Here is a 72,089-nt window from a genome sequence, read left to right as displayed (position 1 = left end):
GTAAGATTTACACAAAATTCGCTTACCTCAACAAACCTAACCCAACCTAGCCTAACTATCACCAAAATCAAAGAAATCGACATTGCAAAAATATTCACAAAAGTCGCTTACCTCACCAAACCTAACCTAACCTAGCCTAACTATCACCGAAATCAAAGAATTCGACATTGCAAAATCATACACAAAACTCGTATACCTCACCAAACCTAACCCAACCTAACCTAACCATCACCGAAATCAAAGAATTTGAGATTGTAAGATTTACACAAAATTCGCTAACCTCATCAAACCTAACCCAACCTAGCCGAACTCTCACCAAAATCAAAGAATTTGACATTGCAAAAATATTATAAAAACTTGCTTACCACACAAAACCTAACCCAACCTAACCTAACCATCACCGAAATCAAAGAATTTGAGATTGTAAGATTTACAAAAAATTCGCTTACTTCACCAAACCTAACCCAACCTAGCCTCACTATCACCGAATTGAAAGAAATCGACATTGCAAAAATATTCATAAAACTCGCTTACTTCACCAAACCTAACCCAACCTAGCCTAACTATCACCGAAATCAAAAAATTTAAGACTGTAAGATTTACACAAAATTCGCTTACCTCACCAAACCTAACCCAACCTAGCCTAACTATCACCGAAATCAAAGAATTCGACATTGCATAAATATACACAAAACTTGTATACCTCACCAAACCTAACCCAACCTAACCTAACCATCACCGAAATCAAAGAATTTGAGATTGTAAGATTTACACAAAATTTGCTAACCTCACCAATCCTTACCTAACCTAGCCTAAGTTTCACCGAAATCAAAGAATTCGACATTGCAAAAATATTAAAAAAACTCGTTTACCACACCAAACCTAACCCAACCTAACCTAACCATCACTGAAATCAAAGAATTTGAGATTGTAAGATTTACACAAAATTCGCTAACCTCAACAAACCTAACCCAACCTAGCCTAACTATCACCAAAATCAAAAAAAACGACATTGCAAAAATATTCACAAATGTCGCTTACCTCATCAAACCTAACCTAACCTAGCCTAACGATCACCGAAATCAAAGAATTCGACATTCCAAATCATACACAAAACTCGTATACCTCAACAAACCTAACCCAACCTAACCTAACCATCACCGAAATCAAAGAATTTGAGATTGTTAGATTTACACAAAATTTGCTAACCTCATCAAACCTAACCCAACCTAGCCGAACTCTCACCAAAATCAAAGAATTCGACATTGCAAAAATATTATAATAACTCGCTTACCACACCAAACCTAACCCAACCTAACCTAACCATCACCGAAATCAAAGAATTTGAGATTGTAAGATTTACAAAAAATTCGCTTACTTCACCAAACCTAACCCAACCTAGCCTAACTATCACCGAAATCAAAGAAATCGACATTGCAAAAATATTCACAAAAGTCGCTTTCCTCACCAAACCTAACCTAACCTAGCCTAACTATCACCGAAATCAAAGAATTCGACATTGCAAAATCATACACAAAACTCGTATACCTCACCAAACCTAACCCAACCTAACCTAACCATCACCGAAATCAAAGAATTTGAGATTGTAAGATTTACACAAAATTCGCTAACCTCATCAAACCTAACCCAACCTAGCCGAACTCTCACCAAAATCAAAGAATTCGACATTGCAAAAATATTATAAAAACTTGCTTACCACACCAAACCTAACCCAACCTAACCTAACCATCACCGAAATCAAAGAATTTGAGATTGTAAGATTTACAAAAAATTCGCTTACTTCACCAAACCTAACCCAACCTAGCCTAACTATCACCGAAATCAAAGAAATCGACATTGCAAAAATATTCATAAAACTCGCTTACTTCACCAAACCTAACCCAACCTAGCCTAACTATCACCGAAATCAAAGAATTTGAGACTGTTAGATTTACACAAAATTCGCTTACCTCACCAAACCTAACCCAACCTAGCCTAACTATCACCGAAATCAAAGAATTCGACATTGCATAAATATACACAAAACTCGTATACCTCACCAAACCTAACCCAACCTAACCTAACCATCACCGAAATCAAAGAATTTGAGATTGTAAGATTTACACAAAATTCGCTAACCTCACCAAACCTTACCTAACCTAGCCTAAGTTTCACCGAAATCAAAGAATTCGACATTGCAAAAGCATTCAAAAAAGTCGCTTACCTCACCAAACCTAACCCAACCTAGCCTAACTATCACCGAAATCAAAGAATTCGACATTGCAAAAATATACACAAGACTCGTATACCTCACCAAACCTAACCCAACCTAACCTAACCATCACCGAAATCAAAGAATTTGAGATTGTTAGATTAACACAAAATTCGCTAACCTCACTAAACCTAACCCAACCTAGCTTTCTATCACCGAAATCAAAGAATTTGACTTTGCAAAAATATAAAAAAAACTCGCTTACCTCACCAAACCTAACCCAACCTAGCCTAACCATCACCGAAATCAAAGAATTTGAGATTGTTAGATTTACACAAAGTTCGCTAACCTCACCGAACCTAACCCAACCTAGCCTAACTATCACCGAAATCAAAGAATTCGACATTGCAAAAGTATACACAAAACTCGTATACCTCACCAAACCTAACCCAACCTAACCTCACCATCACCGAAATCAAAGAATTTGAGATTGTAAGATTTACACAAAATTCGCTAACCTCACCAAACCTAACCCAACCTAGCCTAACTATCACCGAAATCAAAGAATTTGAGATTGTAAGATTTACACAAAGTTCGCTAACCTCACCGAACCTAACCCAACCTAGCCTAACTATCACCGAAATCAAAGAGATCGACATTGCAAAAATATAAACAAAACTCGCTTACCTCACCAAACCTAACCCAACCTAGCCTAACCATCACCGAAATCAAAGAATTTGAGATTGTAAGATTTACACAAAGTTCGCTTACCTCACCGAACCTAACCCAACCTAGCCTAACTATCACCGAAATCAAAGAGATCGACATTGCAAAAATATAAACAAAACTCGCTTACCTCACCAAACCTAACCAAACCTAGCCTAACTATCACCAAAATCAAAGAATTTGAGATTGTTAGATTTACACAAAATTTGCTAACCTCACCAAACCTAACCCAACCTAGCCTAACTATCACCGAAATCAAAGAATTCGACATTGCAAAAATATTCACAAAACTCGCTTACCTCACCAAACCTAACCCAACTAAGCCTTACTATCACCGAAATCAAAGAATTTGAGATTGTAAGATTTACACAAAATTCGCTAACCTCAACAAACCTAACCCAACCTAGCCTAACTATCACCAAAATCAAAGAAATCGACATTGCAAAAATATTCACAAAAGTCGCTTACCTCACCAAACCTAACCTAACCTAGCCTAACTATCACCGAAATCAAAGAATTCGACATTGCAAAATCATACACAAAACTCGTATACCTCACCAAACCTAACCCAACCTAACCTAACCCTCACCGAAATTAAAGAATTTGAGATTGTAAGATTTACACAAAATTCGCTAACCTCATCAAACCTAACCCAACCTAGCCGAACTCTCACCAAAATCAAAGAATTCGACATTGCAAAAATATTATAAAAACTCGCTTACCACACCAAACCTAACCCAACCTAACCTAACCATCACCGAAATCAAAAAATTTGAGATTGTAAGATTTACAAAAAATTCGCTTACTTCACCAAACCTAACCCAACCTAGCCTAACTATCACCGAATTGAAAGAAATCGACATTGCAAAAATATTCATAAAACTCGCTTACTTCACCAAACCTAACCCAACCTAGCCTAACTATCACCGAAATCAAAAAATTTAAGACTGTAAGATTTACACAAAATTCGCTTACCTCACCAAACCTAACCCAAACTAGCCTAACTATCTCCGAAATCAAAGAATTCGACATTGCATAAATATACACAAAACTTGTATACCTCACCAAACCTAACCCAACCTAACCTAACCATCACCGAAATCAAAAAATTTGAGATTGTAAGATTTACACAAAATTCGCTTACCTCACCAAACCTTACCTAACCTAGCCTAAGTTTCACCGATATCAAAGAATTCGACATTGCAAAAATTAAAAAAAACCTCGCTCACCTCACTAAACCTAACTTAACCAAACCTTACCATCACGGAAATCAAAGAATTTGAGTTTGTATGATTTACATAAAATTCGCTTACTTCACCAAACCTAACCCAACCTAACCTAACTATCACCGAAATCAAAGAATTTGACATTGCAAAAATATACACAAGACTCGTATACCTCACCAAACCTAACCCAACCAAACCTAACCATCACCGAAATCAAAGAATTTGAGATTGTAAGATTTACACAAAATTCGCTAACCTCACCAAACCTAACCCAACCTAGCCTAACTATCACCGAAATCAAAGAAATCGACATTGCAAAAATATTCACAAAAGTCGCTTTCCTCACCAAACCTAACCCAACCTAGCCTAACTATCACCGAAATCAAAGAATTCGACATTGCAAAAATATACACAAAACTCGTATACCTCACCAAACCTAACCCAACCTAACCTAACCATCACCGAAATCAAAGACTTTGAGATTGTTAGATTAACACAAAATTCGCTAACCTCACTAAACCTAACCCAACCTAGCTTTCTATCACCGAAATCAAAGAATTCGACTTTGCAAAAATATTAAAAAAACTCGCTTACCACACCAAACCTAACCCAACCTAACCTAACCATCACTGAAATCAAAGAATTTGAGATTGTAAGATTTACACAAAATTCGCTAACCTCACCAAACCTAACCCAACCTAGCCTAACTTTAACCGAAATCAAAGAATTCGACATTGCAAAAATATAGACAAAACTCGCTTACCTCACCAAACCTAACCAAACCTAGCCTAACTATCACCGAAATCAAAGAATTTGAGATTGTTAGATTTACACAAAATTTGCTAACCTCACCAATCCTAACCCAACCTAGCCTAACTATCACCGAAATCAAAGAATTCGACATTGCAAAATCATACACAAAACTCGTATACCTCACCAAACCTAACCCAACCTAACCTTACCCTCACCGAAATCAAAGAATTTGAGATTGTAAGATTTACACAAAATTCGCTAACCTCATCAAACCTAACCCAACCTAGCCGAACTCTCACCAAAATCAAAGAATTCGACATTGCAAAAATATTATAAAAACTCGCTTACCACACCAAACCTAACCCAACCTAACCTAACCATCACCGAAATCAAAAAATTTGAGATTGTAAGATTTACAAAAAATTCGCTTACTTCACCAAACCTAAACCAACCTAGCCTAACTATCACCGAATTGAAAGAAATCGACATTGCAAAAATATTCATAAAACTCGCTTACTTCACCAAACCTAACCCAACCTAGCCTAACTATCACCGAAATCAAAAAATTTAAGACTGTAAGATTTACACAAAATTCGCTTACCTCACCAAACCTAACCCAACCTAGCCTAACTATCACCGAAATCAAAGAATTCGACATTGCATAAATATACACAAAACTTGTATACCTCACCAAACCTAACCCAACCTAACCTAACCATCACCGAAATCAAAGAATTTGAGATTGTAAGATTTACACAAAATTCGCTAACCTCACCAAACCTTACCTAACCTAGCCTAAGTTTCACCGAAATCAAAGAATTCGACATTGCAAAAGCATTCAAAAAAGTCGCTTACCTCACCAAACCTAACCCAACCTAGCCTAACTATCACCGAAATCAAAGAATTCGACATTGCAAAAATATACACAAAACTCGTATACCTCACCAAACCTAACCCAACCTAACCTAACCATCACCGAAATCAAAGAATTTGAGATTGTTAGATTAACACAAAATTCGCTAACCTCACTAAACCTAACCCAACCTAGCTTTCTATCACCGAAATCAAAGAATTCGACTTTGCAAAAATATAAAAAAAACTCGCTTACCTCACAAAACCTAACCCAACCTAGCCTAACCATCACCGAAATCAAAGAATTTGAGATTGTAAGATTTACACAAAGTTCGCTAACCTCACCGAACCTAACCCAACCTAGCCTAACTATCACCGAAATCAAAGAATTCGACATTGCAAAAGTATACACAAAACTCGTATACCTCACCAAACCTAACCCAACCTAACCTCACCATCACCGAAATCAAAGAATTTGAGATTGTAAGATTTACACAAAATTCGCTAACCTCACCAAACCTAACCCAACCTAGCCTAACTATCACCGAAATCAAAGAATTTGAGATTGTAAGATTTACACAAAGTTCGCTAACCTCACCGAACCTAACCCAACCTAGCCTAACTATCACCGAAATCAAAGAGATCGACATTGCAAAAATATAAACAAAACTCGCTTACCTCACCAAACCTAACCCAACCTAGCCTAACCATCACCGAAATCAAAGAATTTGAGATTGTAAGATTTACACAAAGTTCGCTTACCTCACCGAACCTAACCCAACCTAGCCTAACTATCACCGAAATCAAAGAGATCGACATTGCAAAAATATAAACAAAACTCGCTTACCTCACCAAACCTAACCAAACCTAGCCTAACTATCACCAAAATCAAAGAATTTGAGATTGTTAGATTTACACAAAATTTGCTAACCTCACCAAACCTAACCCAACCTAGCCTAACTATCACCGAAATCAAAGAATTCGACATTGCAAAAATATTCACAAAACTCGCTTACCTCACCAAACCTAACCCAACTAAGCCTTACTATCACCGAAATCAAAGAATTTGAGATTGTAAGATTTACACAAAATTCGCTAACCTCAACAAACCTAACCCAACCTAGCCTAACTATCATTAAAATCAAAGAAATCGACATTGCAAAAATATTCACAAAAGTCGCTTACCTCACCAAACCTAACCTAACCTAGCCTAACTATCACCGAAATCAAAGAATTCGACATTGCAAAATCATACACAAAACTCGTATACCTCACCAAACCTAACCCAACCTAACCTAACCCTCACCGAAATCAAAGAATTTGAGATTGTAAGATTTACACAAAATTCGCTAACCTCATCAAACCTAACCCAACCTAGCCGAACTCTCACCAAAATCAAAGAATTCGACATTGCAAAAATATTATAAAAACTCGCTTACCACACCAAACCTAACCCAACCTAACCTAACCATCACCGAAATCAAAAAATTTGAGATTGTAAGATTTACAAAAAATTCGCTTACTTCACCAAACCTAACCCAACCTAGCCTCACTATCACCGAATTGAAAGAAATCGACATTGCAAAAATATTCATAAAACTCGCTTACTTCACCAAACCTAACCCAACCTAGCCTAACTATCACCGAAATCAAAAAATTTAAGACTGTAAGATTTACACAAAATTCGCTTACCTCACCAAACCTAACCCAACCTAGCCTAACTATCACCGAAATCAAAGAATTCGACATTGCATAAATATACACAAAACTTGTATACCTCACCAAACCTAACCCAACCTAACCTAACCATCACCGAAATCAAAAAATTTGAGATTGTAAGATTTACACAAAATTCGCTAACCTCACCAAACCTTACCTAACCTAGCCTAAGTTTCACCGAAATCAAAGAATTCGACATTGCAAAAATTAAAAAAAAAACTCGCTCACCTCACCAAACCTAACTTAACCAAACCTTACCATCACGGAAATCAAAGAATTTGAGTTTGTATGATTTACATAAAATTCGCTTACTTCACCAAACCTAACCCAACCTAACCTAACTATCACCGAAATCAAAGAATTTGACATTGCAAAAATATACACAAGACTCGTATACCTCACCAAACCTAACCCAACCAAACCTAACCATCACCGAAATCAAAGAATTTGAGATTGTAAGATTTACACAAAATTCGCTAACCTCACCAAACCTAACCCAACCTAGCCTAACTATCACCGAAATCAAAGAAATCGACATTGCAAAAATATTCACAAAAGTCGCTTTCCTCACCAAACCTAACCCAACCTAGCCTAACTATCACCGAAATCAAAGAATTCGACATTGCAAAAATATACACAAAACTCGTATACCTCACCAAACCTAACCCAACCTAACCTAACCATCACCGAAATCAAAGACTTTGAGATTGTTAGATTAACACAAAATTTGCTAACCTCACTAAACCTAACCCAACCTAGCTTTCTATCACCGAAATCAAAGAATTCGACTTTGCAAAAATATTAAAAAAACTCGCTTACCACACCAAACCTAACCCAACCTAACCTAACCATCACTGAAATCAAAGAATTTGAGATTGTAAGATTTACACAAAATTCGCTAACCTCACCAAACCTAACCCAACCTAGCCTAACTTTAACCGAAATCAAAGAATTCGACATTGCAAAAATATAGACAAAACTCGCTTACCTCACCAAACCTAACCCAACCTAGCCTAACTATCACCGAAATCAATGAATTTGAGATTGTAAGATTTATACAAAATTCGCTAACCTCACCAATTCTTACCCAACCTAGCCTAACTATCACCGAAATCAAAGAATTCGACATTGCAAAAATATTCACAAAACTCGCTTACCACACCAAACCTAACCCAACTAAGCCTAACTATCACCGAAATCAAAGAATTTGAGATTGTAAGATTTACACAAAATTCGCTATCCTCAACAAACCTAACCCAACCTAGCCTAACTATCACCAAAATCAAAGAAATCGACATTGCAAAAATATTCACAAAAGTCGCTTACCTCACCAAACCTAACCCAACCTAGCCTAACTATCACCGAAATCAAAGAATTCGACATTGCAAAAGTATACACAAAACTCGTATACCTCACCAAACCTAACCCAACCTAACCTAACCATCACCGAAATCAAAGAATTTGAGATTGTAAGATTTACACAAAATTCGCTAACCTCACCAAACCTTACCTAACCTAGCCTAAGTTTCACCGAAATCAAAGAATTCGACATTGCAAAAATTAAAAAAAAAACTCGCTCACCTCACCAAACCTAACTTAACCAAACCTTACCATCACGGAAATCAAAGAATTTGAGTTTGTATGATTTACATAAAATTCGCTTACTTCACCAAACCTAACCCAACCTAACCTAACTATCACCGAAATCAAAGAATTTGACATTGCAAAAATATACACAAGACTCGTATACCTCACCAAACCTAACCCAACCAAACCTAACCATCACCGAAATCAAAGAATTTGAGATTGTAAGATTTACACAAAATTCGCTAACCTCACCAAACCTAACCCAACCTAGCCTAACTATCACCGAAATCAAAGAAATCGACATTGCAAAAATATTCACAAAAGTCGCTTTCCTCACCAAACCTAACCCAACCTAGCCTAACTATCACCGAAATCAAAGAATTCGACATTGCAAAAATATACACAAAACTCGTATACCTCACCAAACCTAACCCAACCTAACCTAACCATCACCGAAATCAAAGACTTTGAGATTGTTAGATTAACACAAAATTCGCTTACCTCACTAAACCTAACCCAACCTAGCTTTCTATCACCGAAATCAAAGAATTCGACTTTGCAAAAATATTAAAAAAACTCGCTTACCACACCAAACCTAACCCAACCTAACCTAACCATCACTGAAATCAAAGAATTTGAGATTGTAAGATTTACACAAAATTCGCTAACCTCACCAAACCTAACCCAACCTAGCCTAACTTTAACCGAAATCAAAGAATTCGACATTGCAAAAATATAGACAAAACTCGCTTACCTCACCAAACCTAACCAAACCTAGCCTAACTATCACCGAAATCAAAGAATTTGAGATTGTTAGATTTACACAAAATTTGCTAACCTCACCAATCCTAACCCAACCTAGCCTAACTATCACCGAAATCAAAGAAATCGATATTGCAAAAATATTCACAAAAGTCGCTTACCTCACCAAACCTAACCCAACCTAGCCTAACTATCACCGAAATCAATGAATTTGAGATTGTAAGATTTATACAAAATTCGCTAACCTCACCAATTCTTACCCAACCTAGCCTAACTATCACCGAAATCAAAGAATTCGACATTGCAAAAATATTCACAAAACTCGCTTACCACACCAAACCTAACCCAACTAAGCCTAACTATCACCGAAATCAAAGAATTTGAGATTGTAAGATTTACACAAAATTCGCTATCCTCAACAAACCTAACCCAACCTAGCCTAACTATCACCAAAATCAAAGAAATCGACATTGCAAAAATATTCACAAAAGTCGCTTACCTCACCAAACCTAACCCAACCTAGCCTAACTATCACCGAAATCAAAGAATTCGACATTGCAAAAGTATACACAAAACTCGTATACCTCACCAAACCTAACCCAACCTAACCTAACCATCACCGAAATCAAAGAATTTGAGATTGTAAGATTTACACAAAATTCGCTAACCTCACCAAACCTTACCTAACCTAGCCTAAGTTTCACCGAAATCAAAGAATTCGACATTGCAAAAATTAAAAAAAAAACTCGCTCACCTCACCAAACCTAACTTAACCAAACCTTACCATCACGGAAATCAAAGAATTTGAGTTTGTATGATTTACATAAAATTCGCTTACTTCACCAAACCTAACCCAACCTAACCTAACTATCACCGAAATCAAAGAATTTGACATTGCAAAAATATACACAAGACTCGTATACCTCACCAAACCTAACCCAACCAAACCTAACCATCACCGAAATCAAAGAATTTGAGATTGTAAGATTTACACAAAATTCGCTAACCTCACCAAACCTAACCCAACCTAGCCTAACTATCACCGAAATCAAAGAAATCGACATTGCAAAAATATTCACAAAAGTCGCTTTCCTCACCAAACCTAACCCAACCTAGCCTAACTATCACCGAAATCAAAGAATTCGACATTGCAAAAATATACACAAAACTCGTATACCTCACCAAACCTAACCCAACCTAACCTAACCATCACCGAAATCAAAGACTTTGAGATTGTTAGATTAACACAAAATTCGCTTACCTCACTAAACCTAACCCAACCTAGCTTTCTATCACCGAAATCAAAGAATTCGACTTTGCAAAAATATTAAAAAAACTCGCTTACCACACCAAACCTAACCCAACCTAACCTAACCATCACTGAAATCAAAGAATTTGAGATTGTAAGATTTATACAAAATTCGCTAACCTCACCAATTCTTACCCAACCTAGCCTAACTATCACCGAAATCAAAGAATTCGACATTGCAAAAATATTCACAAAACTCGCTTACCACACCAAACCTAACCCAACTAAGCCTAACTATCACCGAAATCAAAGAATTTGAGATTGTAAGATTTACACAAAATTCGCTATCCTCAACAAACCTAACCCAACCTAGCCTAACTATCACCAAAATCAAAGAAATCGACATTGCAAAAATATTCACAAAAGTCGCTTACCTCACCAAACCTAACCCAACCTAGCCTAACTATCACCGAAATCAAAGAATTCGACATTGCAAAAGTATACACAAAACTCGTATACCTCACCAAACCTAACCCAACCTAACCTAACCATCACCGAAATCAAAGAATTTGAGATTGTAAGATTTACACAAAATTCGCTAACCTCACCAAACCTAACCCAACCTAGCCTAGCTATCACCGAAATCAAAGAAATAGACATTGCAAAAATATTCACAAAAGTCGCTTACCTCACCAAACCTAACCCAACCTAGCCTAACTATCACCGAAATCAAAGAATTCGACATTGCAAAAATATACACAAAACTCGTATACCTCACCAAACCTAACCCAACCTAACCTAACCATCACCGAAATCAAAGAATTTGAGATTGTTAGATTAAAACAAAATTCGCTAACCTCACTAAACCTAACCCAACCTAGCTTTCTATCACCGAAATCAAAGAATTCGACTTTGCAAAAATATAAAAAAAACTCGCTTACCTCACCAAACCTAACCCAACCTAGCCTAACCATCACCGAAATCAAAGAATTTGAGATTGTAAGATTTACACAAAATTTGCTAACCTCACCAATCCTAACCCAACCTAGCCTAACTATCACCGAAATCAAAGAAATCGATATTGCAAAAATATTCACAAAAGTCGCTTACCTCAACAAACCTTACCCAACCTAGCCTAACTATCACCGAAATCAAAGAATTTGAGATTGTAAGATTTACACAAAATTCGCTAACCTCAACAAACCTAACCCAACCTAGCCTAACTATCACCAAAATCAAAGAAATCGACATTGCAAAAATATTCACAAAAGTCGCTTACCTCACCAAACCTAACCCAACCTAGCCTAACTATCACCGAAATCAAAAAATTTGAGACTGTAAGATTTACACAAAATTCGCTTACCTCACCAAACCTAACCCAACCTAGCCTAACTATCACCGAAATCAAAGAGATCGACATTGCAAAAATATAAACAAAACTCGCTTACCTCACCAAACCTAACCAAACCTAGCCTAACTATCACCGAAATCAAAGAATTTGAGATTGTTAGATTTACACAAAATTTGCTAACCTCACCAATCCTAACCCAACCTAGCCTAACTATCACCGAAATCAAAGAAATCGATATTGCAAAAATATTCACAAAAGTCGCTTACCTCACCAAACCTAACCCAACCTAGCCTAACTATCACCGAAATCAAAGAATTTGAGATTATAAGATTTACACAAAATTCGCTAACCTCACCAAACCTAACCCAACCTAGCCTAATTATCACCGAAATCAAAGATATCGACATTGCAAAAATATTCACAAAAGTCGCTTACCTCACAAAACCTAACCCAACCTAGCCGAACTCTCACCAAAATCAAAGAATTCGACATTGCAAAAATATTAAAAAAAACTCGCTTACCACACCAAACCTAACCCAACCTAACCTAACCATCACTGAAATCAAAGAATTTGAGATTGTAAGATTTACACAAAATTCGCTAACCTCACCAAACCTAACCCAACCTAGCCTAACTTTAACCGAAATCAAAGAATTCGACATTGCAAAAATATTAAAAAAACTCGCTTACCACACCAAACCTAACCCAACCTAACCTAACCATCACTGAAATCAAAGAATTTGAGATTGTAAGATTTACACAAAATTTGCTAACCTCACCAAACCTAACCCAACCTAGCCTAACTTTAACCGAAATCAAAGAATTCGACATTGCAAAAATATAGACAAAACTCGCTTACCTCACCAAACCTAACCAAACCTAGCCTAACTATCACCGAAATCAAAGAATTTGAGATTTAAAGATTTACACAAAATTCGCTAACCTCACCAAACCTAACCCAACCTAGCCTAACTTTAACCGAAATCAAAGAATTCGACATTGCAAAAATATTCACAAAAGTCGCTTACCTCACCAAACCTAACCAAACCTAGCCTAACTATCACCGAAATCAAAGAATTCGACATTGCAAATATATACACAAAACTCGTATACCTCACCAAACCTAACCCAACCAAACCTAACCATCACCGAAATCAAAGAATTTGAGATTGTAAGATTTACACAAAATTCGCTAACCTCACCAAACCTAACCCAACCTAGCCTAACTTTAACCGAAATCAAAGAATTCGACATTGCAAAAATATAGACAAAACTCGCTTACCTCACCAAACCTAACCAAACCTAGCCTAACTATCACCGAAATCAAAGAATTTGAGATTTAAAGATTTACACAAAATTCGCTAACCTCACCAAACCTAACCCAACCTAGCCTAACTTTAACCGAAATCAAAGAATTCGACATTGCAAAAATATTCACAAAAGTCGCTTACCTCACCAAACCTAACCAAACCTAGCCTAACTATCACCGAAATCAAAGAATTCGACATTGCAAATATATACACAAAACTCGTATACCTCACCAAACCTAACCCAACCAAACCTAACCATCACCGAAATCAAAGAATTTGAGATTGTAAGATTTACACAAAGTTCGCTAACCTCACCGAACCTAACCCAACCTAGCCTAACTATCACCGAAATCAAAGAGATCGACATTGCAAAAATATAAACAAAACTCGCTAACCTCACCAAACCTAACCCAACCTAGCCTAACCATCACCGAAATCAAAGAATTTGAGATTGTAAGATTTACACAAAGTTCGCTAACCTCACCGAACCTAACCCAACCTAGCATAACTATCACCGAAATCAAAGAGATCGACATTGCAAAAATATAAACAAAACTCGCTTACCTCACCAAACCTAACCAAACCTAGCCTAACTATCACCGAAATCAAAGAATTAGAGATTGTTAGATTTACACAAAATTCGCTAACCTCACCAAACCTAACCCAACCTAGCCTAACTATCACCGAAATTAAAGAATTCGACATTGCAAAAATATTCACAAAACTCGCTTACCTCACCAAACCTAACCCAACTAAGCCTTACTATTACCGAAATCAAAGAATTTGAGATTGTGAGATTTACACAAAATTCGCTAACCTCAACAAACCTAACCCAACCTAGCCTAACTATCACCAAAATCAAAGAAATCGACATTGCAAAAATATTCACAAAAGTCGCTTACCTCACCAAACCTAACCTAACCTAGCCTAACTATCACCGAAATCAAAGAATTCGACATTGCAAAAATATTCACAAAACTCGCTTACCTCACCAAACCTAACCCAACTAAGCCTTACTATTACCGAAATCAAAGAATTTGAGATTGTAAGATTTACACAAAATTCGCTAACCTCATCAAACCTAACCCAACCTAGCCGAACTCTCACCAAAATCAAAGAATTCGACATTGCAAAAATATTATAAAAACTCGCTTACCACACCAAACCTAACCCAACCTAACCTAACCATCACCGAAATCAAAGAATTTGAGATTGTAAGATTTACAAAAAATTCGCTTACTTCACCAAACCTAACCCAACCTAGCCTAACTATCACCGAATTGAAAGAAATCGACATTGCAAAAATATTCATAAAACTCGCTTACTTCACCAAACCTAACCCAACCTAGCCTAACTATCACCGAAATCAAAGAATTCGACATTGCATAAATATACACAAAACTTGTATACCTCACCAAACCTAACCCAACCTAACCTAACCTTAACCGAAATCAAAGAATTTGAGATTGTAAGATTTACACAAAATTCGCTAACCTCACCAAACCTTACCTAACCTAGCCTAAGTTTCACCGAAATCAAAGAATTCGACATTGCAAAAATTAAAAAAAAAACTCGCTAACCTCACTAAACCTAACTTAACCAAACCTTACCATCACGGAAATCAAAGAATTTGAGTTTGTATGATTTACATAAAATTCGCTTACTTCACCAAACCTAACCCAACCTAACCTAACTATCACCGAAATCAAAGAATTTGACATTGCAAAAATATACACAAAACTCGTATACCTCACCAAACCTAACCCAACCAAACCTAACCATCACCGAAATCACAGAATTTGAGATTGTTAGATTTACACAAAATTTGCTAACCTCACCAAACCTAACCCAACCTAGCCTAACTATCACCGAAATCAAAGAAATCGACATTGCAAAAATATTTACAAAAGTCGCTTACCTCACCAAACCTAACCCAACCTAGCCTAACTATCACCGAAATCAAAGAATTCGACATTGCAAAAATATACACAAAACTCGTATACCTCACCAAACCTAACCCAACCTAACCTAACCATCACCGAAATCAAAGACTTTGAGATTGTTAGATTAACACAAAATTCGCTAACCTCACTAAACCTAACCCAACCTAGCTTTCTATCACCGAAATCAAAGAATTCGACTTTGCAAAAATATTAAAAAAACTCGCTTACCACACCAAACCTAACCCAACCTAACCTAACCATCACTGAAATCAAAGAATTTGAGATTGTAAGATTTACACAAAATTCGCTAACCTCACCAAACCTAACCCAACCTAGCCTAACTTTAACCGAAATCAAAGAATTCGACATTGCAAAAATATAGACAAAACTCGCTTACCTCACCAAACCTAACCAAACCTAGCCTAACTATCACCGAAATCAAAGAATTTGAGATTGTTAGATTTACACAAAATTTGCTTACCTCACCAATCCTAACCCAACCTAGCCTAACTATCACCGAAATCAAAGAAATCGATATTGCAAAAATATTCACAAAAGTCGCTTACCTCACCAAACCTAACCCAACCTAGCCTAACTATCACCGAAATTAATGAATTTGAGATTGTAAGATTTATACAAAATTCGCTGACCTCACCAAACCTTACCCAACCTAGCCTAACTATCACCGAAATCAAAGAATTCGACATTGCAAAAATATTCACAAAACTCGCTTACCACACCAAACCTAACCCAACTAAGCCTAACTATCACCGAAATCAAAGAATTTGAGATTGTAAGATTTACACAAAATTCGCTAACCTCAACAAACCTAACCCAACCTAGCCTAACTATCACCAAAATCAAAGAAATCGACATTGCAAAAATATTCACAAAAGTCGCTTACCTCACCAAACCTAACCCAACCTAGCCTAACTATCACCGAAATCAAAGAATTCGACATTGCAAAAGTATACACAAAACTCGTATACCTCACCAAACCTAACCCAACCTAACCTAACCATCACCGAAATCAAAGAACTTGAGATTGTAAGATTTACACAAAATTCGCTAACCTCACCAAACCTAACCCAACCTAGCCTAACTATCACCGAAATCAAAGAAATAGACATTGCAAAAATATTCACAAAAGTCGCTTACCTCACCAAACCTAACCCAACCTAGCCTAACTATCACCGAAATCAAAGAATTCGACATTGCAAAAATAAACACAAAACTCGTATACCTCACCAAACCTAACCCAACCTAACCTAACCATCACTTAAATCAAAGAATTTGAGATTGTTAGATTAACACAAAATTCGCTAACCTCACTAAACCTAACCCAACCTAGCTTTCTATCACCGAAATCAAAGAATTCGACTTTGCAAAAATATAAAAAAAACTCGCTTACCTCACCAAACCTAACCCAACCTAGCCTTACCATCACCGAAATCAAAGAATTTGAGATTGTAAGATTTACACAAAATTTGCTAACCTCACCAATCCTAACCCAACCTAGCCTAACTATCACCGAAATCAAAGAAATCGATATTGCAAAAATATTCACAAAAGTCGCTTACCTCAACAAACCTAACCCAACCTAGCCTAACTATCACCGAAATCAAAGAATTTGAGATTGTAAGATTTACACAAAATTCGCTAACCTCAACAAACCTAACCCAACCTAGCCTAACTATCACCAAAATCAAAGAAATCGACATTGCAAAAATATTCACAAAAGTCGCTTACCTCACCAAACCTAACCTAACCTAGCCTAACTTTCACCGAAATCAAAGAATTCGACATTGCAAAATCATACACAAAACTCGTATACCTCACCAAACCTAACCCAACCTAACCTAACCATCACCGAAATCAAAGAATTTGAGATTGTAAGATTTACACAAAATTCGCTAACCTCATCAAACCTAACCCAACCTAGCCGAACTCTCACCAAAATCAAAGAATTCGACATTGCAAAAATATTATAAAAACTCGCTTACCACACCAAACCTAACCCAACCTAACCTAACCATCACCGAAATCAAAGAATTTGAGATTGTAAGATTTACAAAAAATTCGCTTACTTCACCAAACCTAACCCAACCTAGCCTAACTATCACCGAAATCAAAGAAATCGACATTGCAAAAATATTCATAAAACTCGCTTACTTCACCAAACCTAACCCAACCTAGCCTAACTATCACCGAAATCAAAGAGATCGACATTGCAAAAATATAAACAAAACTCGCTTACCTCACCAAACCTAACCAAACCTAGCCTAACTATCACCGAAATCAAAGAATTTGAGATTGTTAGATTTACACAAAATTTGCTAACCTCACCAATCCTAACCCAACCTAGCCTAACTATCACCGAAATCAAAGAAATCGATATTGCAAAAATATTCACAAAAGTCGCTTACCTCACCAAACCTAACCCAACCTAGCCTAACTATCACCGAAATCAAAGAATTTGAGATTATAAGATTTACACAAAATTCGCTAACCTCACCAAACCTAACCCAACCTAGCCTAACTATCACCGAAATCAAAGATATCGACATTGCAAAAATATTCACAAAAGTCGCTTACCTCACCAAACCTAACCCAACCTAGCCGAACTCTCACCAAAATCAAAGAATTCGACATTGCAAAAATATTAAAAAAACTCGCTTACCACACCAAACCTAACCCAACCTAACCTAACCATCACTGAAATCAAAGAATTTGAGATTGTAAGATTTACACAAAATTCGCTAACCTCACCAAACCTAACCCAACCTAGCCTAACTTTAACTGAAATCAAAGAATTCGACATTGCAAAAATATTAAAAAAACTCGCTTACCACACCAAACCTAACCCAACCTAACCTAACCATCACTGAAATCAAAGAATTTGAGATTGTAAGATTTACACAAAATTCGCTAACCTCACCAAACCTAACCCAACCTAGCCTAACTATCACCGAAATCAAAGAGATCGACATTGCAAAAATATAAACAAAACTCGCTTACCTCACCAAACCTAACCAAACCTAGCCTAACTATCACCGAAATCAAAGAATTTGAGATTGTTAGATTTACACAAAATTTGCTAACCTCACCAATCCTAACCCAACCTAGCCTAACTATCACCGAAATCAAAGAAATCGATATTGCAAAAATATTCACAAAAGTCGCTTACCTCACCAAACCTAACCCAACCTAGCCTAACTATCACCGAAATCAAAGAATTTGAGATTATAAGATTTACACAAAATTCGCTAACCTCACCAAACCTAACCCAACCTAGCCTAACTATCACCGAAATCAAAGATATCGACATTGCAAAAATATTCACAAAAGTCGCTTACCTCACCAAACCTAACCCAACCTAGCCGAACTCTCACCAAAATCAAAGAATTCGACATTGCAAAAATATTAAAAAAACTCGCTTACCACACCAAACCTAACCCAACCTAACCTAACCATCACTGAAATCAAAGAATTTGAGATTGTAAGATTTACACAAAATTCGCTAACCTCACCAAACCTAACCCAACCTAGCCTAACTTTAACTGAAATCAAAGAATTCGACATTGCAAAAATATTAAAAAAACTCGCTTACCACACCAAACCTAACCCAACCTAACCTAACCATCACTGAAATCAAAGAATTTGAGATTGTAAGATTTACACAAAATTCGCTAACCTCACCAAACCTAACCCAACCTAGCCTAACTTTAACCGAAATCAAAGAATTCGACATTGCAAAAATATAGACAAAACTCGCTTACCTCACCAAACCTAACCAAACCTAGCCTTACTATCACCGAAATCAAAGAATTTGAGATTGTAAGATTTACACAAAATTCGCTAACCTCACCAAACCTAACCCAACCTAGCCTAACTATCACCGAAATCAAAGAATTCGACATTGCAAAAATATTCACAAAACTCGCTTACCTCACCAAACCTAACCCAACTAAGCCTAACTATCACCGAAATCAAAGAATTTGAGATTGTAAGATTTACACAAAATTCGCTAACCTCAACAAACCTAACCCAACCTAGCCTAACTATCACCAAAATCAAAGAAATCGACATTGCAAAAATATTCACAAAAGTCGCTTACCTCACCAAACCTAACCTAACCTAGCCTAACTCTCACCGAAATCAAAGAATTCGACATTGCAAATATATACACAAAACTCGTATACCTCACCAAACCTAACCCAACCTAACCTAACCATCACTGAAATCAAAGAATTTGAGATTGTAAGATTTACACAAAATTCGCTAACCTCATCAAACCTAAACCAGCCTTGCCGAACTCTCACCAAAATCAAAGAATTCGACATTGCAAAAATATTAAAAAAACTCGCTTACCACACCAAACCTAACCCAACCTAACCTAATCATCACCGAAATCAAAGAATTTGAGATTGTAAGATTTACAAAAAATTCGCTTACTTCACCAAACCTAACCCAACCTAGCCTAACTATCACCGAAATCAAAGAAATCGACATTGCAAAAATATTCATAAAACTCGCTTACCTCACCAAACCTAACCCAACCTAGCCTTACTATCACCGAAATCAAAGAATTCGACATTGCAAAAATATACACAAAACTCGTATACCTCACCAAACCTAACCCAACCTAACCTAACCATCACCGAAATCAAAGACTTTGAGATTGTTAGATTAACACAAAATTCGCTACCCTCACTAAACCTAACCCAACCTTGCCTAACTATCACCGAAATCAAAGAAATCGACATTGCAAAAATATTCACAAAAGTCGCTTACCTCACCAAACCTAACCCAACCTAGCCTAACTATCACAGAAATCAAAGAATTTGAGATTGTAAGATTTACACAAAATTCGCTAACCTCACCAAACCTAACCCAACCTAGCCTAACTTTAACCGAAATCAAAGAATTCGACATTGCAAAAATATAGACAAAACTCGCTTACCTCACCAAACCTAACCAAACCTAGCCTAACTATCACCGAAATCAAAGAATTTGAGATTGTTAGATTTACACAAAATTTGCTAACCTCACCAATCCTAACCCAACCTAGCCTAACTATCACCGAAATCAAAGAATTCGACATTGCAAAATCATACACAAAACTCGTATACCTCACCAAACCTAACCCAACCTAACCTAACCCTCACCGAAATCAAAGAATTTGAGATTGTAAGATTTACACAAAATTCGCTAACCTCATCAAACCTAACCCAACCTAGCCGAACTCACACCAAAATCAAAGAATTCGACATTGCAAAAATATTATAAAAACTCGCTTACCACACCAAACCTAACCCAACCTAACCTAACCATCACCGAAATCAAAAAATTTGAGATTGTAAGATTTACAAAAAATTCGCTTACTTCACCAAACCTAACCCAACCTAGCCTAACTATCACCGAATTGAAAGAAATCGACATTGCAAAAATATTCATAAAACTCGCTTACTTCACCAAACCTAACCCAACCTAGCCTAACTATCACCGAAATCAAAAAATTTAAGACTGTAAGATTTACACAAAATTCGCTTACCTCACCAAACCTAACCCAACCTAGCCTAACTATCACCGAAATCAAAGAATTCGACATTGCATAAATATACACAAAACTTGTATACCTCACCAAACCTAACCCAACCTAACCTAACCATCACCGAAATCAAAGAATTTGAGATTGTAAGATTTACACAAAATTCGCTAACCTCACCAAACCTTACCTAACCTAGCCTAAGTTTCACCGAAATCAAAGAATTCGACATTGCAAAAGCATTCAAAAAAGTCGCTTACCTCACCAAACCTAACCCAACCTAGCCTAACTATCACCGAAATCAAAGAATTCGACATTGCATAAATATACACAAAACTCGTATACCTCACCAAACCTAACCCAACCTAACCTAACCATCACCGAAATCAAAGAATTTGAGATTGTTAGATTAACACAAAATTCGCTAACCTCACTAAACCTAACCCAACCTAGCTTTCTATCACCGAAATCAAAGAATTCGACTTTGCAAAAATATAAAAAAAACTCGCTTACCTCACAAAACCTAACCCAACCTAGCCTAACCATCACCGAAATCAAAGAATTTGAGATTGTAAGATTTACACAAAGTTCGCTAACCTCACCGAACCTAACCCAACCTAGCCTAACTATCACCGAAATCAAAGAATTCGACATTGCAAAAGTATACACAAAACTCGTATACCTCACCAAACCTAACCCAACCTAACCTCACCATCACCGAAATCAAAGAATTTGAGATTGTAAGATTTACACAAAATTCGCTAACCTCACCAAACCTAACCCAACCTAGCCTAACTATCACCGAAATCAAAGAATTTGAGATTGTAAGATTTACACAAAGTTCGCTAACCTCACCGAACCTAACCCAACCTAGCCTAACTATCACCGAAATCAAAGAGATCGACATTGCAAAAATATAAACAAAACTCGCTTACCTCACCAAACCTAACCCAACCTAGCCTAACCATCACCGAAATCAAAGAATTTGAGATTGTAAGATTTACACAAAGTTCGCTTACCTCACCGAACCTAACCCAACCTAGCCTAACTATCACCGAAATCAAAGAGATCGACATTGCAAAAATATAAACAAAACTCGCTTACCTCACCAAACCTAACCAAACCTAGCCTAACTATCACCAAAATCAAAGAATTTGAGATTGTTAGATTTACACAAAATTTGCTAACCTCACCAAACCTAACCCAACCTAGCCTAACTATCACCGAAATCAAAGAATTCGACATTGCAAAAATATTCACAAAACTCGCTTACCTCACCAAACCTAACCCAACTAAGCCTTACTATCACCGAAATCAAAGAATTTGAGATTGTTAGATTTACACAAAATTCGCTAACCTCAACAAACCTAACCCAACCTAGCCTAACTATCATTAAAATCAAAGAAATCGACATTGCAAAAATATTCACAAAAGTCGCTTACCTCACCAAACCTAACCTAACCTAGCCTAACTATCACCGAAATCAAAGAATTCGACATTGCAAAATCATACACAAAACTCGTATACCTCACCAAACCTAACCCAACCTAACCTAACCCTCACCGAAATCAAAGAATTTGAGATTGTAAGATTTACACAAAATTCGCTAACCTCATCAAACCTAACCCAACCTAGCCGAACTCTCACCAAAATCAAAGAATTCGACATTGCAAAAATATTATAAAAACTCGCTTACCACACCAAACCTAACCCAACCTAACCTAACCATCACCGAAATCAAAAAATTTGAGATTGTAAGATTTACAAAAAATTCGCTTACTTCACCAAACCTAACCCAACCTAGCCTAACTTTCACCGAATTGAAAGAAATCGACATTGCAAAAATATTCATAAAACTCGCTTACTTCACCAAACCTAACCCAACCTAGCCTAACTATCACCGAAATCAAAAAATTTAAGACTGTAAGATTTACACAAAATTCGCTTACCTCACCAAACCTAACCCAACCTAGCCTAACTATCACCGAAATCAAAGAATTCGACATTGCATAAATATACACAAAACTTGTATACCTCACCAAACCTAACCCAACCTAACCTAACCATCACCGAAATCAAAGAATTTGAGATTGTAAGATTTACACAAAATTCGCTAACCTCACCAAACCTTACCTAACCTAGCCTAAGTTTCACCGAAATCAAAGAATTCGACATTGCAAAAGCATTCAAAAAAGTCGCTTACCTCACCAAACCTAACCCAACCTAGCCTAACTATCACCGAAATCAAAGAATTCGACATTGCAAAAATATACACAAAACTCGTATACCTCACCAAACCTAACCCAACCTAACCTAACCATCACCGAAATCAAAGAATTTGAGATTGTTAGATTAACACAAAATTCGCTAACCTCACTAAACCTAACCCAACCTAGCTTTCTATCACCGAAATCAAAGAATTCGACTTTGCAAAAATATAAAAAAAACTCGCTTACCTCACAAAACCTAACCCAACCTAGCCTAACCATCACCGAAATCAAAGAATTTGAGATTGTAAGATTTACACAAAGTTCGCTAACCTCACCGAACCTAACCCAACCTAGCCTAACTATCACCGAAATCAAAGAATTCGACATTGCAAAAGTATACACAAAACTCGTATACCTCACCAAACCTAACCCAACCTAACCTCACCATCACCGAAATCAAAGAATTTGAGATTGTAAGATTTACACAAAATTCGCTAACCTCACCAAACCTAACCCAACCTAGCCTAACTATCACCGAAATCAAAGAATTTGAGATTGTAAGATTTACACAAAGTTCGCTAACCTCACCGAACCTAACCCAACCTAGCCTAACTATCACCGAAATCAAAGAGATCGACATTGCAAAAATATAAACAAAACTCGCTTACCTCACCAAACCTAACCCAACCTAGCCTAACCATCACCGAAATCAAAGAATTTGAGATTGTAAGATTTACACAAAGTTCGCTTACCTCACCGAACCTAACCCAACCTAGCCTAACTATCACCGAAATCAAAGAGATCGACATTGCAAAAATATAAACAAAACTCGCTTACCTCACCAAACCTAACCAAACCTAGCCTAACTATCACCAAAATCAAAGAATTTGAGATTGTTAGATTTACACAAAATTTGCTAACCTCACCAAACCTAACCCAACCTAGCCTAACTATCACCGAAATCAAAGAATTCGACATTGCAAAAATATTCACAAAACTCGCTTACCTCACCAAACCTAACCCAACTAAGCCTTACTATCACCGAAATCAAAGAATTTGAGATTGTAAGATTTACACAAAATTCGCTAACCTCAACAAACCTAACCCAACCTAGCCTAACTATCATTAAAATCAAAGAAATCGACATTGCAAAAATATTCACAAAAGTCGCTTACCTCACCAAACCTAACCTAACCTAGCCTAACTATCACCGAAATCAAAGAATTCGACATTGCAAAATCATACACAAAACTCGTATACCTCACCAAACCTAACCCAACCTAACCTAACCCTCACCGAAATCAAAGAATTTGAGATTGTAAGATTTACACAAAATTCGCTAACCTCATCAAACCTAACCCAACCTAGCCGAACTCTCACCAAAATCAAAGAATTCGACATTGCAAAAATATTATAAAAACTCGCTTACCACACCAAACCTAACCCAACCTAACCTAACCATCACCGAAATCAAAAAATTTGAGATTGTAAGATTTACAAAAAATTCGCTTACTTCACCAAACCTAACCCAACCTAGCCTAACTATCACCGAATTGAAAAAAAATCGACATTGCAAAAATATTCATAAAACTCGCTTACTTCACCAAACCTAACCCAACCTAGCCTAACTATCACCGAAATCAAAAAATTTAAGACTGTAAGATTTACACAAAATTCGCTTACCTCACCAAACCTAACCCAACCTAGCCTAACTATCACCGAAATCAAAGAATTCGACATTGCATAAATATACACAAAACTTGTATACCTCACCAAACCTAACCCAACCTAACCTAACCATTACCGAAATCAAAGAATTTGAGATTGTAAGATTTACACAAAATTCGCTAACCTCACCAAACCTTACCTAACCTAGCCTAAGTTTCACCGAAATCAAAGAATTCGACATTGCAAAAGCATTCAAAAAAGTCGCTTACCTCACCAAACCTAACCCAACCTAGCCTAACTATCACCGAAATCAAAGAATTCGACATTGCAAAAATATACACAAAACTCGTATACCTCACCAAACCTAACCCAACCTAACCTAACCATCACCGAAATCAAAGAATTTGAGATTGTTAGATTAACACAAAATTCGCTAACCTCACTAAACCTAACCCAACCTAGCTTTCTATCACCGAAATCAAAGAATTCGACTTTGCAAAAATATAAAAAAAACTCGCTTACCTCACAAAACCTAACCCAACCTAGCCTAACCATCACCGAAATCAAAGAATTTGAGATTGTAAGATTTACACAAAGTTCGCTAACCTCACCGAACCTAACCCAACCTAGCCTAACTATCACCGAAATCAAAGAATTCGACATTGCAAAAGTATACACAAAACTCGTATACCTCACCAAACCTAACCCAACCTAACCTCACCATCACCGAAATCAAAGAATTTGAGATTGTAAGATTTACACAAAATTCGCTAACCTCACCAAACCTAACCCAACCTAGCCTAACTATCACCGAAATCAAAGAATTTGAGATTGTAAGATTTACACAAAGTTCGCTAACCTCACCGAACCTAACCCAACCTAGCCTAACTATCACCGAAATCAAAGAGATCGACATTGCAAAAATATAAACAAAACTCGCTTACCTCACCAAACCTAACCCAACCTAGCCTAACCATCACCGAAATCAAAGAATTTGAGATTGTAAGATTTACACAAAGTTCGCTTACCTCACCGAACCTAACCCAACCTAGCCTAACTATCACCGAAATCAAAGAGATCGACATTGCAAAAATATAAACAAAACTCGCTTACCTCACCAAACCTAACCAAACCTAGCCTAACTATCACCAAAATCAAAGAATTTGAGATTGTTAGATTTACACAAAATTTGCTAACCTCACCAAACCTAACCCAACCTAGCCTAACTATCACCGAAATCAAAGAATTCGACATTGCAAAAATATTCACAAAACTCGCTTACCTCACCAAACCTAACCCAACTAAGCCTTACTATCACCGAAATCAAAGAATTTGAGATTGTAAGATTTACACAAAATTCGCTAACCTCAACAAACCTAACCCAACCTAGCCTAACTATCATTAAAATCAAAGAAATCGACATTGCAAAAATATTCACAAAAGTCGCTTACCTCACCAAACCTAACCTAACCTAGCCTAACTATCACCGAAATCAAAGAATTCGACATTGCAAAATCATACACAAAACTCGTATACCTCACCAAACCTAACCCAACCTAACCTAACCCTCACCGAAATCAAAGAATTTGAGATTGTAAGATTTACACAAAATTCGCTAACCTCATCAAACCTAACCCAACCTAGCCGAACTCTCACCAAAATCAAAGAATTCGACATTGCAAAAATATTAAAAAAACTCGCTTACCACACCAAACCTAACCCAACCTAACCTAACCATCACCGAAATCAAAAAATTTGAGATTGTAAGATTTACAAAAAATTCGCTTACTTCACCAAACCTAACCCAACCTAGCCTAACTATCACCGAATTGAAAGAAATCGACATTGCAAAAATATTCATAAAACTCGCTTACTTCACCAAACCTAACCCAACCTAGCCTAACTATCACCGAAATCAAAAAATTTAAGACTGTAAGATTTACACAAAATTCGCTTACCTCACCAAACCTAACCCAACCTAGCCTAACTATCACCGAAATCAAAGAATTCGACATTGCATAAATATACACAAAACTTGTATACCTCACCAAACCTAACCCAACCTAACCTAACCATCACCGAAATCAAAGAATTTGAGATTGTAAGATTTACACAAAATTCGCTAACCTCACCAAACCTTACCTAACCTAGCCTAAGTTTCACCGAAATCAAAGAATTCGACATTGCAAAAGCATTCAAAAAAGTCGCTTACCTCACCAAACCTAACCCAACCTAGCCTAACTATCACCGAAATCAAAGAATTCGACATTGCAAAAATATACACAAAACTCGTATACCTCACCAAACCTAACCCAACCTAACCTAACCATCACCGAAATCAAAGAATTTGAGATTGTTAGATTAACACAAAATTCGCTAACCTCACTAAACCTAACCCAACCTAGCTTTCTATCACCGAAATCAAAGAATTCGACTTTGCAAAAATATAAAAAAAACTCGCTTACCTCACAAAACCTAACCCAACCTAGCCTCACCATCACCGAAATCAAAGAATTTGAGATTGTAAGATTTACACAAAGTTCGCTAACCTCACCGAACCTAACCCAACCTAGCCTAACTATCACCGAAATCAAAGAATTCGACATTGCAAAAGTATACACAAAACTCGTATACCTCACCAAACCTAACCCAACCTAACCTCACCATCACCGAAATCAAAGAATTTGAGATTGTAAGATTTACACAAAATTCGCTAACCTCACCAAACCTAACCCAACCTAGCCTAACTATCACCGAAATCAAAGAATTTGAGATTGTAAGATTTACACAAAGTTCGCTAACCTCACCGAACCTAACCCAACCTAGCCTAACTATCACCGAAATCAAAGAGATCGACATTGCAAAAATATAAACAAAACTCGCTTACCTCACCAAACCTAACCCAACCTAGCCTAACCATCACCGAAATCAAAGAATTTGAGATTGTAAGATTTACACAAAGTTCGCTTACCTCACCGAACCTAACCCAACCTAGCCTAACTATCACCGAAATCAAAGAGATCGACATTGCAAAAATATAAACAAAACTCGCTTACCTCACCAAACCTAACCAAACCTAGCCTAACTATCACCAAAATCAAAGAATTTGAGATTGTTAGATTTACACAAAATTTGCTAACCTCACCAAACCTAACCCAACCTAGCCTAACTATCACCGAAATCAAAGAATTCGACATTGCAAAAATATTCACAAAACTCGCTTACCTCACCAAACCTAACCCAACTAAGCCTTACTATCACCGAAATCAAAGAATTTGAGATTGTAAGATTTACACAAAATTCGCTAACCTCAACAAACCTAACCCAACCTAGCCTAACTATCATTAAAATCAAAGAAATCGACATTGCAAAAATATTCACAAAAGTCGCTTACCTCACCAAACCTAACCTAACCTAGCCTAACTATCACCGAAATCAAAGAATTCGACATTGCAAAATCATACACAAAACTCGTATACCTCACCAAACCTAACCCAACCTAACCTAACCCTCACCGAAATCAAAGAATTTGAGATTGTAAGATTTACACAAAATTCGCTAACCTCATCAAACCTAACCCAACCTAGCCGAACTCTCACCAAAATCAAAGAATTCGACATTGCAAAAATATTATAAAAACTCGCTTACCACACCAAACCTAACCCAACCTAACCTAACCATCACCGAAATCAAAAAATTTGAGATTGTAAGATTTACAAAAAATTCGCTTACTTCACCAAACCTAACCCAACCTAGCCTAACTATCACCGAATTGAAAGAAATCGACATTGCAAAAATATTCATAAAACTCGCTTACTTCACCAAACCTAACCCAACCTAGCCTAACTATCACCGAAATCAAAAAATTTAAGACTGTAAGATTTACACAAAATTCGCTTACCTCACCAAACCTAACCCAACCTAGCCTAACTATCACCGAAATCAAAGAATTCGACATTGCATAAATATACACAAAACTTGTATACCTCACCAAACCTAACCCAACCTAACCTAACCATCACCGAAATCAAAGAATTTGAGATTGTAAGATTTACACAAAATTCGCTAACCTCACCAAACCTTACCTAACCTAGCCTAAGTTTCACCGAAATCAAAGAATTCGACATTGCAAAAGCATTCAAAAAAGTCGCTTACCTCACCAAACCTAACCCAACCTAGCCTAACTATCACCGAAATCAAAGAATTCGACATTGCAAAAATATACACAAAACTCGTATACCTCACCAAACCTAACCCAACCTAACCTAACCATCACCGAAATCAAAGAATTTGAGATTGTTAGATTAACACAAAATTCGCTAACCTCACTAAACCTAACCCAACCTAGCTTTCTATCACCGAAATCAAAGAATTCGACTTTGCAAAAATATAAAAAAAACTCGCTTACCTCACAAAACCTAACCCAACCTAGCCTAACCATCACCGAAATCAAAGAATTTGAGATTGTAAGATTTACACAAAGTTCGCTAACCTCACCGAACCTAACCCAACCTAGCCTAACTATCACCGAAATCAAAGAATTCGACATTGCAAAAGTATACACAAAACTCGTATACCTCACCAAACCTAACCCAACCTAACCTCACCATCACCGAAATCAAAGAATTTGAGATTGTAAGATTTACACAAAATTCGCTAACCTCACCAAACCTAACCCAACCTAGCCTAACTATCACCGAAATCAAAGAATTTGAGATTGTAAGATTTACACAAAGTTCGCTAACCTCACCGAACCTAACCCAACCTAGCCTAACTATCACCGAAATCAAAGAGATCGACATTGCAAAAATATAAACAAAGCTCGCTTACCTCACCAAACCTAACCCAACCTAGCCTAACCATCACCGAAATCAAAGAATTTGAGATTGTAAGATTTACATAAAGTTCGCTTACCTCACCGAACCTAACCCAACCTAGCCTAACTATCACCGAAATCAAAGAGATCGACATTGCAAAAATATAAACAAAACTCGCTTACCTCACCAAACCTAACCAAACCTAGCCTAACTATCACCAAAATCAAAGAATTTGAGATTGTTAGATTTACACAAAATTTGCTAACCTCACCAAACCTAACCCAACCTAGCCTAACTATCACCGAAATCAAAGAATTCGACATTGCAAAAATATTCACAAAACTCGCTTACCTCACCAAACCTAACCCAACTAAGCCTTACTATCACCGAAATCAAAGAATTTGAGATTGTAAGATTTACACAAAATTCGCTAACCTCAACAAACCTAACCCAACCTAGCCTAACTATCATTAAAATCAAAGAAATCGACATTGCAAAAATATTCACAAAAGTCGCTTACCTCACCAAACCTAACCTAACCTAGCCTAACTATCACCGAAATCAAAGAATTCGACATTGCAAAATCATACACAAAACTCGTATACCTCACCAAACCTAACCCAACCTAACCTAACCCTCACCGAAATCAAAGAATTTGAGATTGTAAGATTTACACAAAATTCGCTAACCTCATCAAACCTAACCCAACCTAGCCGAACTCTCACCAAAATCAAAGAATTCGACATTGCAAAAATATTATAAAAACTCGCTTACCACACCAAACCTAACCCAACCTAACCTAACCATCACCGAAATCAAAAAATTTGAGATTGTAAGATTTACAAAAAATTCGCTTACTTCACCAAACCTAACCCAACCTAGCCTAACTATCACCGAATTGAAAGAAATCGACATTGCAAAAATATTCATAAAACTCGCTTACTTCACCAAACCTAACCCAACCTAGCCTAACTATCACCGAAATCAAAAAATTTAAGACTGTAAGATTTACACAAAATTCGCTTACCTCACCAAACCTAACCCAACCTAGCCTAACTATCACCGAAATCAAAGAATTCGACATTGCATAAATATACACAAAACTTGTATACCTCACCAAACCTAACCCAACCTAACCTAACCATCACCGAAATCAAAAAATTTGAGATTGTAAGATTTACACAAAATTCGCTAACCTCACCAAACCTTACCTAACCTAGCCTAAGTTTCACCGAAATCAAAGAATTCGACATTGCAAAAATTAAAAAAAAAACTCGCTCACCTCACCAAACCTAACTTAACCAAACCTTACCATCACGGAAATCAAAGAATTTGAGTTTGTATGATTTACATAAAATTCGCTTACTTCACCAAACCTAACCCAACCTAACCTAACTATCACCGAAATCAAAGAATTTGACATTGCAAAAATATACACAAGACTCGTATACCTCACCAAACCTAACCCAACCAAACCTAACCATCACCGAAATCAAAGAATTTGAGATTGTAAGATTTACACAAAATTCGCTAACCTCACCAAACCTAACCCAACCTAGCCTAACTATCACCGAAATCAAAGAAATCGACATTGCAAAAATATTCACAAAAGTCGCTTTCCTCACCAAACCTAACCCAACCTAGCCTAACTATCACCGAAATCAAAGAATTCGACATTGCAAAAATATACACAAAACTCGTATACCTCACCAAACCTAACCCAACCTAACCTAACCATCACCGAAATCAAAGACTTTGAGATTGTTAGATTAACACAAAATTTGCTAACCTCACTAAACCTAACCCAACCTAGCTTTCTATCACCGAAATCAAAGAATTCGACTTTGCAAAAATATTAAAAAAACTCGCTTACCACACCAAACCTAACCCAACCTAACCTAACCATCACTGAAATCAAAGAATTTGAGATTGTAAGATTTACACAAAATTCGCTAACCTCACCAAACCTAACCCAACCTAGCCTAACTTTAACCGAAATCAAAGAATTCGACATTGCAAAAATATAGACAAAACTCGCTTACCTCACCAAACCTAACCCAACCTAGCCTAACTATCACCGAAATCAATGAATTTGAGATTGTAAGATTTATACAAAATTCGCTAACCTCACCAATTCTTACCCAACCTAGCCTAACTATCACCGAAATCAAAGAATTCGACATTGCAAAAATATTCACAAAACTCGCTTACCACACCAAACCTAACCCAACTAAGCCTAACTATCACCGAAATCAAAGAATTTGAGATTGTAAGATTTACACAAAATTCGCTATCCTCAACAAACCTAACCCAACCTAGCCTAACTATCACCAAAATCAAAGAAATCGACATTGCAAAAATATTCACAAAAGTCGCTTACCTCACCAAACCTAACCCAACCTAGCCTAACTATCACCGAAATCAAAGAATTCGACATTGCAAAAGTATACACAAAACTCGTATACCTCACCAAACCTAACCCAACCTAACCTAACCATCACCGAAATCAAAGAATTTGAGATTGTAAGATTTACACAAAATTCGCTAACCTCACCAAACCTTACCTAACCTAGCCTAAGTTTCACCGAAATCAAAGAATTCGACATTGCAAAAGCATTCAAAAAAGTCGCTTACCTCACCAAACCTAACCCAACCTAGCCTAACTATCACCGAAATCAAAGAATTCGACATTGCAAAAATATACACAAAACTCGTATACCTCACCAAACCTAACCCAACCTAACCTAACCATCACCGAAATCAAAGAATTTGAGATTGTTAGATTAACACAAAATTCGCTAACCTCACTAAACCTAACCCAACCTAGCTTTCTATCACCGAAATCAAAGAATTCGACTTTGCAAAAATATAAAAAAAACTCGCTTACCTCACAAAACCTAACCCAACCTAGCCTAACCATCACCGAAATCAAAGAATTTGAGATTGTAAGATTTACACAAAGTTCGCTAACCTCACCGAACCTAACCCAACCTAGCCTAACTATCACCGAAATCAAAGAATTCGACATTGCAAAAGTATACACAAAACTCGTATACCTCACCAAACCTAACCCAACCTAACCTCACCATCACCGAAATCAAAGAATTTGAGATTGTAAGATTTACACAAAATTCGCTAACCTCACCAAACCTAACCCAACCTAGCCTAACTATCACCGAAATCAAAGAATTTGAGATTGTAAGATTTACACAAAGTTCGCTAACCTCACCGAACCTAACCCAACCTAGCCTAACTATCACCGAAATCAAAGAGATCGACATTGCAAAAATATAAACAAAACTCGCTTACCTCACCAAACCTAACCCAACCTAGCCTAACCATCACCGAAATCAAAGAATTTGAGATTGTAAGATTTACACAAAGTTCGCTTACCTCACCGAACCTAACCCAACCTAGCCTAACTATCACCGAAATCAAAGAGATCGACATTGCAAAAATATAAACAAAACTCGCTTACCTCACCAAACCTAACCAAACCTAGCCTAACTATCACCAAAATCAAAGAATTTGAGATTGTTAGATTTACACAAAATTTGCTAACCTCACCAAACCTAACCCAACCTAGCCTAACTATCACCGAAATCAAAGAATTCGACATTGCAAAAATATTCACAAAACTCGCTTACCTCACCAAACCTAACCCAACTAAGCCTTACTATCACCGAAATCAAAGAATTTGAGATTGTAAGATTTACACAAAATTCGCTAACCTCAACAAACCTAACCCAACCTAGCCTAACTATCATTAAAATCAAAGAAATCGACATTGCAAAAATATTCACAAAAGTCGCTTACCTCACCAAACCTAACATAACCTAGCCTAACTATCACCGAAATCAAAGAATTCGACATTGCAAAATCATACACAAAACTCGTATACCTCACCAAACCTAACCCAACCTAACCTAACCCTCACCGAAATCAAAGAATTTGAGATTGTAAGATTTACACAAAATTCGCTAACCTCATCAAACCTAACCCAACCTAGCCGAACTCTCACCAAAATCAAAGAATTCGACATTGCAAAAATATTATAAAAACTCGCTTACCACACCAAACCTAACCCAACCTAACCTAACCATCACCGAAATCAAAAAATTTGAGATTGTAAGATTTACAAAAAATTCGCTTACTTCACCAAACCTAACCCAACCTAGCCTAACTATCACCGAATTGAAAGAAATCGACATTGCAAAAATATTCATAAAACTCGCTTACTTCACCAAACCTAACCCAACCTAGCCTAACTATCACCGAAATCAAAAAATTTAAGACTGTAAGATTTACACAAAATTCGCTTACCTCACCAAACCTAACCCAACCTAGCCTAACTATCACCGAAATCAAAGAATTCGACATTGCATAAATATACACAAAACTTGTATACCTCACCAAACCTAACCCAACCTAACCTAACCATCACCGAAATCAAAGAATTTGAGATTGTAAGATTTACACAAAATTCGCTAACCTCACCAAACCTTACCTAACCTAGCCTAAGTTTCACCGAAATCAAAGAATTCGACATTGCAAAAGCATTCAAAAAAGTCGCTTACCTCACCAAACCTAACCCAACCTAGCCTAACTATCACCGAAATCAAAGAATTCGACATTGCAAAAATATACACAAAACTCGTATACCTCACCAAACCTAACCCAACCTAACCTAACCATCACCGAAATCAAAGAATTTGAGATTGTTAGATTAACACAAAATTCGCTAACCTCACTAAACCTAACCCAACCTAGCTTTCTATCACCGAAATCAAAGAATTCGACTTTGCAAAAATATAAAAAAAACTCGCTTACCTCACAAAACCTAACCCAACCTAGCCTCACCATCACCGAAATCAAAGAATTTGAGATTGTAAGATTTACACAAAGTTCGCTAACCTCACCGAACCTAACCCAACCTAGCCTAACTATCACCGAAATCAAAGAATTCGACATTGCAAAAGTATACACAAAACTCGTATACCTCACCAAACCTAACCCAACCTAACCTCACCATCACCGAAATCAAAGAATTTGAGATTGTAAGATTTACACAAAATTCGCTAACCTCACCAAACCTAACCCAACCTAGCCTAACTATCACCGAAATCAAAGAATTTGAGATTGTAAGATTTACACAAAGTTCGCTAACCTCACCGAACCTAACCCAACCTAGCCTAACTATCACCGAAATCAAAGAGATCGACATTGCAAAAATATAAACAAAACTCGCTTACCTCACCAAACCTAACCCAACCTAGCCTAACCATCACCGAAATCAAAGAATTTGAGATTGTAAGATTTACACAAAGTTCGCTTACCTCACCGAACCTAACCCAACCTAGCCTAACTATCACCGAAATCAAAGAGATCGACATTGCAAAAATATAAACAAAACTCGCTTACCTCACCAAACCTAACCAAACCTAGCCTAACTATCACCAAAATCAAAGAATTTGAGATTGTAAGATTTACACAAAATTTGCTAACCTCACCAAACCTAACCCAACCTAGCCTAACTATCACCGAAATCAAAGAATTCGACATTGCAAAAATATTCACAAAACTCGCTTACCTCACCAAACCTAACCCAACTAAGCCTTACTATCACCGAAATCAAAGAATTTGAGATTGTAAGATTTACACAAAATTCGCTAACCTCAACAAACCTAACCCAACCTAGCCTAACTATCATTAAAATCAAAGAAATCGACATTGCAAAAATATTCACAAAAGTCGCTTACCTCACCAAACCTAACCTAACCTAGCCTAACTATCACCGAAATCAAAGAATTCGACATTGCAAAATCATACACAAAACTCGTATACCTCACCAAACCTAACCCAACCTAACCTAACCCTCACCGAAATCAAAGAATTTGAGATTGTAAGATTTACACAAAATTCGCTAACCTCATCAAACCTAACCCAACCTAGCCGAACTCTCACCAAAATCAAAGAATTCGACATTGCAAAAATATTATAAAAACTCGCTTACCACACCAAACCTAACCCAACCTAACCTAACCATCACCGAAATCAAAAAATTTGAGATTGTAAGATTTACAAAAAATTCGCTTACTTCACCAAACCTAACCCAACCTAGCCTAACTATCACCGAATTGAAAGAAATCGACATTGCAAAAATATTCATAAAACTCGCTTACTTCACCAAACCTAACCCAACCTAGCCTAACTATCACCGAAATCAAAAAATTTAAGACTGTAAGATTTACACAAAATTCGCTTACCTCACCAAACCTAACCCAACCTAGCCTAACTATCACCGAAATCAAAGAATTCGACATTGCATAAATATACACAAAACTTGTATACCTCACCAAACCTAACCCAACCTAACCTAACCATCACCGAAATCAAAGAATTTGAGATTGTAAGATTTACACAAAATTCGCTAACCTCACCAAACCTTACCTAACCTAGCCTAAGTTTCACCGAAATCAAAGAATTCGACATTGCAAAAGCATTCAAAAAAGTCGCTTACCTCACCAAACCTAACCCAACCTAGCCTAACTATCACCGAAATCAAAGAATTCGACATTGCAAAAATATACACAAAACTCGTATACCTCACCAAACCTAACCCAACCTAACCTAACCATCACCGAAATCAAAGAATTTGAGATTGTTAGATTAACACAAAATTCGCTAACCTCACTAAACCTAACCCAACCTAGCTTTCTATCACCGAAATCAAAGAATTCGACTTTGCAAAAATATAAAAAAAACTCGCTTACCTCACAAAACCTAACCCAACCTAGCCTAACCATCACCGAAATCAAAGAATTTGAGATTGTAAGATTTACACAAAGTTCGCTAACCTCACCGAACCTAACCCAACCTAGCCTAACTATCACCGAAATCAAAGAATTCGACATTGCAAAAGTATACACAAAACTCGTATACCTCACCAAACCTAACCCAACCTAACCTCACCATCACCGAAATCAAAGAATTTGAGATTGTAAGATTTACACAAAATTCGCTAACCTCACCAAACCTAACCCAACCTAGCCTAACTATCACCGAAATCAAAGAATTTGAGATTGTAAGATTTACACAAAGTTCGCTAACCTCACCGAACCTAACCCAACCTAGCCTAACTATCACCGAAATCAAAGAGATCGACATTGCAAAAATATAAACAAAACTCGCTTACCTCACCAAACCTAACCCAACCTAGCCTAACCATCACCGAAATCAAAGAATTTGAGATTGTAAGATTTACATAAAGTTCGCTTACCTCACCGAACCTAACCCAACCTAGCCTAACTATCACCGAAATCAAAGAGATCGACATTGCAAAAATATAAACAAAACTCGCTTACCTCACCAAACCTAACCAAACCTAGCCTAACTATCACCAAAATCAAAGAATTTGAGATTGTTAGATTTACACAAAATTTGCTAACCTCACCAAACCTAACCCAACCTAGCCTAACTATCACCGAAATCAAAGAATTCGACATTGCAAAAATATTCACAAAACTCGCTTACCTCACCAAACCTAACCCAACTAAGCCTTACTATCACCGAAATCAAAGAATTTGAGATTGTAAGATTTACACAAAATTCGCTAACCTCAACAAACCTAACCCAACCTAGCCTAACTATCATTAAAATCAAAGAAATCGACATTGCAAAAATATTCACAAAAGTCGCTTACCTCACCAAACCTAACCTAACCTAGCCTAACTATCACCGAAATCAAAGAATTCGACATTGCAAAATCATACACAAAACTCGTATACCTCACCAAACCTAACCCAACCTAACCTAACCCTCACCGAAATCAAAGAATTTGAGATTGTAAGATTTACACAAAATTCGCTAACCTCATCAAACCTAACCCAACCTAGCCGAACTCTCACCAAAATCAAAGAATTCGACATTGCAAAAATATTATAAAAACTCGCTTACCACACCAAACCTAACCCAACCTAACCTAACCATCACCGAAATCAAAAAATTTGAGATTGTAAGATTTACAAAAAATTCGCTTACTTCACCAAACCTAACCCAACCTAGCCTAACTATCACCGAATTGAAAGAAATCGACATTGCAAAAATATTCATAAAACTCGCTTACTTCACCAAACCTAACCCAACCTAGCCTAACTATCACCGAAATCAAAAAATTTAAGACTGTAAGATTTACACAAAATTCGCTTACCTCACCAAACCTAACCCAACCTAGCCTAACTATCACCGAAATCAAAGAATTCGACATTGCATAAATATACACAAAACTTGTATACCTCACCAAACCTAACCCAACCTAACCTAACCATCACCGAAATCAAAAAATTTGAGATTGTAAGATTTACACAAAATTCGCTAACCTCACCAAACCTTACCTAACCTAGCCTAAGTTTCACCGAAATCAAAGAATTCGACATTGCAAAAATTAAAAAAAAAACTCGCTCACCTCACCAAACCTAACTTAACCAAACCTTACCATCACGGAAATCAAAGAATTTGAGTTTGTATGATTTACATAAAATTCGCTTACTTCACCAAACCTAACCCAACCTAACCTAACTATCACCGAAATCAAAGAATTTGACATTGCAAAAATATACACAAGACTCGTATACCTCACCAAACCTAACCCAACCAAACCTAACCATCACCGAAATCAAAGAATTTGAGATTGTAAGATTTACACAAAATTCGCTAACCTCACCAAACCTAACCCAACCTAGCCTAACTATCACCGAAATCAAAGAAATCGACATTGCAAAAATATTCACAAAAGTCGCTTTCCTCACCAAACCTAACCCAACCTAGCCTAACTATCACCGAAATCAAAGAATTCGACATTGCAAAAATATACACAAAACTCGTATACCTCACCAAACCTAACCCAACCTAACCTAACCATCACCGAAATCAAAGACTTTGAGATTGTTAGATTAACACAAAATTTGCTAACCTCACTAAACCTAACCCAACCTAGCTTTCTATCACCGAAATCAAAGAATTCGACTTTGCAAAAATATTAAAAAAACTCGCTTACCACACCAAACCTAACCCAACCTAACCTAACCATCACTGAAATCAAAGAATTTGAGATTGTAAGATTTACACAAAATTCGCTAACCTCACCAAACCTAACCCAACCTAGCCTAACTTTAACCGAAATCAAAGAATTCGACATTGCAAAAATATAGACAAAACTCGCTTACCTCACCAAACCTAACCCAACCTAGCCTAACTATCACCGAAATCAATGAATTTGAGATTGTAAGATTTATACAAAATTCGCTAACCTCACCAATTCTTACCCAACCTAGCCTAACTATCACCGAAATCAAAGAATTCGACATTGCAAAAATATTCACAAAACTCGCTTACCACACCAAACCTAACCCAACTAAGCCTAACTATCACCGAAATCAAAGAATTTGAGATTGTAAGATTTACACAAAATTCGCTATCCTCAACAAACCTAACCCAACCTAGCCTAACTATCACCAAAATCAAAGAAATCGACATTGCAAAAATATTCACAAAAGTCGCTTACCTCACCAAACCTAACCCAACCTAGCCTAACTATCACCGAAATCAAAGAATTCGACATTGCAAAAGTATACACAAAACTCGTATACCTCACCAAACCTAACCCAACCTAACCTAACCATCACCGAAATCAAAGAATTTGAGATTGTAAGATTTACACAAAATTCGCTAACCTCACCAAACCTTACCTAACCTAGCCTAAGTTTCACCGAAATCAAAGAATTCGACATTGCAAAAATTAAAAAAAAAACTCGCTCACCTCACCAAACCTAACTTAACCAAACCTTACCATCACGGAAATCAAAGAATTTGAGTTTGTATGATTTACATAAAATTCGCTTACTTCACCAAACCTAACCCAACCTAACCTAACTATCACCGAAATCAAAGAATTTGACATTGCAAAAATATACACAAGACTCGTATACCTCACCAAACCTAACCCAACCAAACCTAACCATCACCGAAATCAAAGAATTTGAGATTGTAAGATTTACACAAAATTCGCTAACCTCACCAAACCTAACCCAACCTAGCCTAACTATCACCGAAATCAAAGAAATCGACATTGCAAAAATATTCACAAAAGTCGCTTTCCTCACCAAACCTAACCCAACCTAGCCTAACTATCACCGAAATCAAAGAATTCGACATTGCAAAAATATACACAAAACTCGTATACCTCACCAAACCTAACCCAACCTAACCTAACCATCACCGAAATCAAAGACTTTGAGATTGTTAGATTAACACAAAATTCGCTTACCTCACTAAACCTAACCAAACCTAGCTTTCTATCACCGAAATCAAAGAATTCGACTTTGCAAAAATATTAAAAAAACTCGCTTACCACACCAAACCTAACCCAACCTAACCTAACCATCACTGAAATCAAAGAATTTGAGATTGTAAGATTTACACAAAATTCGCTAACCTCACCAAACCTAACCCAACCTAGCCTAACTTTAACCGAAATCAAAGAATTCGACATTGCAAAAATATAGACAAAACTCGCTTACCTCACCAAACCTAACCAAACCTAGCCTAACTATCACCGAAATCAAAGAATTTGAGATTGTTAGATTTACACAAAATTTGCTAACCTCACCAATCCTAACCCAACCTAGCCTAACTATCACCCAAATCAAAGAAATCGATATTGCAAAAATATTCACAAAAGTCGCTTACCTCACCAAACCTAACCCAACCTAGCCTAACTATCACCGAAATCAATGAATTTGAGATTGTAAGATTTATACAAAATTCGCTAACCTCACCAATTCTTACCCAACCTAGCCTAACTATCACCGAAATCAAAGAATTCGACATTGCAAAAATATTCACAAAACTCGCTTACCACACCAAACCTAACCCAACTAAGCCTAACTATCACCGAAATCAAAGAATTTGAGATTGTAAGATTTACACAAAATTCGCTATCCTCAACAAACCTAACCCAACCTAGCCTAACTATCACCAAAATCAAAGAAATCGACATTGCAAAAATATTCACAAAAGTCGCTTACCTCACCAAACCTAACCCAACCTAGCCTAACTATCACCGAAATCAAAGAATTCGACATTGCAAAAGTATACACAAAACTCGTATACCTCACCAAACCTAACCCAACCTAACCTAACCATCACCGAAATCAAAGAATTTGAGATTGTAAGATTTACACAAAATTCGCTAACCTCACCAAACCTTACCTAACCTAGCCTAAGTTTCACCGAAATCAAAGAATTCGACATTGCAAAAATTAAAAAAAAAACTCGCTCACCTCACCAAACCTAACTTAACCAAACCTTACCATCACGGAAATCAAAGAATTTGAGTTTGTATGATTTACATAAAATTCGCTTACTTCACCAAACCTAACCCAACCTAACCTAACTATCACCGAAATCAAAGAATTTGACATTGCAAAAATATACACAAGACTCGTATACCTCACCAAACCTAACCCAACCAAACCTAACCATCACCGAAATCAAAGAATTTGAGATTGTAAGATTTACACAAAATTCGCTAACCTCACCAAACCTAACCCAACCTAGCCTAACTATCACCGAAATCAAAGAAATCGACATTGCAAAAATATTCACAAAAGTCGCTTTCCTCACAAAACCTAACCCAACCTAGCCTAACTATCACCGAAATCAAAGAATTCGACATTGCAAAAATATACACAAAACTCGTATACCTCACCAAACCTAACCCAACCTAACCTAACCATCACCGAAATCAAAGACTTTGAGATTGTTAGATTAACACAAAATTCGCTTACCTCACTAAACCTAACCCAACCTAGCTTTCTATCACCGAAATCAAAGAATTCGACTTTGCAAAAATATTAAAAAAACTCGCTTACCACACCAAACCTAACCCAACCTAACCTAACCATCACTGAAATCAAAGAATTTGAGATTGTAAGATTTACACAAAATTCGCTAACCTCACCAAACCTAACCCAACCTAGCCTAACTTTAACCGAAATCAAAGAATTCGACATTGCAAAAATATAGACAAAACTCGCTTACCTCACCAAACCTAACCAAACCTAGCCTAACTATCACCGAAATCAAAGAATTTGAGATTGTTAGATTTACACAAAATTTGCTAACCTCACCAATCCTAACCCAACCTAGCCTAACTATCACCGAAATCAAAGAAATCGATATTGCAAAAATATTCACAAAAGTCGCTTACCTCACCAAACCTAACCCAACCTAGCCTAACTATCACCGAAATCAATGAATTTGAGATTGTAAGATTTATACAAAATTCGCTAACCTCACCAATTCTTTCCCAACCTAGCCTAACTATCACCGAAATCAAAGAATTCGACATTGCAAAAATATTCACAAAACTCGCTTACCACACCAAACCTAACCCAACTAAGCCTAACTATCACCGAAATCAAAGAATTTGAGATTGTAAGATTTACACAAAATTCGCTATCCTCAACAAACCTAACCCAACCTAGCCTAACTATCACCAAAATCAAAGAAATCGACATTGCAAAAATATTCACAAAAGTCGCTTACCTCACCAAACCTAACCCAACCTAGCCTAACTATCACCGAAATCAAAGAATTCGACATTGCAAAAGTATACACAAAACTCGTATACCTCACCAAACCTAACCCAACCTAACCTAACCATCACCGAAATCAAAGAATTTGAGATTGTAAGATTTACACAAAATTCGCTAACCTCACCAAACCTAACCCAACCTAGCCTAACTATCACCGAAATCAAAGAAATAGACATTGCAAAAATATTCACAAAAGTCGCTTACCTCACCAAACCTAACCCAACCTAGCCTAACTATCACCGAAATCAAAGAATTCGACATTGCAAAAATATACACAAAACTCGTATACCTCACCAAACCTAACCCAACCTAACCTAACCATCACCGAAATCAAAGAATTTGAGATTGTTAGATTAAAACAAAATTCGCTAACCTCACTAAACCTAACCCAACCTAGCTTTCTATCACCGAAATCAAAGAATTCGACTTTGCAAAAATATAAAAAAAACTCGCTTACCTCACCAAACCTAACCCAACCTAGCCTAACCATCACCGAAATCAAAGAATTTGAGATTGTAAGATTTACACAAAATTTGCTAACCTCACCAATCCTAACCCAACCTAGCCTAACTATCACCGAAATCAAAGAAATCGATATTGCAAAAATATTCACAAAAGTCGCTTACCTCAACAAACCTAACCCAACCTAGCCTAACTATCACCGAAATCAAAGAATTTGAGATTGTTAGATTTACACAAAATTCGCTAACCTCAACAAACCTAACCCAACCTAGCCTAACTATCACCAAAATCAAAGAAATCGACATTGCAAAAATATTCACAAAAGTCGCTTACCTCACCAAACCTAACCTAACCTAGCCTAACTATCACCGAAATCAAAGAATTCGACATTGCAAAATCATACACAAAACTCTTATACCTCACCAAACCTAACCCAACCTAACCTAACCATCACCGAAATCAAAGAATTTGAGATTGTAAGATTTACACAAAATTCGCTAACCTCATCAAACCTAACCCAACCTAGCCGAACTCTCACCAAAATCAAAGAATTCGACATTGCAAAAATATTATAAAAACTCGCTTACCACACCAAACCTAACCCAACCTAACCTAACCATCACCGAAATCAAAGAATTTGAGATTGTAAGATTTACAAAAAATTCGCTTACTTCACCAAACCTAACCCAACCTAGCCTAACTATCACCGAAATCAAAGAAATCGACATTGCAAAAATATTCATAAAACTCGCTTACTTCACCAAACCTAACCCAACCTAGCCTAACTATCACCGAAATCAAAAAATTTGAGACTGTAAGATTTACACAAAATTCGCTTACCTCACCAAACCTAACCCAACCTAGCCTAACTATCACCGAAATCAAAGAGATCGACATTGCAAAAATATAAACAAAACTCGCTTACCTCACCAAACCTAACCAAACCTAGCCTAACTATCACCGAAATCAAAGAATTTGAGATTGTTAGATTTACACAAAATTTGCTAACCTCACCAATCCTAACCCAACCTAGCCTAACTATCACCGAAATCAAAGAAATCGATATTGCAAAAATATTCACAAAAGTCGCTTACCTCACCAAACCTAACCCAACCTAGCCTAACTATCACCGAAATCAAAGAATTTGAGATTATAAGATTTACACAAAATTCGCTAACCTCACCAAACCTAACCCAACCTAGCCTAACTATCACCGAAATCAAAGATATCGACATTGCAAAAATATTCACAAAAGTCGCTTACCTCACAAAACCTAACCCAACCTAGCCGAACTCTCACCAAAATCAAAGAATTCGACATTGCAAAAATATTAAAAAAAACTCGCTTACCACACCAAACCTAACCCAACCTAACCTAACCATCACTGAAATCAAAGAATTTGAGATTGTAAGATTTACACAAAATTCGCTAACCTCACCAAACCTAACCCAACCTAGCCTAACTTTAACCGAAATCAAAGAATTCGACATTGCAAAAATATTAAAAAAACTCGCTTACCACACCAAACCTAACCCAACCTAACCTAACCATCACTGAAATCAAAGAATTTGAGATTGTAAGATTTACACAAAATTTGCTAACCTCACCAAACCTAACCCAACCTAGCCTAACTTTAACCGAAATCAAAGAATTCGACATTGCAAAAATATAGACAAAACTCGCTTACCTCACCAAACCTAACCAAACCTAGCCTAACTATCACCGAAATCAAAGAATTTGAGATTGTAAGATTTACACAAAATTCGCTAACCTCACCAAACCTAACCCAACCTAGCCTAACCTTAACCGAAATCAAAGAATTCGACATTGCAAAAATATTCACAAAAGTCGCTTACCTCACCAAACCTAACCAAACCTAACCTAACTATCACCGAAATCAAAGAATTCGACATTGCAAATATATACACAAAACTCGTATACCTCACCAAACCTAACCCAACCAAACCTAACCATCACCGAAATCAAAGAATTTGAGATTGTAAGATTTACACAAAATTCGCTAACCTCACCAAACCTAACCCAACCTAGCCTAACTATCACCGAAATCAAAGAATTTGAGATTGTAAGATTTACACAAAGTTCGCTAACCTCACCGAACCTAACCCAACCTAGCCTAACTATCACCGAAATCAAAGAGATCGACATTGCAAAAATATAAACAAAACTCGCTAACCTCACCAAACCTAACCCAACCTAGCCTAACCATCACCGAAATCAAAGAATTTGAGATTGTAAGATTTACACAAAGTTCGCTAACCTCACCGAACCTAACCCAACCTAGCATAACTATCACCGAAATCAAAGAGATCGACATTGCAAAAATATAAACAAAACTCGCTTACCTCACCAAACCTAACCAAACCTAGCCTAACTATCACCGAAATCAAAGAATTTGAGATTGTTAGATTTACACAAAATTCGCTAACCTCACCAAACCTAACCCAACCTAGCCTAACTATCACCGAAATTAAAGAATTCGACATTGCAAAAATATTCACAAAACTCGCTTACCTCACCAAACCTAACCCAACTAAGCCTTACTATTACCGAAATCAAAGAATTTGAGATTGTGAGATTTACACAAAATTCGCTAACCTCAACAAACCTAACCCAACCTAGCCTAACTATCACCAAAATCAAAGAAATCGACATTGCAAAAATATTCACAAAAGTCGCTTACCTCACCAAACCTAACCTAACCTAGCCTAACTATCACCGAAATCAAAGAATTCGACATTGCAAAATCATACACAAAACTCGTATACCTCACCAAACCTAACCCAACCTAACCTAACCATTACCGAAATCAAAGAATTTGAGATTGTAAGATTTACACAAAATTCGCTAACCTCATCAAACCTAACCCAACCTAGCCGAACTCTCACCAAAATCAAAGAATTCGACATTGCAAAAATATTATAAAAACTCGCTTACCACACCAAACCTAACCCAACCTAACCTAACCATCACCGAAATCAAAGAATTTGAGATTGTAAGATTTACAAAAAATTCGCTTACTTCACCAAACCTAACCCAACCTAGCCTAACTATCACCGAATTGAAAGAAATCGACATTGCAAAAATATTCATAAAACTCGCTTACTTCACCAAACCTAACCCAACCTAGCCTAACTATCACCGAAATCAAAGAATTCGACATTGCATAAATATACACAAAACTTGTATACCTCACCAAACCTAACCCAACCTAACCTAACCTTAACCGAAATCAAAGAATTTGAGATTGTAAGATTTACACAAAATTCGCTAACCTCACCAAACCTTACCTAACCTAGCCTAAGTTTCACCGAAATCAAAGAATTCGACATTGCAAAAATTAAAAAAAAAACTCGCTAACCTCACTAAACCTAACTTAACCAAACCTTACCATCACGGAAATCAAAGAATTTGAGTTTGTATGATTTACATAAAATTCGCTTACTTCACCAAACCTAACCCAACCTAACCTAACTATCACCGAAATCAAAGAATTTGACATTGCAAAAATATACACAAAACTCGTATACCTCACCAAACCTAACCCAACCAAACCTAACCATCACCGAAATCACAGAATTTGAGATTGTTAGATTTACACAAAATTCGCTAACCTCACCAAACCTAACCCAACCTAGCCTAACTATCACCGAAATCAAAGAAATCGACATTGCAAAAATATTTACAAAAGTCGCTTACCTCACCAAACCTAACCCAACCTAGCCTAACTATCACCGAAATCAAAGAATTCGACATTGCAAAAATATACACAAAACTCGTATACCTCACCAAACCTAACCCAACCTAACCTAACCATCACCGAAATCAAAGACTTTGAGATTGTTAGATTAACACAAAATTCGCTAACCTCACTAAACCTAACCCAACCTAGCTTTCTATCACCGAAATCAAAGAATTCGACTTTGCAAAAATATTAAAAAAACTCGCTTACCACACCAAACCTAACCCAACCTAACCTAACCATCACTGAAATCAAAGAATTTGAGATTGTAAGATTTACACAAAATTCGCTAACCTCACCAAACCTAACCCAACCTAGCCTAACTTTAACCGAAATCAAAGAATTCGACATTGCAAAAATATAGACAAAACTCGCTTACCTCACCAAACCTAACCAAACCTAGCCTAACTATCACCGAAATCAAAGAATTTGAGATTGTTAGATTTACACAAAATTCGCTAACCTCAACAAACCTAACCCAACCTAGCCTGACTATCACCAAAATCAAAGAAATCGACATTGCAAAAATATTCACAAAAGTCGCTTACCTCACCAAACCTAACCTAACCTAGCCTAACTATCACCGAAATCAAAGAATTTGACATTGCAAAATCATACACAAAACTCTTATACCTCACCAAACCTAACCCAACCTAACCTAACCATCACCGAAATCAAAGAATTTGAGATTGTAAGATTTACACAAAATTCGCTAACCTCATCAAACCTAACCCAACCTAGCCGAACTCTCACCAAAATCAAAGAATTCGACATTGCAAAAATATTATAAAAACTCGCTTACCACACCAAACCTAACCCAACCTAACCTAACCATCACCGAAATCAAAGAATTTGAGATTGTAAGATTTACAAAAAATTCGCTTACTTCACCAAACCTAACCCAACCTAGCCTAACTATCACCGAAATCAAAGAAATCGACATTGCAAAAATATTCATAAAACTCGCTTACTTCACCAAACCTAACCCAACCTAGCCTAACTATCACCAAAATCAAATAATTTGAGATTGTAAGATTTACACAAAATTCGCTAACCTCACCAAACCTAACCCAACCTAGCCTAACTATCACCGAAATCAAAGAAATAGACATTGCAAAAATATTCACAAAAGTCGCTTACCTCACCAAACCTAACCCAACCTAGCCTAACTATCACCGAAATCAAAGAATTCGACATTGCAAAAATAAACACAAAACTCGTATACCTCACCAAACCTAACCCAACCTAACCTAACCATCACTTAAATCAAAGAATTTGGTTCTCTCAAACCTCACCAAACCTAACCCAACCTAGCCTAACTTTAACCGAAATCAAAGAATTCGACATTGCAAAAATATTCACAAAAGTCGCTTACCTCACCAAACCTAACCAAACCTAACCTAACTATCACCGAAATCAAAGAATTCGACATTGCAAATATATACACAAAACTCGTATACCTCACCAAACCTAACCCAACCAAACCTAACCATCACCGAAATCAAAGAATTTGAGATTGTAAGATTTACACAAAATTCGCTAACCTCACCAAACCTAACCCAACCTAGCCTAACTATCACCGAAATCAAAGAATTTGAGATTGTAAGATTTACACAAAGTTCGCTAACCTCACCGAACTTACCTCAACCTAGCCTAACTATCACCGAAATCAAAGAGATCGACATTGCAAAAATATAAACAAAACTCGCTAACCTCACCAAACCTAACCCAACCTAGCCTAACCATCACCGAAATCAAAGAATTTGAGATTGTAAGATTTACACAAAGTTCGCTAACCTCACCGAACCTAACCCAACCTAGCATAACTATCACCGAAATCAAAGAGATCGACATTGCAAAAATATAAACAAAACTCGCTTACCTCACCAAACCTAACCAAACCTAGCCTAACTATCACCGAAATCAAAGAATTTGAGATTGTTAGATTTACACAAAATTCGCTAACCTCACCAAACCTAACCCAACCTAGCCTAACTATCACCGAAATTAAAGAATTCGACATTGCAAAAATATTCACAAAACTCGCTTACCTCACCAAACCTAACCCAACTAAGCCTTACTATTACCGAAATCAAAGAATTTGAGATTGTGAGATTTACACAAAATTCGCTAACCTCAACAAACCTAACCCAACCTAGCCTAACTATCACCAAAATCAAAGAAATCGACATTGCAAAAATATTCACAAAAGTCGCTTACCTCACCAAACCTAACCTAACCTAGCCTAACTATCACCGAAATCAAAGAATTCGACATTGCAAAATCATACACAAAACTCGTATACCTCACCAAACCTAACCCAACCTAACCTAACCATTACCGAAATCAAAGAATTTGAGATTGTAAGATTTACACAAAATTCGCTAACCTCATCAAACCTAACCCAACCTAGCGGAACTCTCACCAAAATCAAAGAATTCGACATTGCAAAAATATTATAAAAACTCGCTTACCACACCAAACCTAACCCAACCTAACCTAACCATCACCGAAATCAAAGAATTTGAGATTGTAAGATTTACAAAAAATTCGCTTACTTCACCAAACCTAACCCAACCTAGCCTAACTATCACCGAATTGAAAGAAATCGACATTGCAAAAATATTCATAAAACTCGCTTACTTCACCAAACCTAACCCAACCTAGCCTAACTATCACCGAAATCAAAGAATTCGACATTGCATAAATATACACAAAACTTGTATACCTCACCAAACCTAACCCAACCTAACCTAACCTTAACCGAAATCAAAGAATTTGAGATTGTAAGATTTACACAAAATTCGCTAACCTCACCAAACCTTACCTAACCTAGCCTAAGTTTCACCGAAATCAAAGAATTCGACATTGCAAAAATTAAAAAAAAAACTCGCTAACCTCACTAAACCTAACTTAACCAAACCTTACCATCACGGAAATCAAAGAATTTGAGTTTGTATGATTTACATAAAATTCGCTTACTTCACCAAACCTAACCCAACCTAACCTAACTATCACCGAAATCAAAGAATTTGACATTGCAAAAATATACACAAAACTCGTATACCTCACTAAACCTAACCCAACCAAACCTAACCATCACCGAAATCACAGAATTTGAGATTGTTAGATTTACACAAAATTCGCTAACCTCACCAAACCTAACCCAACCTAGCCTAACTATCACCGAAATCAAAGAAATCGACATTGCAAAAATATTTACAAAAGTCGCTTACCTCACCAAACCTAACCCAACCTAGCCTAACTATCACCGAAATCAAAGAATTCGACATTGCAAAAATATACACAAAACTCGTATACCTCACCAAACCTAACCCAACCTAACCTAACCATCACCGAAATCAAAGACTTTGAGATTGTTAGATTAACACAAAATTCGCTAACCTCACTAAACCTAACCCAACCTAGCTTTCTATCACCGAAATCAAAGAATTCGACTTTGCAAAAATATTAAAAAAACTCGCTTACCACACCAAACCTAACCCAACCTAACCTAACCATCACTGAAATCAAAGAATTTGAGATTGTAAGATTTACACAAAATTCGCTAACCTCACCAAACCTAACCCAACCTAGCCTAACTTTAACCGAAATCAAAGAATTCGACATTGCAAAAATATAGACAAAACTCGCTTTCCTCACCAAACCTAACCAAACCTAGCCTAACTATCACCGAAATCAAAGAATTTGAGATTGTTAGATTTACACAAAATTTGCTTACCTCACCAATCCTAACCCAACCTAGCCTAACTATCACCGAAATCAAAGAAATCGATATTGCAAAAATATTCACAAAAGTCGCTTACCTCACCAAACCTAACCCAACCTAGCCTAACTATCACCGAAATTAATGAATTTGAGATTGTAAGATTTATACAAAATTCGCTGACCTCACCAAACCTTACCCAACCTAGCCTAACTATCACCGAAATCAAAGAATTCGACATTGCAAAAATATTCACAAAACTCGCTTACCACACCAAACCTAACCCAACTAAGCCTAACTATCACCGAAATCAAAGAATTTGAGATTGTAAGATTTACACAAAATTCGCTAACCTCAACAAACCTAACCCAACCTAGCCTAACTATCACCAAAATCAAAGAAATCGACATTGCAAAAATATTCACAAAAGTCGCTTACCTCACCAAACCTAACCCAACCTAGCCTAACTATCACCGAAATCAAAGAATTCGACATTGCAAAAGTATACACAAAACTCGTATACCTCACCAAACCTAACCCAACCTAACCTAACCATCACCGAAATCAAAGAATTTGAGATTGTAAGATTTACACAAAATTCGCTAACCTCACCAAACCTAACCCAACCTAGCCTAACTATCACCGAAATCAAAGAAATAGACATTGCAAAAATATTCACAAAAGTCGCTTACCTCACCAAACCTAACCCAACCTAGCCTAACTATCACCGAAATCAAAGAATTCGACATTGCAAAAATAAACACAAAACTCGTATACCTCACCAAACCTAACCCAACCTAACCTAACCATCACTTAAATCAAAGAATTTGAGATTGTTAGATTAACACAAAATTCGCTAACCTCACTAAACCTAACCCAACCTAGCTTTCTATCACCGAAATCAAAGAATTCGACTTTGCAAAAATATAAAAAAAACTCGCTTACCTCACCAAACCTAACCCAACCTAGCCTTACCATCACCGAAATCAAAGAATTTGAGATTGTAAGATTTACACAAAATTTGCTAACCTCACCAATCCTAACCCAACCTAGCCTAACTATCACCGAAATCAAAGAAATCGATATTGCAAAAATATTCACAAAAGTCGCTTACCTCAACAAACCTAACCCAACCTAGCCTAACTATCACCGAAATCAAAGAATTTGAGATTGTAAGATTTACACAAAATTCGCTAACCTCAACAAACCTAACCCAACCTAGCCTAACTATCACCAAAATCAAAGAAATCGACATTGCAAAAATATTCACAAAAGTCGCTTACCTCACCAAACCTAACCTAACCTAGCCTAACTTTCACCGAAATCAAAGAATTCGACATTGCAAAATCATACACAAAACTCGTATACCTCACCAAACCTAACCCAACCTAACCTAACCATCACCGAAATCAAAGAATTTGAGATTGTAAGATTTACACAAAATTCGCTAACCTCATCAAACCTAACCCAACCTAGCCGAACTCTCACCAAAATCAAAGAATTCGACATTGCAAAAATATTATAAAAACTCGCTTACCACACCAAACCTAACCCAACCTAACCTAACCATCACCGAAATCAAAGAATTTGAGATTGTAAGATTTACAAAAAATTCGCTTACTTCACCAAACCTAACCCAACCTAGCCTAACTATCACCGAAATCAAAGAAATCGACATTGCAAAAATATTCATAAAACTCGCTTACTTCACCAAACCTAACCCAACCTAGCCTAACTATCACCGAAATCAAAAAATTTGAGACTGTAAGATTTACACAAAATTCGCTTACCTCACCAAACCTAACCCAACCTAGCCTAACTATCACCGAAATCAAAGAGATCGACATTGCAAAAATATAAACAAAACTCGCTTACCTCACCAAACCTAACCAAACCTAGCCTTACTATCACCGAAATCAAAGAATTTGAGATTGTTAGATTTACACAAAATTTGCTAACCTCACCAATCCTAACCCAACCTAGCCTAACTATCACCGAAATCAAAGAAATCGATATTGCAAAAATATTTACAAAAGTCGCTTACCTCACCAAACCTAACCCAACCTAGCCTAACTATCACCGAAATCAAAGAATTTGAGATTATAAGATTTACACAAAATTCGCTAACCTCACCAAACCTAACCCAACCTAGCCTAACTATCACCGAAATCAAAGATATCGACATTGTTAAAATATTCACAAAAGTCGCTTACCTCACCAAACCTAACCCAACCTAGCCGAACTCTCACCAAAATCAAAGAATTCGACATTGCAAAAATATTAAAAAAACTCGCTTACCACACCAAACCTAACCCAACCTAACCTAACCATCACTGAAATCAAAGAATTTGAGATTGTAAGATTTACACAAAATTCGCTAACCTCACCAAACCTAACCCAACCTAGCCTAACTTTAACTGAAATCAAAGAATTCGACATTGCAAAAATATTAAAAAAACTCGCTTACCACACCAAACCTAACATAACCTAACCTAACCATCACTGAAATCAAAGAATTTGAGATTGTAAGATTTACACAAAATTCGCTAACCTCACCAAACCTAACCCAACCTAGCCTAACTTTAACCGAAATCAAAGAATTCGACATTGCAAAAATATAGACAAAACTCGCTTACCTCACCAAACCTAACCAAACCTAGCCTTACTATCACCGAAATCAAAGAATTTGAGATTGTAAGATTTACACAAAATTCGCTAACCTCACCAAACCTAACCCAACCTAGCCTAACTATCACCGAAATCAAAGAATTCGACATTGCAAAAATATTCACAAAACTCGCTTACCTCACCAAACCTAACCCAACTAAGCCTAACTATCACCGAAATCAAAGAATTTGAGATTGTAAGATTTACACAAAATTCGCTAACCTCAACAAACCTAACCCAACCTAGCCTAACTATCACCAAAATCAAAGAAATCGACATTGCAAAAATATTCACAAAAGTCGCTTACCTCACCAAACCTAACCTAACCTAGCCTAACTCTCACCGAAATCAAAGAATTCGACATTGCAAATATATACACAAAACTCGTATACCTCACCAAACCTAACCCAACCTAACCTAACCATCACTGAAATCAAAGAATTTGAGATTGTAAGATTTACACAAAATTCGCTAACCTCATCAAACCTAAACCAGCCTTGCCGAACTCTCACCAAAATCAAAGAATTCGACATTGCAAAAATATTAAAAAAACTCGCTTACCACACCAAACCTAACCCAACCTAACCTAATCATCACCGAAATCAAAGAATTTGAGATTGTAAGATTTACAAAAAATTCGCTTACTTCACCAAACCTAACCCAACCTAGCCTAACTATCACCGAAATCAAAGAAATCGACATTGCAAAAATATTCATAAAACTCGCTTACCTCACCAAACCTAACCCAACCTAGCCTTACTATCACCGAAATCAAAGAATTCGACATTGCAAAAATATACACAAAACTCGTATACCTCACCAAACCTAACCCAACCTAACCTAACCATCACCGAAATCAAAGACTTTGAGATTGTTAGATTAACACAAAATTCGCTACCCTCACTAAACCTAACCCAACCTTGCCTAACTATCACCGAAATCAAAGAAATCGACATTGCAAAAATATTCACAAAAGTCGCTTACCTCACCAAACCTAACCCAACCTAGCCTAACTATCACAGAAATCAAAGAATTCGACATTGCAAAAGTATACTGAATCTATTCCCTTAACTCTAACTACATCGTACATTGCTTTTAACAGCCATCTACATATATACATATGTACGTATGTAGATACATATACATGACTCGATTGAGCATTTTGATTTTTGAATGCTTTTTATTATAGCTAAATTATATTCACAATAAATCTTATATATATTTTAATAGCTACCGATCTACTGATCATTATCTATTTTACAATTTTAATTTAATTTTGTTAGTAATCATAGTATTATATCATTCTAATGTTAATGTACAGCATAATGGAAAAAATAACTCAAAAACTTATTTACAACTCCTAAAAATGCTTATAATACATGTTATACATGTAAATGCTCTCTAAAGTCGATGACCTAAAGCAGATTGTGTTAAGGTAATCTGTGTGTTATACCTGAAGGATATAGACATTTTGTTGTAATCACCGAGACTCTTCACAAGTGTGTTAGTATGGTTATTAGTGATTCTGTCATAGAATCTACTGGTTAGTTTGTTAGTAATGTCTGTAACTAACTGATTATTATTTATGGCATGCAGTTTTTTCAAGTTAGTACATATATATGGGTGTGTTATAAATTATTTTTAGGGATTTATTTTGTATTATTTGTAGCTTGGAAAGGTTAGTATTCGAGGCGTTATTCCATACAGGTGAAGCATAGGTTAATAATGGTAATACGTTCCATATCTTTTAGACCGTTCTATTCAATTTATAACAATACGGGTGCATATTTTGTTAAATGCATCCTGATTTCATCTTGTCAACATTTTTTCTGTATCTGAAATGTATATAAGTATGTAGATAATTATGTATATATTGATGGAACTGTTTAATAATACCTTCAGATTGAAGAGCACCGTTCTAAGTTAGAAAAGTTATTCGATTTCCACAATAAATTTCCAGAGTAACTTTGCGTCATTTAGATCAGATATTGGAAACCTATTTTTCTAGTATAGCCACAAGTGTTCTGAGTTATTTTATTAGAACACAAACTTAAAAAGTTTGGACCATTGTGGCATTACAGGAATGCTTAATGTCATATTTTATTTCATTATTTATTTTTAATACATACATCATATTGGCCATGACAGGAATTACACAAAGGTGACTCATATGGTTATATTATTATTGTACATAAATACTACCATTTTTTCGAACATACTTAAATATAGATAAAAATTTCAATACAGACATCTACGGAAAATCAATAAAAAAAAAAATATACATATATAGCAAATTTGCGAGAAATACATTTTGTAGGTAGCATTTATAAGATTTGCGAATAATTCGAATTTGCAGGAGACTTGGGGCAGGATATCGATTTATTGGATCCGTCATAGTAATTAAGCTAGAAAAATTGGACAATTCTAACAGTATCTACATAATATATCTCTACTAGTATGCAGTAGCTCTGCAAGTGCACTAATATTTACATTCTTATTAGAAATCAATTTTTCTATGGAACGTTCTTCGACAGATAAAAACCAAATCTAATATATGTACATACATTTGTAGACGACTCATCTGAAGATTTTCCTTTCAGAATATTTCCATTTCATTTGATTTTGTCATTGAAATCTCGTATAAAATATAGGTATTTGAGAATGTGTGAAAAAAATTGATATCCATTCACTAGGCACGATCGACCCACCATTCCCAAGACATTCCACATGTTTTTCTCATTACGAGACTGTTTCGCAACTTATCGAATATATTTTATATATGTACGTAACATCATCATTAACAGCCATGCCTTAATTATTCCCCAGACTGGGATATACACTATATTCTCACCTTTCTTCTTTGTATTTTAAGTAGCGTTTGGGAACTTAAATTTTTATTTATTTCATAGAACATTAACACTCACCTTTACAGATCGCTCCAAAGCAACGAGTGCACTTAAAAATACACAATACAATCAATATATATGTACATAAGCATTTTGTACAATGGGAATCCATACAAACATCCATAGTGACATCTATGGAGAAAATTTTGTAGAATTTTATAATCAAATTGGCGAACCTCTGGAGATTTAGCAAGAGAGATGGGAAAAGAGATGCCAAATTTACAGCAACCGTTTTAATGAAAATCAGAAAAATTGGCAAACTCTGATAAGAAACGATCGACCTGGAGACACAAACCAAGGTCTGGCCAGCAGCGGGACTCTAGCTGGAAAACATAATATGCTAACCAATAGTCCACGCCGCTGGTTATATTATTAGATATATTCATCATCAATCAAATCCTACTTATAGTTGATTAAATCTTATGAAATATACCATGTATATTCAGCAATTATTGATATTGATCGAAAACTTTCTTCCCCACACACAGCTAATAGTACAGAATTCGCTCATCTAAAAGTGATGATTTTTTCCAACCACTTATTTTGACTTATACATAACATATCGCTCGAATTATATTACGCATTCGAGCATTATGAACTAAGCATTGGCATTATTTGCTCGATGGGGTATATAGATTTCTGCGACGTTGGCCAACACACATTCTTCAGTTCACTGAATCGGTCTTCTAACGTTTTGAAATATAAGCTTGATTTACGGACGATGAAAAATCACGCTTCCGATTAAAACGCCGATTCGCTTCCGACCCGGAAAAATCTCATATAATACATGCATATGTATATTAGAGACTTGCGTCGTTCATTTTCGACGTTTGAACTCGCACAAGTGGGTGCTTTAAAGCAAGCAAGTATGTCGAAGCTTTCGCACGCCGTATTTGTTTAAAATTTGGTAAAGCTTTTTCATTAACGGATGCTGCGATGTTTATTTTCGTTTGTGGGCCCGTATGCACCATTTTTGCTCTCCCTATCCCCGAAATCACTATCACCGAAATCAAAGATATCGACATTGCAAAAATATTCACAAAAGTCGCTTACCTCACCAAACCTAACCCAACCTAGCCGAACTCTCACCAAAATCAAAGAATTCGACATTGCAAAAATATTAAAAAAACTCGCTTACCACACCAAACCTAACCCAACCTAACCTAACCATCACTGAAATCAAAGAATTTGAGATTGTAAGATTTACACAAAATTCGCTAACCTCACCAAACCTAACCCAACCTAGCCTAACTTTAACCGAAATCAAAGAATTCGACATTGCAAAAATATTAAAAAAACTCGCTTACCACACCAAACTTAACCCAACCTAACCTAACCATCACTGAAATCAAAGAATTTGAGATTGTAAGATTTACACAAAATTCGCTAACCTCACCAAACCTAACCCAACCTAGCCTAACTTTAACCGAAATCAAAGAATTCGACATTGCAAAAATATAGACAAAACTCGCTTACCTCACCAAACCTAACCAAACCTAGCCTAACTATCACCGAAATCAAAGAATTCGACATTGCAAATATATACACAAAACTCGTATACCTCACCAAACCTAACCCAACCAAACCTAACCATCACCGAAATCAAAGAATTTGAGATTGTAAGATTTACACAAAATTCGCTAACCTCACCAAACCTAACCCAACCTAGCCTAACTATCACCGAAATCAAAGAATTTGAGATTGTAAGATTTACACAAAGTTCGCTAACCTCACCGAACCTAACCCAACCTAGCCTAACTATCACCGAAATCAAAGAGATCGACATTGCAAAAATATAAACAAAACTCGCTAACCTCACCAAACCTAACCCAACCTAGCCTAACCATCACCGAAATCAAAGAATTTGAGATTGTAAGATTTACACAAAGTTCGCTAACCTCACCGAACCTAACCCAACCTAGCCTAACTATCACCGAAATCAAAGAGATCGACATTGCAAAAATATAAACAAAACTCGCTTACCTCACCAAACCTAACCAAACCTAGCCTAACTATCACCGAAATCAAAGAATTTGAGATTGTTAGATTTACACAAAATTCGCTAACCTCACCAAACCTAACCCAACCTAGCCTAACTATCACCGAAATCGAAGAATTCGACATTGCAAAAATATTCACAAAACTCGCTTACCTCACCAAACCTAACCCAACTTAGCCTTACTATCACCGAAATCAAAGAATTTGAGATTGTAAGATTTACACAAAATTCGCTAACCTCAACAAACCTAACCCAACCTAGCCTAACTATCACCAAAATCAAAGAAATCGACATTGCAAAAATATTCACAAAAGTCGCATACCTCACCAAACCTAACCTAACCTAGCCTAACTATCACCGAAATCAAAGAATTCGACATTGCAAAATCATACAAAAAACTCGTATACCTCACCAAACCTAACCCAACCTAACCTAACCATCACCGAAATCAAAGAATTTGAGATTGTAAGATTTACACAAAATTCGCTAACCTCATCAAACCTAACCCAACCTAGCCGAACTCTCACCAAAATCAAAGAATTCGACATTGCAAAAATATTATAAAAACTCGCTTACCACACCAAACCTAACCCAACCTAACCTAACCATCACCGAAATCAAAGAATTTGAGATTGTAAGATTTACAAAAAATTCGCTTACTTCACCAAACCTAACCCAACCTAGCCTAACTATCACCGAATTGAAAGAAATCGACATTGCAAAAATATTCATAAAACTCGCTTACTTCACCAAACCTAACCCAACCTAGCCTAACTATCACCGAAATCAAAAAATTTAAGACTGTAAGATTTACACAAAATTCGCTTACCTCACCAAACCTAACCCAACCTAGCCTAACTATCACCGAAATCAAAGAATTCGACATTGCATAAATATACACAAAACTTGTATACCTCACCAAACCTAACCCAACCTAACCTAACCATCACCGAAATCAAAGAATTTGAGATTGTAAGATTTACACAAAATTCGCTAACCTCACCAAACCTTACCTAACCTAGCCTAAGTTTCACCGAAATCAAAGAATTCGACATTGCAAAAATTAAAAAAAAAACTCGCTAACCTCACTAAACCTAACTTAACCAAACCTTACCATCACGGAAATCAAAGAATTTGAGTTTGTATGATTTACATAAAATTCGCTTACTTCACCAAACCTAGCCCAACCTAACCTAACTATCACCGAAATCAAAGAATTTGACATTGCAAAAATATACACAAAACTCGTATACCTCACCAAACCTAACCCAACCAAACCTAACCATCACCGAAATCACAGAATTTGAGATTGTAAGATTTACACAAAATTCGCTAACCTCACCAAACCTAACCCAACCTAGCCTAACTATCACCGAAATCAAAGAAATCGACATTGCAAAAATATTCACAAAAGTCGCTTACCTCACCAAACCTAACCTAACCTAGCCTAACTATCACCGAAATCAAAGAATTCGACATTGCAAAAATATACACAAAACTCGTATACCTCACCAAACCTAACCCAACCTAACCTAACCATCACCGAAATCAAAGACTTTGAGATTGTTAGATTAACACAAAATTCGCTAACCTCACTAAACCTAACCCAACCTAGCTTTCTATCACCGAAATCAAAGAATTCGACTTTGCAAAAATATTAAAAAAACTCGCTTACCACACCAAACCTAACCCAACCTAACCTAACCATCACTGAAATCAAAGAATTTGAGATTGTAAGATTTACACAAAATTCGCTAACCTCACCAAACCTAACCCAACCTAGCCTAACTTTAACCGAAATCAAAGAATTCGACATTGCAAAAATATAGACAAAACTCGCTTACCTCACCAAACCTAACCAAACCTAGCCTAACTATCACCGAAATCAAAGAATTTGAGATTGTTAGATTTACACAAAATTTGCTTACCTCACCAATCCTAACCCAACCTAGGCTAACTATCACCGAAATCAAAGAAATCGATATTGCAAAAATATTCACAAAAGTCGCTTACCTCACCAAACCTAACCCAACCTAGCCTAACTATCACCGAAATCAATGAATTTGAGATTGTAAGATTTATACAAAATTCGCTAACCTCACCAAACCTTACCCAACCTAGCCTAATTATCACCAAAATCAAAGAAATCGACATTGCAAAAATATTCACAAAACTCGCTTACCACACCAAACCTAACCCAACTAAGCCTAACTATCACCGAAATCAAAGAATTTGAGATTGTAAGATTTACACAAAATTCGCTAACCTCAACAAACCTAACCCAACCTAGCCTAATTATCACCAAAATCAAAGAAATCGACATTGCAAAAATATTCACAAAAGTCGCTTACCTCACCAAACCTAACCCAACCTAGCCTAACTATCACCGAAATCAAAGAATTCGACATTGCAAAAGTATACACAAAACTCGTATACCTCACCAAACCTAACCCAACCTAACCTAACCATCACCGAAATCAAAGAATTTGAGATTGTAAGATTTACACAAAATTCGCTAACCTCACCAAACCTAACCCAACCTAGCCTAACTATCACCGAAATCAAAGAAATAGACATTGCAAAAATATTCACAAAAGTCGCTTACCTCACCAAACCTAACCCAACCTAGCCTAACTATCACCGAAATCAAAGAATTCGACATTGCAAAAATATACACAAAACTCGTATACCTCACCAAACCTAACCCAACCTAACCTAACCATCACCGAAATCAAAGAATTTGAGATTGTTAGATTAACACAAAATTCGCTAACCTCACTAAACCTAACCCAACCTAGCTTTCTATCACCGAAATCAAAGAATTCGACTTTGCAAAAATATAAAAAAAACTCGCTTACCTCACCAAACCTAACCCAACCTAGCCTAACCATCACCGAAATCAAAGAATTTGAGATTGTAAGATTTACACAAAATTTGCTAACCTCACCAATCCTAACCCAACCTAGCCTAACTATCACCGAAATCAAAGAAATCGATATTGCAAAAATATTCACAAAAGTCGCTTACCTCAACAAACCTAACCCAACCTAGCCTAACTATCACCGAAATCAAAGAATTTGAGATTGTAAGATTTACACAAAATTCGCTAACCTCAACAAACCTAACCCAACCTAGCCTAACTATCACCAAAATCAAAGAAATCGACATTGCAAAAATATTCACAAAAGTCGCTTACCTCACCAAACCTAACCTAACCTAGCCTAACTATCACCGAAATCAAAGAATTCGACATTGCAAAATCATACACAAAACTCGTATACCTCACCAAACCTAACCCAACCTAACCTAACCATCACCGAAATCAAAGAATTTGAGATTGTAAGATTTACACAAAATTCGCTAACCTCATCAAACCTAACCCAACCTAGCCGAACTCTCACCAAAATCAAAGAATTCGACATTGCAAAAATATTATAAAAACTCGCTGACCACACAAAACCTAACCCAACCTAACCTAACCATCACCGAAATCAAAGAATTTGAGATTGTAAGATTTACAAAAAATTCGCTTACTTCACCAAACCTAACCCAACCTAGCCTAACTATCACCGAAATCAAAGAAATCGACATTGCAAAAATATTCATAAAACTCGCTTACTTCACCAAACCTAACCCAACCTAGCCTAACTATCACCGAAATCAAAAAATTTGAGACTGTAAGATTTACACAAAATTCGCTTACCTCACCAAACCTAACCCAACCTAGCCTAACTATCACCGAAATCAAAGAGATCGACATTGCAAAAATATAAACAAAACTCGCTTACCTCACCAAACCTAACCAAACCTAGCCTAACTATCACCGAAATCAAAGAATTTGAGATTGTTAGATTTACACAAAATTTGCTAACCTCACCAATCCTAACCCAACCTAGCCTAACTATCACCGAAATCAAAGAAATCGATATTGCAAAAATATTCAAAAAAGTCGCTTACCTCACCAAACCTAACCCAACCTAGCCTAACTATCACCGAAATCAAAGAATTTGAGATTATAAGATTTACACAAAATTCGCTAACCTCACCAAACCTAACCCAACCTAGCCTAACTATCACCGAAATCAAAGAAATCGTTATTGCAAAAATATTCACAAAAGTCGCTTACCTCACCAAACCTAACCCAACCTAGCCGAACTCTCACCAAAATCAAAGAATTCGACATTGCAAAAATATTAAAAAAACTCGCTTACCACACCAAACCTAACCCAACCTAACCTAACCATCACTGAAATCAAAGAATTTGAGATTGTAAGATTTACACAAAATTCGCTAACCTCACCAAACCTAACCCAACCTAGCCTAACTTTAACCGAAATCAAAGAATTCGACATTGCAAAAATATAGACAAAACTCGCTTACCTCACCAAACCTAACCAAACCTAGCCTAACTATCACCGAAATCAAAGAATTTGAGATTGTAAGATTTACACAAAATTCGCTAACCTCACCAAACCTAACCCAACCTAGCCTAACTTTAACCGAAATCAAAGAATTCGACATTGCAAAAATATTCACAAAAGTCGCTTACCTCACCAAAACTAACCCAACCTAGCCTAACTATCACCGAAATCAAAGAATTCGACATTGCAAAAGTATACACAAAACTCGTATACCTCACCAAACCTAACCCAACCTAACCTAACCATCACCGAAATCAAAGAATTTGAGATTGTAAGATTTACACAAAATTCGCTAACCTCACCAAACCTTACCTAACCTAGCCTAACTTTCACCGAAATCAAAGAATTCGACATTGCAAAAATATACACAAAACTCGTATACCTCACCAAACCTAACCCAACCAAACCTAACCATCACCGAAATCACAGAATTTGAGATTGTAAGATTTACACAAAATTCCCTCACCTCACCAAACCTAACCCAACCTAGCCTAACTATCACCGAAATTAAAGAAATCGACATTGCAAAAATATTCACAAAAGTCGCTTACCTCACCAAACCTAACCCAACCTAGCCTAACTATCACCGAAATCAAAGAATTCGACATTGCAAAAATATACACAAAACTCGTATACCTCACCAAACCTAACCCAACCTAACCTAACCATCACCGAAATCAAAGAATTTGAGATTGTTAGATTAACACAAAATTCGCTAACCTCACTAAACCTAACCCAACCTAGCTTTCTATCACCGAAATCAAAGAATTCGACTTTGCAAAAATATAAAAAAAACTCGCTTACCTCACCAAACCTAACCCAACCTAACCTAACCATCACCGAAATCAAAGAATTTGAGATTGTAAGATTAAAACAAAATTCGCTAACCTCATCAAACCTAACCCAACCTAGCCGAACTCTCACCAAAATCAAAGAATTCGACATTGCAAAAATATTATAAAAACTCGCTTACCACACCAAACCTAACCCAACCTAACCTAACCATCACCGAAATCAAAGAATTTGAGATTGTAAGATTTACAAAAAATTCGCTTACTTCACCAAACCTAACCCAACCTAGCCTAACTATCACCGAAATCAAAGAAATCGACATTGCAAAAATATTCATAAAACTCGCTTACTTCACCAAACCTAACCCAACCTAGCCTAACTATCACCGAAATCAAAAAATTTGAGACTGTAAGATTTACACAAAATTCGCTTACCTCACCAAACCTAACCCAACCTAGCCTAACTATCACCGAAATCAAAGAGATCGACATTGCAAAAATATAACCAAAACTCGCTTACCTCACCAAACCTAACCAAACCTAGCCTAACTATCACCGAAATCAAAGAATTTGAGATTGTTAGATTTACACAAAATTTGCTAACCTCACCAATCCTAACCCAACCTAGCCTAACTATCACCGAAATCAAAGAAATCGATATTGCAAAAATATTCACAAAAGTCGCTTACCTCACCAAACCTAACCCAACCTAGCCTTACTATCACCGAAATCAAAGAATTTGAGATTATAAGATTTACACAAAATTCGCTAACCTCACCAAACCTAACCCAACCTAGCCTAACTATCACCGAAATCAAAGATATCGACATTGCAAAAATATTCACAAAAGTCGCTTACCTCACCAAACCTAACCCAACCTAGCCGAACTCTCACCAAAATCAAAGAATTCGACACTGCAAAAATATTAAAAAAACTCGCTTACCACACCAAACCTAACCCAACCTAACCTAACCATCACTGAAATCAAAGAATTTGAGATTGTAAGATTTACACAAAATTCGCTAACCTCACCAAACCTAACCCAACCTAGCCTAACTTTAACCGAAATCAAAGAATTCGACATTGCAAAAATATAGACAAAACTCGCTTACCTCACCAAACCTAACTAAACCTAGCCTAACTATCACCGAAATCAAAGAATTTGAGATTGTAAGATTTACACAAAATTCGCTAACCTCACCAAACCTAACCCAACCTAGCCTAACTTTAACCGAAATCAAAGAATTCGACATTGCAAAAATATTCACAAAAGTCGCTTACCTCACCAAAACTAACCCAACCTAGCCTAACTATCACCGAAATCAAAGAATTCGACATTGCAAAAGTATACACAAAACTCGTATACCTCACCAAACCTAACCCAACCTAACCTAACCATCACCGAAATCAAAGAATTTGAGATTGTAAGATTAAAACAAAATTCGCTAACCTCACCAAACCTTACCTAACCTAGCCTAACTTTCACCGAAATCAAAGAATTCGACATTGCAAAAATATAAAAAAAACTCGCTAACCTCACCAAACCTAACTTAACCAAACCTAACCATCACGGAAATCAAAGAATTTGAGATTGTATGATTTAGATAAAATTCGCTTACTTCACCAAACCTAACCCAACCTTACCTAACTATCACCGAAATCAAAGAATTCGACATTGCAAAAATATACACAAAACTCGTATACCTCACCAAACCTAACCCAACCAAACCTAACCATCACCGAAATCACAGAATTTGAGATTGTAAGATTTACACAAAATTCGCTAACCTCACCAAACCTAACCCAACCTAGCCTAACTATCACCGAAATCAAAGAAATCGACATTGCAAAAATATTCACAAAAGTCGCTTACGTCACCAAACCTAACCCAACCTAGCCTAACTATCACCGAAATCAAAGAGATCGACATTGCAAAAATATAAACAAAACTCGCTTACCTCACCAAACCTAACCAAACCTAGCCTAACTATCACCGAAATCAAAGAATTCGACATTGCAAAAGTATACACAAAACTCGTATACCTCACCAAACCTAACCCAACCTAGCCTAACTATCACCGAAATCAAAGAATTTGAGATTATAAGATTTACACAAAATTCGCTAACCTCACCAAACCTAACCCAACCTAGCCTAACTATCACCGAAATCAAAGATATCGACATTGCAAAAATATTCACAAAAGTCGCTTACCTCACCAAACCTAACCCAACCTAGCCGAACTCTCACCAAAATCAAAGAATTCGACATTGCAAAAATATTAAAAAAACTCGCTTACCACACCAAACCTAACCCAACCTAACCTAACCATCACTGAAATCAAAGAATTTGAGATTGTAAGATTTACACAAAATTCGCTAACCTCACCAAACCTAACCCAACCTAGCCTAACTTTAACCGAAATCAAAGAATTCGACATTGCAAAAATATTAAAAAAACTCGCTTACCACACCAAACCTAACCCAACCTAACCTAACCATCACTGAAATCAAAGAATTTGAGATTGTAAGATTTACACAAAATTCGCTAACCTCACCAAACCTAACCCAACCTAGCCTAACTTTAACCAAAATCAAAGAATTCGACATTGCAAAAATATAAACAAAACTCGCTTACCTCACCAAACCTAACCAAACCTAGCCTAACTATCACCGAAATCAAAGAATTCGACATTGCAAAAGTATACACAAAACTCGTATACCTCACCAAACCTAACCCAACCTAGCCTAACTATCACCGAAATCAAAGAATTTGAGATTATAAGATTTACACAAAATTCGCTAACCTCACCAAACCTAACCCAACCTAGCCTAACTATCACCGAAATCAAAGATATCGACATTGCAAAAATATTCACAAAAGTCGCTTACCTCACCAAACCTAACCCAACCTAGCCGAACTCTCACCAAAATCAAAGAATTCGACATTGCAAAAATATTAAAAAAACTCGCTTACCACACCAAACCTAACCCAACCTAACCTAACCATCACTGAAATCAAAGAATTTGAGATTGTAAGATTTACACAAAATTCGCTAACCTCACCAAACCTAACCCAACCTAGCCTAACTTTAACCGAAATCAAAGAATTCGACATTGCAAAAATATTAAAAAAACTAACCCAACTAAGCCTAACTATCACCGAAATCAAAGAATTTGAGATTGTAAGATTTACACAAAATTCGCTAACCTCAACAAACCTAACCCAACCTAGCCTAATTATCACCAAAATCAAAGAAATCGACATTGCAAAAATATTCACAAAAGTCGCTTACCTCACCAAACCTAACCCAACCTAGCCTAACTATCATCGAAATCAAAGAATTCGACATTGCAAAAGTATACACAAAACTCGTATACCTCACCAAACCTAACCCAACCTAACCTAACCATCACCGAAATCAAAGAATTTGAGATTGTAAGATTTACACAAAATTCGCTAACCTCACCAAACCTAACCCAACCTAGCCTAACTATCACCGAAATCAAAGAAATAGACATTGCAAAAATATTCACAAAAGTCGCTTACCTCACCAAACCTAACCCAACCTAGCCTAACTATCACCGAAATCAAAGAATTCGACATTGCAAAAATATACACAAAACTCGTATACCTCACCAAACCTAACCCAACCTAACCTAACCATCACCGAAATCAAAGAATTTGAGATTGTTAGATTAACACAAAATTCGCTAACCTCACTAAACCTAACCCAACCTAGCTTTCTATCACCGAAATCAAAGAATTCGACTTTGCAAAAATATAAAAAAAACTCGCTTACCTCACCAAACCTAACCCAACCTAGCCTAACCATCACCGAAATCAAAGAATTTGAGATTGTAAGATTTACACAAAATTTGCTAACCTCACCAATCCTAACCCAACCTAGCCTAACTATCACCGAAATCAAAGAAATCGATATTGCAAAAATATTCACAAAAGTCGCTTACCTCAACAAACCTAACCCAACCTAGCCTAACTATCACCGAAATCAAAGAATTTGAGATTGTAAGATTTACACAAAATTCGCTAACCTCAACAAACCTAACCCAACCTAGCCTAACTATCACCAAAATCAAAGAAATCGACATTGCAAAAATATTCACAAAAGTCGCTTACCTCACCAAACCTAACCTAACCTAGCCTAACTATCACCGAAATCAAAGAATTCGACATTGCAAAATCATACACAAAACTCGTATACCTCACCAAACCTAACCCAACCTAACCTAACCATCACCGAAATCAAAGAATTTGAGATTGTAAGATTTACACAAAATTCGCTAACCTCATCAAACCTAACCCAACCTAGCCGAACTCTCACCAAAATCAAAGAATTCGACATTGCAAAAATATTATAAAAACTCGCTGACCACACAAAACCTAACCCAACCTAACCTAACCATCACCGAAATCAAAGAATTTGAGATTGTAAGATTTACAAAAAATTCGCTTACTTCACCAAACCTAACCCAACCTAGCCTAACTATCACCGAAATCAAAGAAATCGACATTGCAAAAATATTCATAAAACTCGCTTACTTCACCAAACCTAACCCAACCTAGCCTAACTATCACCGAAATCAAAAAATTTGAGACTGTAAGATTTACACAAAATTCGCTTACCTCACCAAACCTAACCCAACCTAGCCTAACTATCACCGAAATCAAAGAGATCGACATTGCAAAAATATAAACAAAACTCGCTTACCTCACCAAACCTAACCAAACCTAGCCTAACTATCACCGAAATCAAAGAATTTGAGATTGTTAGATTTACACAAAATTTGCTAACCTCACCAATCCTAACCCAACCTAGCCTAACTATCACCGAAATCAAAGAAATCGATATTGCAAAAATATTCACAAAAGTCGCTTACCTCACCAAACCTAACCCAACCTAGCCTAACTATCACCGAAATCAAAGAATTTGAGATTATAAGATTTACACAAAATTCGCTAACCTCACCAAACCTAACCCAACCTAGCCTAACTATCACCGAAATCAAAGAAATCGACATTGCAAAAATATTCACAAAAGTCGCTTACCTCACCAAACCTAACCCAACCTAGCCGAACTCTCACCAAAATCAAAGAATTCGACATTGCAAAAATATTAAAAAAACTCGCTTACCACACCAAACCTAACCCAACCTAACCTAACCATCACTGAAATCAAAGAATTTGAGATTGTAAGATTTACACAAAATTCGCTAACCTCACCAAACCTAACCCAACCTAGCCTAACTTTAACCGAAATCAAAGAATTCGACATTGCAAAAATATAGACAAAACTCGCTTACCTCACCAAACCTAACCAAACCTAGCCTAACTATCACCGAAATCAAAGAATTTGAGATTGTAAGATTTACACAAAATTCGCTAACCTCACCAAACCTAACCCAACCTAGCCTAACTTTAACCGAAATCAAAGAATTCGACATTGCAAAAATATTCACAAAAGTCGCTTACCTCACCAAAACTAACCCAACCTAGCCTAACTATCACCGAAATCAAAGAATTCGACATTGCAAAAGTATACACAAAACTCGTATACCTCACCAAACCTAACCCAACCTAACCTAACCATCACCGAAATCAAAGAATTTGAGATTGTAAGATTTACACAAAATTCGCTAACCTCACCAAACCTTACCTAACCTAGCCTAACTTTCACCGAAATCAAAGAATTCGACATTGCAAAAATATAAAAAAAACTCGCTAACCTCACCAAACCTAACTTAACCAAACCTAACCATCACGGAAATCAAAGAATTTGAGATTGTATGATTTAGATAAAATTCGCTTACTTCACCAAACCTAACCCAACCTTACCTAACTATCACCGAAATCAAAGAATTCGACATTGCAAAAATATACACAAAACTCGTATACCTCACCAAACCTAACCCAACCAAACCTAACCATCACCGAAATCACAGAATTTGAGATTGTAAGATTTACACAAAATTCCCTCACCTCACCAAACCTAACCCAACCTAGCCTAACTATCACCGAAATTAAAGAAATCGACATTGCAAAAATATTCACAAAAGTCGCTTACCTCACCAAACCTAACCCAACCTAGCCTAACTATCACCGAAATCAAAGAATTCGACATTGCAAAAATATACACAAAACTCGTATACCTCACCAAACCTAACCCAACCTAACCTAACCATCACCGAAATCAAAGAATTTGAGATTGTTAGATTAACACAAAATTCGCTAACCTCACTAAACCTAACCCAACCTAGCTTTCTATCACCGAAATCAAAGAATTCGACTTTGCAAAAATATAAAAAAAACTCGCTTACCTCACCAAACCTAACCCAACCTAACCTAACCATCACCGAAATCAAAGAATTTGAGATTGTAAGATTAAAACAAAATTCGCTAACCTCATCAAACCTAACCCAACCTAGCCGAACTCTCACCAAAATCAAAGAATTCGACATTGCAAAAATATTATAAAAACTCGCTTACCACACCAAACCTAACCCAACCTAACCTAACCATCACCGAAATCAAAGAATTTGAGATTGTAAGATTTACAAAAAATTCGCTTACTTCACCAAACCTAACCCAACCTAGCCTAACTATCACCGAAATCAAAGAAATCGACATTGCAAAAATATTCATAAAACTCGCTTACTTCACCAAACCTAACCCAACCTAGCCTAACTATCACCGAAATCAAAAAATTTGAGACTGTAAGATTTACACAAAATTCGCTTACCTCACCAAACCTAACCCAACCTAGCCTAACTATCACCGAAATCAAAGAGATCGACATTGCAAAAATATAACCAAAACTCGCTTACCTCACCAAACCTAACCAAACCTAGCCTAACTATCACCGAAATCAAAGAATTTGAGATTGTTAGATTTACACAAAATTTGCTAACCTCACCAATCCTAACCCAACCTAGCCTAACTATCACCGAAATCAAAGAAATCGATATTGCAAAAATATTCACAAAAGTCGCTTACCTCACCAGACCTAACCCAACCTAGCCTAACTATCACCGAAATCAAAGAATTTGAGATTATAAGATTTACACAAAATTCGCTAACCTCACCAAACCTAACCCAACCTAGCCTAACTATCACCGAAATCAAAGATATCGACATTGCAAAAATATTCACAAAAGTCGCTTACCTCACCAAACCTAACCCAACCTAGCCGAACTCTCACCAAAATCAAAGAATTCGACACTGCAAAAATATTAAAAAAACTCGCTTACCACACCAAACCTAACCCAACCTAACCTAACCATCACTGAAATCAAAGAATTTGAGATTGTAAGATTTACACAAAATTCGCTAACCTCACCAAACCTAACCCAACCTAGCCTAACTTTAACCGAAATCAAAGAATTCGACATTGCAAAAATATAGACAAAACTCGCTTACCTCACCAAACCTAACTAAACCTAGCCTAACTATCACCGAAATCAAAGAATTTGAGATTGTAAGATTTACACAAAATTCGCTAACCTCACCAAACCTAACCCAACCTAGCCTAACTTTAACCGAAATCAAAGAATTCGACATTGCAAAAATATTCACAAAAGTCGCTTACCTCACCAAAACTAACCCAACCTAGCCTAACTATCACCGAAATCAAAGAATTCGACATTGCAAAAGTATACACAAAACTCGTATACCTCACCAAACCTAACCCAACCTAACCTAACCATCACCGAAATCAAAGAATTTGAGATTGTAAGATTAAAACAAAATTCGCTAACCTCACCAAACCTTACCTAACCTAGCCTAACTTTCACCGAAATCAAAGAATTCGACATTGCAAAAATATAAAAAAAACTCGCTAACCTCACCAAACCTAACTTAACCAAACCTAACCATCACGGAAATCAAAGAATTTGAGATTGTATGATTTAGATAAAATTCGCTTACTTCACCAAACCTAACCCAACCTTACCTAACTATCACCGAAATCAAAGAATTCGACATTGCAAAAATATACACAAAACTCGTATACCTCACCAAACCTAACCCAACCAAACCTAACCATCACCGAAATCACAGAATTTGAGATTGTAAGATTTACACAAAATTCGCTAACCTCACCAAACCTAACCCAACCTAGCCTAACTATCACCGAAATCAAAGAAATCGACATTGCAAAAATATTCACAAAAGTCGCTTACCTCACCAAACCTAACCCAACCTAGCCTAACTATCACCGAAATCAAAGAGATCGACATTGCAAAAATATAAACAAAACTCGCTTACCTCACCAAACCTAACCAAACCTAGCCTAACTATCACCGAAATCAAAGAATTCGACATTGCAAAAGTATACACAAAACTCGTATACCTCACCAAACCTAACCCAACCTAGCCTAACTATCACCGAAATCAAAGATATCGACATTGCAAAAATATTCACAAAAGTCGCTTACCTCACCAAACCTAACCCAACCTAGCCGAACTCTCACCAAAATCAAAGAATTCGACATTGCAAAAATATTAAAAAAACTCGCTTACCACACCAAACCTAACCCAACCTAACCTAACCATCACTGAAATCAAAGAATTTGAGATTGTAAGATTTACACAAAATTCGCTAACCTCACCAAACCTAACCCAACCTAGCCTAACTTTAACCGAAATCAAAGAATTCGACATTGCAAAAATATTAAAAAAACTCGCTTACCACACCAAACCTAACCCAACCTAACCTAACCATCACTGAAATCAAAGAATTTGAGATTGTAA

This window comes from Arctopsyche grandis, chromosome 9, assembly GCF_051622035.1.
Source record: "Arctopsyche grandis isolate Sample6627 chromosome 9, ASM5162203v2, whole genome shotgun sequence".
In the NCBI taxonomy this organism is placed as follows: Eukaryota; Metazoa; Arthropoda; class Insecta; order Trichoptera; family Hydropsychidae; genus Arctopsyche; species Arctopsyche grandis.
This window is presented reverse-complemented; position numbering follows the sequence as displayed.